This window comes from Bidens hawaiensis, unplaced genomic scaffold (genome assembly GCF_021521415.1).
Source record: "Bidens hawaiensis isolate Kalapana, Puna unplaced genomic scaffold, B.hawaiensis_p1.1 tig00025014_1, whole genome shotgun sequence".
In the NCBI taxonomy this organism is placed as follows: Eukaryota; Viridiplantae; Streptophyta; class Magnoliopsida; order Asterales; family Asteraceae; genus Bidens; species Bidens hawaiensis.
Genome location: NW_027493977.1, coordinates 222,025 through 279,050, shown reverse-complemented (window position 1 = coordinate 279,050; position 57,026 = coordinate 222,025). Strand labels below are relative to the sequence as shown.

The following is a 57,026-nucleotide window of genomic DNA, read 5'->3' as shown; positions in this document are numbered from 1 at the left end:
TTCTGTGACTTCCACAGGACAAGAGGCCACACCACCGAGGAATGCTTAGACTTGAAGGACATCGTCGAAGCATTTGTCAGAGATGGGACGCTCACGCACTTCGTGGCGTAATGAACGCTGAGCAGGCTAATGCGTGTTGAACCCCAGTTGGGAAAAACACGAATGGAACTGCAGCTTCAATGTTGGAGACTACATACTGCGTAAACAACGAGATTCCGAACCAAGTGCATATCGGCTCGAAAGGCTCGATGACACTCCCATCTCAAGAACATGGAAGGGAGCTCAATTACACAGTCTGCATGTAGATCAATTCCAAACTTGTAAAAGAAAAGGCCCAGAGCCACTTCTAATGGAAATGATTCTCCTTATCACATTGACGCTGATAATCTTACATTTATACTTATGAACTTTCCACACTGATATGTCGGTCTTCACCGCATACATAAGTGGGGAAGTAAGTCGTTGCGTGTGGAAGGTGGCAAAACCCGCATAAACACAAAAAACGGCCAACCTTCACGCAGGTCAGTTATAGGTAAAGTTGGGTCATCCCACTAAATGAAAGTGTCGGTCCTACCCGCACAAATCATGATAGAGGAAACCGAACTAACCTATTGACAACCGCGCGTCGAACGGTTAATTTATTCAAAACACTGATATGCCGGTCTTCACCGCATACATAAGTGGGGAAGTAAGTCGTTGCGTGTGGAAGGCGGCAAAACCCGCATAAACACAAAAAACGGCCAACCTTCACGCAGGTCAGTTATAGGTAAAGTTGGGTCATCCCACTAAATGAAAGTGCCGGTCCTACCCGCACAAATCATGATAGAGGAAACCGAACTAACCTATTGACAACCACGCGTCGAACGGTTAACTTATTCAAAACACTGATATGCCGGTATTCACCGCATAAATAAGTGTGAAAAGTCGTTGCGTGTGGACGGCGGCAAAACCCGCATAAACACAAAACGGCAAACCTTCACGTAGGTCAGTTATAGGTGAAGATCGGTCATCCCACTAAATGAAAGTGACGGTCCTACCCGCACAATCATGATAGAGGAAACTGAACGTTAACCTATTAACAACCGCGCGTCGAACGGTTAACCTATTCAAAACACTTGGAAAATTGCTAAGTATGCACGAGCGAATCATATATGGTTTATGCGACAAAACAAGTGCCAAATTAAGCTATAATATGCATGAGCAAGTCATATAACGTCTATAAAGCAAATCATCCAGTGAAAGTGGCGGTCCTACCCGCACAAAGATTTATACGTTCCATAAAAATTCAAGTATTACAAGAATGGCCGGGTATCTACCCGCCTACAAGAGTGTAAATCTATACAAAAACATAAACATATCCTAACAGTGGGAAGGGATCTAAAGGTTCAAGCTTCAGGACCACTCCCTCCAAACCCACTTGTACCCGCACCATCAGTTGGCTGTGGCGGTTCAAGGAAGGTCTTGAGAATGGTTAGCCCATCATCAGAAGCAGCAACTTCGTTCATCTTCTCCACCACCGGGTGCGGGAAGGCGGCATACTGGTTCACTGCTTGGTCATATACAGCTTCAGTATCCACATCATATAAAGGGAAGTTGGAAGGCGGGATGCCCTTCTCAACGAACTCTAGACCAAGCAGGAAGCCAACCTTTTCCCCATCCTCATGAGAAGCGTTGAGGGCTGCGCTCATGGCATCGTCATATGATGTGTCCGTGAAGACTCGATGCACAACCTACAACAAGAAAAAATACAAGTATCAAAACCTTTTCTAAGCACAAAGAAAAGCGTAAAGACGTTATGAAGCTAAGCTTACCTGCGACAACGCTTCTCGTAGAAGCCATTCCTTGGTAACCAGAGCCTCCTGGAGGGCAGCTTGAGCTTGGTTACGGGCGCGTTCGGCTTCACTTTTGTTAAGGTTGGCAAGCAACACTTCCTTAGCAGCAGCCTCTTCAACGCCCTTTAGCTTACGCTCAGTATGGTCAAGCATACCCCTCTGGTCCAAGATCTTTTGAAGTTTCTTGGCGTCTTCCATGGCCAAGGCGTCATGAGCCTGCTGGAGCCTCTCTAGTTTGGCTTTGAGCTCCTCATTCTCGGCGCGCAGAGGCTCCGCAACAGCTTCAGCCTTGGTGGCCCTCTCGGTTGCGTTCCGCGCAGTTTCCTTAGCCAACCGAAGCTGTTCGTTAACAGCTTGGGTAGCCTTGGAACGGGCCTCGAGACGGGCCTGAACTTCAACCTCAAGGGCCTTGAAGGCCTTCTCCTTCTCCGCAGCAACGGCGGAGAGTCTCCTGTTCTCCTCCCGGATAGCCCGCGCCTGAGCTACTTCTTGGATACGAGCCGCCTTTAACTTGTCGTTTTCACGACAAAGCAGCTCGACGCGCGGCTGCATCCGGGCAAGGAGAATTCGAAGCTCGTTTGTCAGCCTACCCTCCTGGTAGCCTGACATAGCTTCTCCCAGTGCACCACTTGGGGCGGCGTGGCGCGCCCACTCGACGCAGTCCACAGCCGTCCGAAGGGTTGTTCCTCTGCGGATGTTCCAACGTGGAACATACACTTCATTGGAATCCGACACTGTAAAAACAAAAAACAGTTAGGAAAAGATGATAAAAAAAAGAGAATAGGCCAAAATAACCCTACGCACCTGTAGGGTCGACAACAGGCCGGTAGCCGCCGAACCCATCACCCGAACCTAACGGATATCTATCCAAGAGGTCAGGCAGATGGGAAGGAGGCAGAGATTGGCTAGAAGTCCCAAACATACCTGCTGAACCGGCCGGGGGCGAGGTAGTCGCCGGCGCCGGAGGCACGGTCGAAGCCGCTGCGGTAGAGACCATCGGAGGTGAACTCACTGGAGGTGAACTCACAACCGTGGCCGCCGCTGCGGAAGAACCCGCAGAAAATATCACCGCCGGCTCAGTGAAGGATTCCGTGAAGATCGCACTGACAGCCGGCGGGGATGACGTTACCGTTGGAACAGTTGCCTCAACAGGATGAGCAACTGAACCAATACTGCAAACAGGCGCAGCCGCCTGGGTCGTCGCCTCGGGTAGGTTGACCAAACCTACCGTCATGGGTCCAGAACTGCTCCTCCCCGCATCACCTTGGAATGCAGTGACATCCACGCCTGCATGAAGACAAGATATTAAAAACAATGGCGGAAAGAATTGCGGGTAAGATAAATTATACTTACGAGTTTTCTTAATCTTGAAGGATCTGACGGGCGGGGACGAACCCGATGGAACTGGCCTCTTCACGCCAGTCACCGTCGTGGAACTTGGTCGCGCGGAAGTGGCAGCTGTCTCAACCTCCGAGACAGTTGTCTCACCACCACCAGGGTTCCCCACCGCTTCCTCGCTTTCGGTCTCTAAGTCAGACCGATTCACCGGATCGGCAATGGAGACAACCTTCGCCTTCCCCTTCCCGCCAGCAGCCTTCTTCCTCGCGAAGAAAGGACCATCTGCGGATTCCTCATCAGAAGATGACAAATTTTAGAGGAATTCCGTCAGAGGTTTGAGCATTGAGAGAGCGAGGGTTAAATAATCTTTTACCTGGCCGCGTGGCGCTCAGTATCTCGTGGCCTGGCGGGTAAACCTCCACAAACCGATCCGCCGTTTGCTCAAGGATGGGCAACTCGTTCTCATCAAGAGCACGAGTACCCAGCCGAGCGGGACCACTAGCCTCCCGCGGATGCAGGAGCGATTGTAAGTCATTCCCATCTGAAATAAAAAGAGAAACAGTTAGAAGAAAAACCCTAAATCAGCAAAGAAGACGGAGCATACCGTAAGGGACAGAGTTCAAACCGTATTCGAGGACGATGGGAATCTGTGGCGCCTCCGCCCCAGCATCCTTCCACACCCGGCTCATCCCGAGCATCACCATCCCGGACTCCGCAAAGCGGTAAACCGGAGACTGGACCTGGGAAATCTTGGAGAACCATTCCGCCTCCTGGTAGTTGGAGAGCTCTCCCGTTCTTGAACGTCATCGCTAAGGGGACGACGCGAGCGGAGATATAGAAGAACTCCCGCTTCCAAGACCGAAGACTGCGCTCGGTAGCGCAGATCTTCAAACCCTTGATCCGAGTGACCAAGGTATACCACCCCTGGATGCACCTCCAGGAATAGAAGGTCATCAGGCGGTCGACATGGGGCTCCACGCCCAGAATGAGGCACACCCATTCAAAATGGCGAATCTTGGCGATCGCCATTGGGTGTACCTCCGTAAGATGTACACCGTGTCTCTCCAAAACACGGTACACAAACTTCGTCAATGGGAACCTGAGATTCCCATAAACGAAGAATGCGGCATACACCCCTATCTTGCCCTTGGGGGCATCGTACACCGTCTGATAAGGCTTAGGAAACTCAGGCTCGAAAGGCTCGAGCATGAACTTCCTAACAATGTACTGGTACAGGTCGACGGTAAGAGCACACTGGCACTCACCAGCAGTACTCTTATCGTCCTTATCAGAAGTAGACGACGGATTCTCGGCGTACACGTCAGACTCCTCGGCGGTAGCCTCAAGATCATGAACAGAAGACATGTTTTGAATGTAAAGAACGATTTCAGGAGAATGCTCTACGGAAAAGTTAGAGTATTCGCCGGAAATCGTTTAGAAGAAGAAGAGAGAGGTGAAACTGTGAGTTGAGATGCATCCTCACCTCCCTTTATATACTCATCGCAATGAATGCGATGAATTTAATGCGGAAGAGAGAGGAAAGCGCAGGTGCAATGAAACTATGACACGTGGAATATGCAAGCTGGCAACAACTGTTGACAGGACGCGTGCCGTAAACTTCGCGGCCACGCGCCCGAAAACTCGCGCCCACGCGCCTGAAAAAGCGTCTGGAATGACCATATACAGTCACGTCGCCATAACTTCCTGTACATCCTGACACTGTCAGAAGAAACCGTCGGACGACGTTTCAACAGTTTGGACTGTTCTTATCCTTTCACCAACTCTTCGAATTTCAAAAAGATTCAAAAAGATTCAAAAGTAAGCGGGACTATACCCCTTACCTTGGCAACCAAGTAACTATAAGACAGGTGCGGGTATAGTGTCAAGGCAAAACCCTTCACATACTTAGCACCCGCAGGGAATTGAAGCCAGGAATACCTTGGAAGTAAAGTAACTATAAGACGAGTGCGGGTACAGTGTCAAGGCGAAACCCTTCACATACCTAGCACTCAGCAGGGAATTGAAACCAAGAAGGATCTTCTGGGCCATGCTTGCGGAAACGGGAATAACATCCCCGCATAGCGGGAACGTCGAGAACTAGATTGTTTGAAGCTCCAAGATGGAATTGGTTGTTTAACATAATTGATCACTATGTTCAAAACTACCAAAACCTCATGGAGAATCTACACAAGTGGAACTCATCGCTCCTGACTTGCGAGGAGGTTACAGACCTACCCGCATCATACCCAAAGATCAAGCAGAAAAGTCGGGAATTTCTGCACGTGACACTAGGACTTCCGCGGGAAGAATCCCCATGGAAAACCTTAAAACTAAACCCTTTTCAAAACCCTTTGCTTAAGTCCAAAAGTTCACCTCACTTATTAACAATTCATAAGAAGAACATTGGACTGGGGGGACTTGAAGAGGTAGGTCCCAGCAGAGCCCAGTTGGACCCGCAAGACTCACCTCAAAGAGGGACGTCTGCGCAGTTGAACCCGCAAGACTCACCTTCAACAGGGACGTCTGCGCAAATGCTAAACTCGCAAGACTCACTTTGAAGAGAGACGTCTGCGCAGAAACCAACTGGATCCGCAGGACCCACCATGCTCAGAGACGTGACGTCCTTACGCGCAGTACGCAAGCTGTTCCCGCAGGAAAAGCCTCCCAATGGTCGACGTACTCCGCCTGTTCCCGCAGCAACGGAAACTAGCTATCAGGGAAGGCTACCCGCGCAGCAAGGCTACACGCACAAGACACTTAACTCTTAAATAATTCAATAATGTCACCTGAAGAAGGAGTGAGCAAGCCGGGAATATTCCCGCCCAAAGCCGGGAAAACTCCCGCCCAAATGAGCCAGTCCTTACGCTACTGGAGGATCTTTTGTACTGTACCTGACGAGGTATGGACAAAAGATCTGACCAAAGCTGCGACAGCTCACTGACAACAGTACAACGAGCAGCATGCTCTATTACTTAATGTCACTATCAGCCGCTGCCTACTCACCAACCTGTCGTAGCACGTGCATAGCCTGCAGTTGGTGGAAAAGGAATAGTACACAGCCGGCCTGGTCACTATCAGCCGCTGCCTACCCACCAACCACCAGCATGGCATGTGCGTAGCCCACAGTTGGCAGAACAGGAATACTATTCAGCCGGGTGTACCTTCTTGGAAACCTACCTTCGGCTATAAATACTCCAACACCTTGGAATGGTAGGATCATCTTATCATCTCATTATCTTATCTTCTCTAGCAATCTCTTAATATACACTTATATTCAAGAGCAATCTAGTCTGATTCTCACGCCGCAGGGTGGTCACAAGGAGGTACCCCCCTTCTCAGTGACGAGCTCACGGTGTCTGTTTTGCAGGTCATCAGAAAAACCATCTTTGCCGGACCTAACCCCTCGTGGGAAACATCTACTTAACCCCCAGATTATCCGTAATCTGCCCGGGGTCACTTAGTGTTTCTTCACATGTGTATAAATAAACATCAAACCCCCAAATCAATTCAAAACACCAAAAAATTTACATTCAAATTCCTAAAAAACTTTATAATCATTTCATTGTGAGTGAAGATAAAAGATGATGAACGGCCCATTTTCAGAAACTACTCGAAGCAACAACCGTCACGATCCGTTCCGATTCAACAAACGCAACAAAAGCCGTCACCGAAAGTCATTTCCGTGCCGGTCCACTTCGTTTCATCCGATCAACCACCAACCACAATCTCGATGTTGAAGGATTCAGCGGCACTTAAGATCCAGAAACTGTTCAGAGGATTTGCGGTGAGGAAGAGCGTGAAGAGGATCGATTCAATCAGACACGAGGTTAATGAAATCGAACGACGGATTGAGGATACAGAAGTTGTTAATTTGATTCGTGGAGATGCCAAGGAACGGTTGAGAGTGAATGAAACCCTAATGACTTTGCTTTTTAAACTGGATTCGATTCGCGGTGTTGATTCCGGCGTTAGGGATTTGAGGAAAGCGGTAACGAGGAAGGCGATTGCGTTACAGGAGAAGGCGGACTTAATTGCTCAGTGTGATCATCAAACCCTAGATATTGACAATGTGTGTACACATACGTCAGCTTCTAATTCTGTTGATGAGATTGTTAATCATGAGGTGGATTTGGAAGCTGTTGATCGTGTTGAGGCTGCTGGTGAAGTGGAAGCAATGGAAACCGGTCCGACTGTGACTGCGAGTGAATTTGAGGGGAAAGATGATGATGTGCAGAAGCTGAATTATGGCAAGGAAAACAGAGAAATACTGGAGAATTTGATGGATGATAATGAGCAGATGATGAGACTGATGAAACAGATATCCGAGAGGAACGAGTTGCAGACGCGGATGATTAACGATTTACGCAGAAGAGTGGAGCAGTTGGAGAAGGCTGAGAAACCAAGGAAGAAGAGAGTGCATGTTCCTTCAAGGAGGAGGATGAGGGATAAAGATAGTTTTTGCATTTGAGTTTGAGAACAAGGTTGATGAATAATGTGATTGCTTTGTATCTGATCTTGTTATTTTAAGTTTAGATTCTTGTATTTTGGTTTCATTTTTCTTGGAAATGAAGGCATTCCTTTTTTATGTTACATGATACATGAATAATTTGTTGAGTTTTTGAAGTATGCTAACCACACTTAAGCAAGTAAGTAAATAATTGATTTAATACATCTTCACAAACTAAGCATGGGGATTCTGCTATAATTTGATTTGGATGGTGGAAAGAATGATAAAAATAGGGGGTGTCACTTCTTGCCATCTCGCTCACTTTAACCATCGGGTGCCTATATAAGCTTCGCCTATCAGAGAGGGGATAGGGCGTTATTTCCTACCACCTCATTCAAATGCATTGCCAAGTAATTAAGAATGCCTATATAAGCTTCGCTTATCAGAGGGGCTTATCAGAGGGGATAGGGCGTTATTTCCTACCACCTCATTCAAATGCATCGCCAAGTAATTAAGAATGAGTGTTGTTCTTTAATTCGGATAGAGAAGAGAGAAATATGGAGTAGATCGCCAAGTAATATTGACGTTAATTAAAAATGAGGATTGTGCTATAATTTGGACAGAGGAGAGAGAAATATGAAGTAATGAAGTAACAACTTTATTAAGTATAGCAACAATTTTGTTAAACGAAAATAATATTTAAAACAAGAGTATAAAATTAAATTGGAGGTCTAAAATTGAATCCAGGAGTGGGTTAAAACAAGAATTTTTTCTTACCCAATCTCGAGATACAGGTTCTATCAATAAAAGAGGCACAATGCTTTGAGGGTGGAAGGGGCATTCTACCCGTTAGCATGCGGGTAGGCGCGGGTAGGCGAGGGTTGAGGTCACAACCTTGTGGGTGGGTTTGTAACATGAGTTGGTTGGCGAGTTGCAAAGCCCTATAAAGAGAAAAAAACTTAGGAAAGGAAACGAGATGTGTTCAACTAGGGTCAAGCAAGAGCGACCCTTCCTATCTCTAGTAAATAGGAATGTGGTGTGAGTTCAAGTGGGTCACTATTGAAGTGTTCCAATATATAAGAAGGCATCTTGCCAAAATTAAGTATTTGTTTGCTTTTTTTCTTTTTAACTTTTATTTGCATTCGATAATTTGGGTTATAAAAGCATTTAAAAGGAAAAAATCAAAACAAACTGGAAGTAACTTCATTCGTGGACACGGCTTTTATAGAAAACAAAAAACATGAAATTCAATTATTCAACTGGTTAGTAACTTAATGTCACTATTCAAATGGTTAATATGACATGATATGCTAACACAAAACTGAGTGTTAAAGAACAAAATAGTCAATTAATGTTATTGTAAGTTTAATTGCTTTTGTAATGTTGTGGATATTTAGATTTAAGAGTTTAGTGATCGCTTAAATAAGGTTGACACAAAATTACATAAAATATGACGTCATTGAATCTCGGTGACTCTATTCTCTAACTTTGAAACATCAAAGCTACTCATGTCAAGTGAGTCGTATCCGTATGATTATAGGTTTGATTGCTCTGCTCTAACTTCAATGGTAGCGCTGGCATTGCTAGAAAAACGATGAAAACAAGGAAACATTTATTTTATCTTTTATTCCTTTGATTATTAAAGGTGGCATTGGTTTTACACATTGTATCCATAATTGTGGAAAGATGCTTCCCCAAGCTTGTAATGTGACATGCTTATGTAATTGAACCTGTGAGGATTTTTTGAACGACTATAATTTTTGTCATAGAAAAAGATGGACATGCCAGTGTTACTAATAAATATGATAATAATGGTAACTTTTTTTCCTTCAGATGTAAAAACATGTAAATGATAACTAAAGTAGGGGTGTAATTAAATGAGTTGAGCTGAGCTTGAGCTAAGACTAGGCTCAAATTTGGCTTGTTTTAACTTAGGAGAGCTCGATCTTGGCTTGATTCAGGCTCTTTTTCTAAATCCCGAGCTCCGCTCGTGATTTGTTTATTCAAACTCGGCCTTGGCTCGTTTATTATTTATTAATTAATTTATATACCTTTTTATTAAACTATTTTTATGTTCTTTTGAGTAAAACCTTAAGCAGGTGTTAGCTCAGCTTGTGTAATGCCTTAAACTAGCCAATACTCGGCTCGAGCTCAGCTGCTCAGTGTAAAATAAATACATAGAAGTCTGCTCGAGCTCGAAAAAAATCGACTCGTTTTGAGCTTTTTGTCAATCCGAAATGAAGAAACACTAATCTAAACTCGTTTTGAACTACTAACCGAATCAAAAGTCAAATGTAATCAGATCTTCAACTAATTCCTGCAAAACAGACCACCGTGAGTCTCGTTACGAGAAGGACAAGAGATGGGGGTTTTTCCGTAACCACCATTCGGCGTGAGAATAAGCACTGTTCTGTAAGGAGAGAAGGTACAGAGTAATTGATGCATTATGTGTAGAGTGAATGAATACCTCATGATGGTGATGAGGGTATTTATAGCCGGGGGATGGGGAAAGATGATTGGTGGAGTTGTCACTATCTAGAATATTTTTTTCTACCTGAATGGACACGTGTCGCGTCTTGATAGGATGTGACAGCCTGGTCATGTGCGTGGTTGTTACCATGTGTCTAGCTGTCCTTTTCTCATTGGTTGTCCTCCCTTGTATTCTTCATACGGGGAAACGTCCTTGTCATGAAATTTTAAGCAATCTTCTAGAATTATATTGTTACAACTGTTTTCCTCACCAAATGAGAACTCTGTATTGTTCCCTTCCTCATGCGGGGCTTTTTGTGTGATCCGCAGATCTCTCCCGCAGATATCTTTATCGGGCTTGCGAGTCGTTTTACTACCCTGTCTCTATAGAGAGCCTAAATAACTCGCATGCAGCTCGGCTCGTTTGCTAAACGTAAGACGTAAAAAGGTAAAATATCCTGAGATAGTTAATAAATTAAAGTATGACTGTTGTCTCATGTAATATATGACGTAGTGAGGCGTTCAAATAATTTAGTGAAGATTCTACTACATCCGTCCAGATGACTGGTCCGCGCCAAAATATCAAAAAGCATCTAGAATGTTGTAGAACATACTCTTTCCCTCCATCCTTGCATAACAAACTTCTCGTGTATATATAATAAACATCAAAACCCCAAATCTATTCAATTCATTCAAAACAAATACAATAAATATCGAATTCATTTCATAAAAACTTTAATCTGAGGGTAAACGATGATGAACGGCCCGTTTTTCAGGAACTATTCGACCCAACAACCATCACACTCTTTCCGATCCGTTCCGGTTCAACAAAAACCGTCACCAAAAGTCATTTCCGTGCCGGTCCACTTCGTTTGATCCGATCAACCACCAACCACAATCTCGATGTTGAAGGATTCAGCGGCACTTAAGATCCAGAAACTGTTCAGAGGATTTGCGGTGAGGAAGAGCGTGAAGAAGATCGATTCAATCAGAAATGAGGTTACCGAAATCGAACGACGGATTGAGGATACAGAAGTTGTTAATTTGATTCGTGGAGATGCCAAGGAAAGGTTGAGAGTGAATGAAACGTTAATGTCTAATTGGATTCGATTCGCGGTGTTGATTCCGGCGTTAGGGAGTTGAGGAAAGCGGTAACCAGGAAGGCGATTGCGTTACAGGAGAAGGTGGACTCAATTGGTCAGTGTGATCATCAAACCCTAGATATTGACAATGTGTGTACACATACGTCAGCTTCTAATTCTGTTGATGAGATTGTTAATCGTGAGGTGAATTGGAAGCCGTCGATCGAGTAGAGGCTGGCGGGTGTTACTGGTGAAGTGGAAGCCGTGGAAGCTGGTCCGGTTGTGAATTCGAGTGAAATTGAGGGGGAATATGATGATGTGCAGAAGCAGATTTATGGGAAGGAAAATCGAGAGATTCTGGACAATGTGGTGGATGATAATGAGATTGATGGCGGAGATATCTGAGAGGAACAAGATGCAGACGTGGATGATTAGCGCGTTAAGTAGGAGAGTGGAGCAGCTGGAGAAGGCTGAGAAGAAAAGAAAGAAGAAAGCTAATGTTCCTTTAAGGAGGAGAGATAAACATAGTTTATGCATTTGAGTTTAAGAAGGTTTATGAATAATAATAATAATAATAATAATATGACTATTTTGTTTCAGATTTGATGTTGTTGGTATCTGTATTTGGTTTCTTTGTATGGTTTGTTTTGAGATTGGATTATATAAAGACACGTTCTTTCTTTGATATTACATAAATATATTATATACTCAGTTTTGAACACTTTATATTTGAGCCATGAAAATGAGATCGGATGTAGTATAACTGAACCTGTATTGTCTTTGAATTTGAGACTGGAACTGTGTTTTTTCAAAAATAGATACCACACTAGAACTTGAATACAAAACTAATTTATCTGTCCCCTAAGGCCTAAATACATAGAATCAGTTTCACCATATTACACTAGAACTTGAATACATGAGTTTTATAACTTAATAATCTGATAGAAAACATTATATAACATCAAATGTAAATAATAACCAAAAAAAAGAAAAAAAAAACAGTCATCCCTCATAGATTATGCGCTTTGCCTCTCATAATCATAACTTCAACCAAAATCTACATTCTCCGAACTCAAGACCGGATGTAACTTAACATTACAACAAAATTACACATTTTTTTAAATATTTCAGAATTCCTTCAACAGTATATGCTAAAACTAAAGATCAATCATTCTCCTATAAGTTTTCATTTCAGGCAATGTCAGCACTGTGAGCGGTCCTATCTTGCTCATTCGTGTCCCAGAACCCTGCATGAGATGATCTTCTCCTGTTTTTCAAACCTTTACCTCTTTTCTTTTGACCTTTACGCCCTCTAAGTATCGCCATCATCACCAACCCAACACCCAAAACCGAAGACCCCCATAAAAATACCATCCAAAATCTAAAGTCAAGAAATGTTTGGTTCGATTCTGCAGTAAAATCCACAACAGATGAAGATGTGTTACTTGTCACATCATTAATTACATCAACTTGGTCAAACTTCCTGGACACGCTCTCTTCATCTTCATTGACCGTTTCCGGGTCTGGTGGGCCCAGGTAATTCGGGTCACCACATTTCCTCCTTTCATGATGCAACATAAGGGCTTCATTCAGGGTTTTTCCACATTCTATGCTTAGTAAGTCGCGTTGAAGAGTATCTACACTTGTTTGGTCAGCTTCCGACGGATCAGGCGGGTCGGGAAACTTGGCCCAGCAGTTGTTGACCACGTCAATGGTTCTCCAGTTTGCTTTGTCAAAGCTCCAGTTACCGACCTTGAACTCTAATCCGTAATGGAAAACCCGATAGTTAACACCAGGCTGAGGAGGATACCCGGGGTATATTAATATCTCGTGGCTTATAACATGGTGCAACTTCAGCTGCACAAAGAGTTCAGGAAAGTTAGAAACTCGAGCTGGAAATTTGGACCCGTTTATGTTAACGGATCAGTTTAAGGCTATAAATGCTGATATGTATAAGTGCATGAGAATTGGATTCACATGGAATCATTCATTAATCATCAACAAGATAAGAACAAGTAGATGAATTGTTGTTATAATTGATGATCAGTGAAGAAAATTACCTCTGCCGCACCAAAAGAATAACCATACATTTCACTAATCCAACCAGATTCATAGATATCTCCAGTTATATTTTTTCCATAATGAGCAATGTCAGCTCTCACTTCCTCTGTTTTATGCAGCCATAAGAGAGCAAACTTTCTAAGATCATCAATGTGCATTACTATCACACCACCAACTTTGTCGCATGCTTCAGGATGGCTTGTATGGAGTTTTGCCAGCTCATTATCACATCCAATAAGGTAGCTGACAGATATTTAAAAAAAAAATTAAAAATATCACAAATTTAATGGACAGGTCATCCAATATTTGTTCCATCTTGATCATCCTATCCTATTGTCAAATTTGAAGTATTGTGCACAAAGTAAAAGGTATGGGAGAATGCATATAATGAGATAAATATAAGACGTCTTACTCATAGGGGGTTGAAACCGGTCTGCCACGTGCTGCTTTGAACTCCCATGGTGTAATCGGTCCCCTCATTATCATATCAGCATCAAGAATTACAATATATTCTGCGTCAGTTTGGACGTGATTAAGCCAATGAAGCACTGCAGCAGGTTTATTTATAGCCGGATACCTAAAAATGCCATGCATACATAAACAACAGATTACAGTCTACTCAAAAAGAGGTGGCAAATTGTTGTGTTAGACGGGTGGGGTAACGGGTTAAACAAGTTATTTTTTTCAACATGTTGGGTATTATGCATAACAAATGTCGAAAAACTTCTATGGCTTTCGCTTAATTCACACATGATTAAAACTCAATTAAAAAGTCGACTTTAGTTTTAAAAGACAAGTCTTTTTTAGCATGAATGCAACTGAACTTGTAAATAATGGATCCTTTTTTGCCACACGTCCTAAACTAACAATGTGAACAGGTTTAAAGCACTAATATTTACCAATCGCCTGTTAATGGATGCCTGCTCATAGACGGAACATAATGCGTGGGAGCCAAGTCATGACCTTTATATCGTTTTAAATCTTCTTCCGTACAACTTAAAAGCCTAGTAATATTTCCCGGTTGTCCACTTAGCTTAAAACTGTGCATCAAACCAACTGTTTGCCAATCAAAATAGGGAGTACATTCTGTGGAGAAAAGCGTGTGGATCTTTGTATCTGGTTTTGCAGTTTCATCAACAACGGGTTCTTCATGCTGTGTTTCCATTATTTGCAGACTCTGAGGTGTCAAACCTTTCGGTCCAGTCATCTCATTAAAGTTTTTGCTTTTCAAGAAGCTCAAATATTTTGACCATTTTGGCTTGGGGCATCCAAAAGCTGCATGTTGTAACAAGAGACCTTGATTTAGAGTATTTATACACTCTAAATTTAACAAAAGTCCCTTCAGTTTGTATTGATCAGGTTCCATTGCTCTCAACTGCACAAATTATTAACGGTAAGTACATAGATTTGCATTAGAGGTTGCAAAACAGGCAAGTTAGCTAACGGGTCAAGTGGGAAATTTTTAAGCTATTTTGTTACTAATTAAGTTCACAATTTATTACCTCACGAGGAAAAGGCGGTTCAGGAAAAAGCCGCCCACAATCATAAACAATACCATCTTCATGGTGTTCTAATTTACTAAAAGACCAGTTTCCAACAGAAAATGGCAATCCATAATGCATAAGAATTGGTTCAACGCCCTCGCGTGAAATATATCCTGGGTAGATCATTAGGTTATCATTAATTTTGTGTCGAAGTCCAACCTGATAATAAACAATTTAACATAGCATTAGCTAAGAATTTATAAATAAATAGAGAAAATGCTGATATTTATAATGAGTTATATTAACTTGCCTCTGCTGCACCAAATGAGTACCCATACATCTCACTGATCCACCCCTTGCCATAAATATCACCGGTTATATTTGTGGCCCAATGGGCTGTGTCTTCTCTTACTTCCTCTGTTTTAGAAAGCCACATTGGTGCTAAGGCCCGAAGATCATCTATATGCATGGCTAAAAGCCCACCGACTTTATCACATAGTTCAGGTCTTTTAGTGTGCAATTTGGCAAGAATGTTATCGCATCCCACCAAGTACCTAATTGACAAAAAATTATTGTAAACATAAAAACTTCTGTTAAGAACAACTAAAAGATAAAAATCAAGATCATGAAAATGATTAATTTTAAACCCGTAATATGCAGCAACCGGTCTGCCTTTCTCTGCACCAATCTTCCATGGTAAAATTGGGCCTCTAATAATCATATCTGCATCTAGTATAACAACCCAATCAACATTTTGAGCATCTTTACTATGTTTGAGCCAGTGGACAACTCCTGCTGGTTTGTTGATTGCAGGGTACCTGCATTGAATAAACAGACATTTTATTTTAAAACTTTACTATAATACGCTCAATCCTATAACATTATTACCATTTTGTTCATTCATGCGCTTTTATATGATAAAAGCGCATGAATGAACAAAATGGTAATAATGTTAAATGCATGCAAAAACAATGCTAATAACTAGCACTTCAATAACTCTTTCATGCTTTTCTTAGAGGCAGTTTGCCATTGCGTATGGAAACTGATTTATCTGATTATTGTGTTTACAAGTTGCAAATATTCAGTTACTGATTATGATTATTCAATGGCATATAATCACTTTAAAAAAAACACCTAAACTGAAATAAACAATAAAATTAACAAAGCTATCTTCATCTAATTTTTCAACACTGATGATCACAATACCACATGCAACTATATTCATGATTGTAAAAATCGTGCCTAGGCGCCGATTAATCGCTACTTGGTACCCCTCCAAATCCAACGAACCGCCAATTAATTGCTATTTTGTCAGCATCGATCAAAATTGAAACTTTATGTATAAAATTGGTCAAATTGAAAATTTATGTGTACATTTCAAAAATTACATATAAAAATTCCAATCCGATTAATCCCTGTTAATCCTGACTAACCGCTAGTCGTTCGCCACCGGCCACTTAGTACCTAGCGAGCTCTACAACACTGAGTATATTTAAACAAAATTGCAAAATAAATAAATAAATAAATAAAAAATAAAAAAAAAGTACCAGTCACCAGTTCTAGGGTGTCTGCTCATAGAAGGCACTTCAAAAGTGGGAGCCAAATTCATTCCTCTATACTTCTTCTTCTCCTCATCAGTACAGCTCAGCAGCCGGGTAATCGGGCCAGGTTGACCCGCTTTCCGGAAGCTATGAACCAGCCCTACCGTCTGCCAGTCAAAGTAATTATTGCATTCAACTGAAAACAATGTGTGGATCCTGTACGGAGCTTCCCGACCCGACCCGACATTGATCAAACACAATACCACCACCACCAGTACGGCCAAAACCCCTGCCATCATTGATATTGAAATTGATCATACGGTGATTGGAGATCTGGATCGCATGACTTTTACAAGGTCAAAGGATGAGTTTGAATTGAAAATTGGCGTGTATGATTTGATTTGGGTTTCAACTGCTCTTGTATCATTGATGTGAGATAGATAACATGGAGTGATTATTATTGATTAATTATGAAGATTTGTGAGAAAGACGTGGAGAGTTGGCTCAATCAAAAGTCAAAGGGAAAGATGATGATTGATGGCATTGATTTGTAGATTGTAGAGGAAGAAATTAATGAAGCACATGATGTGTTACTGTTTACAATTGGGACGCTATTGATTAAAACCGGTTGTTAAAATTCGTGCGTTGCAGCAAGTATGTGAAGGTAACTAGGTCCGTATCATTTTGGTACTTTGGTTTGTTACGGTATCGGTTCGGTTCTTTTGTGTATGTAGAGTGAAAGAAAACCCAGATGTAACAGCGTGAGTGATGTAGATGTTAAAAAGTTATAGAGTTGTTTGTGTAACTTAGTAGAACTTGAAGGTTACCAACTTACCATACTAAAACGTGATGGTTAACATATATAAATAGGTGTGACACAAAACATGTCGGGTCGGATATTGGTCCAATAACCCACCTAGATTTTGTTTGAATAGAAGGCAAAGTTGCAAACCCAAGGATTCAAATCGAGAACCCCTAGGTTGTAAACATGGTGTCCAACCAGGAGACCAAAAGATCAAACCAGAGTCCTTTTGCTTGTTAATAGAGTGTCCAACCAAATGGTATAGGCGTCAAATTAGTTTTAAGACCATCACCAATACAATGCGTTTATCATGCATTTGGTGTGCATGAATGATGATTTGGAAGAGAGAGACAAGAGAGAGAAAGTGTTTAGCACTTGGCTAAGGATGAAGAGAGAAAGTGTTTGCGAGTGTAAAGATGTTAACGAAGAGAGGAAAGTTAAAATAGATGGTAAATATAGGGATGTGACAAAAATATTGTAAGAATTTTTAGCTAGCATTGAGTTTAGTCTAACAGAAAACGAATTTAATTTGTATTAAAATGAATTTGGAAAACTAAGATGGCATGGAATTCAAAACTTCGTCTTTAATATGCAATATATAATATAATATAATATACACCCATACATTATAATTACATATTATATTAGGAATAACCATTTCTACATGCTCATATGCCAACCAAATCAATACATGCATATAGGATATACATTTACTAGATTTTATCTTACGTATTACGGGGGTTGTTTTATATTTTTGTTTTTTAATATTTATTTTTTGGATTTTAATTTTCTTTATTATAAGAAAGTTAATAATATAATTAGGGTTTGATGATGAAAGGGTTTTACAAATAAATAATATGCTATAATGCGTTTAAAAGCTATCTGGGGTTGGTGACCCATGACTCGCGTATGTTTTACTATAAAATTGTTTCTTGATTGCAAATAATTTTTAAAAAAATCGGATATTAATTTTTAGTATATCCCTATTTTATAGGATTTTCATATCAAATATTTGGTACATTTATTTTTAATTCAATGAGATGTTATAACCTGTTTAAGAGCTATCTGGGTTTGACGAGACCCGTACCCGTAAATTCAGGTCAAATGCATGAGAAGACTCCATTTACAAATAAATCAATTTGATGGCTTTAGAGAATTTTGAAAGCAACTAGAGAGCTTTTAAAGTTTTGTAGCGATTTGTTTTATTTTTTTAATGTAGCTTTTATTTTAATTTAATACGTATATAGTAGTTTGTTACGTTAATTAAATTTATTTAACGTTAGATGTTATAATCCGTTTAAGAATTATTCGGGTTTGGTAAGACCCATATCAGCGAATTCGGGTCAAATGTATAAGAAGCCACCATTTAGGAATGAAACAATCTGGTGGTCTAAGAGGAGGTGGGGAGCAACCACATCACGACACATAGAATTTTTATGTTGACAATTATAGATAGATAGATTATTATAGATATGTAAAGTTTACTCCAAAGAAAGATGATATGATATATATGCTTAATACAATTTAAAAAACTAATTATATCCACTTAATTTCTTTCCAAGCAAAAAATTTATTGTAAGCTGATAGTTTTGCTTGCTTCTAATCTTATAATGAAGTATTTTTAAGTATCTTTCACATTAATACTATTTGAGTAATATAATAATTAATATCAAGTGGCTAAATCAATTAGAAGTCACCATTTAAAAATCAAGTAATCTGATGGCTTTTATAAAATGAGGGAGCGAGTACATCATGACACGTAGGATTTTAAAGTTTTCTTTTATATATATATTACTAGCTATAAAGTCCGTGTAACACACGAGATGATCTAAAATAATAAAGTTATAAATAAAGCAAATAAGTACACACTGTATATGAAAAATGATTACATCTATGCTTATATCTATACTATTTGTACACAAATTGATTTTATTTATATCAGAAAATGATTTTTCTTTTTTAAAAAATGAACTTTGTTAAAAATAATAGTAATAACGCAAGTTCAAAAACATGCCTGAGAACGGTCATCTATTGAAATTTTGATTCTCGGTATCACACACACACACACACACACACATATATATAATTAAAAGAATTTTGGTTATGAATCAATTTTCAAAAAGACTTTTCATACAATAATAGTTCTGAGCTACACCATGAAAATGATTTTTATAATTTTAAGGGGGCTTCTCGACTTTGTTATAATGACAACATACAAAAATAACACGTTAACATGGTCAATTTTGTGAATGTCTTGCTTCACTTGAGCATAAGTTTGTATGGCATGTTTCACACACTACATTTTAATCACCATTAAAAGAAAAGTCAATGCTGATACAAATGTTTCAAATTTGATAAAAGCTAGAATTATTGATAGGACTGGAGGTAGCCTGTCGAAAATGTTCGCCGTCTTTTCTTAAATTTTAATAGTCGTGAGAAAAATAGTCAATTAACCAAATCCCGAATCTTTTCATTATTTCCAAAAATGTTATTGAAAATAAATTCGAAACCTAAATCACGCTTAAAATTCGAACTTTCATTGGTTCGACATTTTCAAGTCAAAACTTTGAACCCATAACAAATTTGATAATAAATCTACTTGCATTCTCAAACTTTTAAAAATACTCATATTACCCCTTTTTGACCCGAAACAAATTTTGAGCCAAAATGTAGTTAACTTATACCACACAATCTATTTACCAACTTTGGACCTAACAATTAAATTTAAGTTTCACAAGAAACCTGAAACAGTTATTGATTTAAAAAACTGAGAAAGTGACTATGATAAACTTTATTACATATGAAAGTGAATGGCATATATTATTACATTTTAACATATATATAGTTTAGTAAATTAACTAAAAAAATAAATGGATAGATTTAAAGCATATATTTATAATTTATAAGAATATTTATTTTTATAAAAATGTATAGTATATATAATAAAATAGAGTTTAAAGGAAAATAAAGTAATCATGTTATAAATAGAGTGTAAAAGAAAAGTGAATAATTATTGATCTAACATAATTATTAGTTTGGGGAGAAAAAAATTATGAGATTTAACCACAAACTAACACATGTACACAATTATTTTACTTTATTAGAATAAAATAGATAGATGGATTATTAATATGTAAGAATGAAATAAAACTTGTAGTGTATTAGTAGATATTTTTTAATTTCCGATCCAAACAAGATATTATTGTCTATAAGAGTTTATATAAAAACAAAAAACGTAGCTCATGAAAACTGTTTTCACATATATGTTCAAGAACATGGAAATTTGAAAATTAAAAGCAAGAAATATTATGAGAAGGACAGAAACATGACAAAAGATGTAACGAATAGAGTTAAACATATATGTAAATGCATGCATGCTGAAGGGACTGGTTCTGAAAGAGGCTCTTAGACCACAAGAATGCCCCCGTAGCCCAGACCCACCATTGCAGGAACATTCGCGGTAGCCACTCGTAGAGATTACACCAAACACTTCTAGAAGCCTGCGGAAGTCATCCGCAAGCGGAAGAATACAAGTGGCACCGTTAGGCATATAGTTGATCATAACCAAAAGATTCCCTGATAGTGACGTTTACCTACATAGGTAGGAGCATGTGAAAGCTGGACCAATGAGAGGATGCCAACAAGGCACTCCCTAATGGTACTGCATATGGCCAACTTTTACACCTAATAAGAGATAACCACGGTCCACATGTTCCTTCAGGTGAATGGAATGTTCTTTTGATAGTGACAACCTAACCAATCATTCTCCTCACTCCCGGCTATTAATGCTCATACAATTAACAAAGAGGTGCACACATTCCATCAAATACACACTTATACTTCCTTGTACTTTCCTCGTCGGAAACGTACTGATTCTCACGTCGTAGGGTGTTTACGAGAAGAACCCCCCCCCCCATTTTGTCTTTCTCGTAACGAGCTCACGGTGATCTGTTTTGCAGGTGTCAATCTGAATTAAACTTGTGACAGCCAAAACAGTACCTTCGAAACCCTAACCTAGTCGAGACATAGGTTTGATCCCGATTGAGGGTCAAATCGGAGTTTCTTCACATGTAGTTCGAAATTATGTTCCATACAATAAAACGAATGGAAAAGTATAACTTTATTAGCAGGAACTTGATATGTAACATGTATTTCTATACTATCATTAAATATAACCTAAAATACACAAGTGTCAATACAATATATTGTTGTATAAGTGATGGACTATAAATGTGAACTTATTTTAAGACGACTGTAAGAGTTTTATATTGATGGTCATTCAGAAAAAGTCAACAACATTAAAATCGTAGTTTTGCAAATTCATTAGACGGCCCAGATTAAATGTTGATATTAAGAACAGTTAATAAAACAAAATATTAGCAACATTTAAAAAATTCTAAGAGAAACTGATTAACTAGAAGACCATTTTTCATTTATAAATAAGATTAAATGCTAGTAAAATCCAATTATACATCAACATCTCTTTCAGCCTCTTGATCATCTTCTTGGTTACTCGTTTTAGTTTTAAAAGATCTTTGGTTACTAAACAATCGACCGTACGTGTTCTCTGATCCTGATAACGACCGACGTCCATTGATCTCCCTGCGGTCCAGTTCTTCCAGTATCGCCTTTATGCTGTTCTCAAACCGCCTTCTGTATGTCGGGTACCTTGATATTGACTTAGTGATCCCTTGAAGTCTTTCACAAAAAAAAATAATAAAATAAAAGAAAAAAAAACATACAGTCATTAGCACAAAACTGACTTTAACGAAACATTAAACAAAGTAGTATTACCTTCGGGTTAATGCATCAAGCTCAGCCCGTCTAATCTCAGATTCTGGTGGCGGGCCAATATTCGAGTTTTTCAGCTTCTCAGCATCGCCACTCAACAGCACTAGTTTCCCCAAGTATTCTGCTTCTGACTCGGTCAGATTCAGAGCTTTAATCTGGTCTTTGATCACCAAAAGGGGATTCAAGAACCAGTCATAGAACCCGTCTTTTGGCCTGTTTGTGGTATTTATCTCCGTCACATTATCCTCTAGAGTATAATATCAAAACAAATGTTATAACAAAATATTTAATAATAAAAAAAATCGATAGTGTTTTTATTTACCTAGTAAAATGCCGGCGCTATTGGCATTTGCAGACCGTAAAAGTGTTTGGAAAAGACAATATGCGGGGAGACCGATACTAATCACTCTTCCACTAGCCTTCCCAGATTTTGCATCGTCAATCTCTTTAACGGTTATTAATCCTTCTAAAACCATAAATTCACCTTGACGACGACATTCTTGAAATAAACTATCAAGCAACTACACCGTTTATCGGATCAAGTTTAGCAAATTATATTCATATATCATATATATAAGAGGTGGAAAATAGGCGGGTTAGGTAACTCGTCAAAACAAGGTAATTTTTATAAATAAGTATTACTAAGAATATTTTATCCCCGGCCAATGCATTTGACTGGTTTCCATTTTTGTAAAGTTTAAACTTTTACCCGTTTGAATCGTAGAAGATAAAATACGACCTATAAAGCAAAGGGTTTGAGTGACTAACCACCAATGGTTTCAACTCGACCATGGGGGCAGTGAAAGAACTGGACCGAGATGGTGGGTTTTTGAAGGAAGCAGGTCTTGAGACCGAAGGTGTAGTTGAACCGGATTGCGCGCCCGCATTACTTCGGTACTTAGGTCTGTTCATGTGGAAAATATTAGCCATGAAGACAAAGGTTAATTGAAAAACTTTTAAGCTATAAACTTATAATATTAGAGAGCAGGGCTGCAGGGGTTTTTACCTTGGAAAGCAAGATCCTTCAGGCATGTCGAGAATATCATTGCTGTATTCATCATAGATCGACAATGCAGCTACAATATAGCAAATCCCGAAATAGAAAGACGACTCCTGTTACAGTTTGACTTTTAATGTCAAATCTATTACTTTTCATATTCAAAATTGATATCAGACTTGCTACATTTTCGACATTCACTTTCTAAATTTAAAGAATTTGAAGTTATCATGAAAACCGTAAGAGTTCTTGGATTTGAAGTTTAAAAGACAGTTTGTTTGACTTTGGAAGTCAACTGATAAAAGATGTATTTGACCTGATAGGCAACAACAGCTGCATAAAAACCAAGAATAATGCCAGCCAACATGGACCCTAACAAAGCTCCAGCAACAGCAAAAGGCCACAACAAGATTGCAAGACCTGCAAATGGCACACAAATAGTTTCCAAAAACGGGCCTTCTCGTCCTATACAATCATGAAACAAACGGTGCCACCCTTTTAGCAGCATAACCGGGCTTTTTAGGGCTGCAATAACTGTGATCACCGGAAAGTCAATCGCAAACCCTAGAAGCCCAACAATAATCGCTACAGGAACATAAACCACCCTGCAACACCAGCACAAAATAAGCTCTTTTTGTTTAACACTGAGTTGAGCTTAAACGACTCATTTTTCAAACTTTGAAAAGCAAAACATTTCAAACCTGATTTCAATTCTACCCCCGGGAGGGTCTTGTTTCCGGAGATCATCCGTCATTGAGAAGTATGAATATAAGCACACATCCATCAAGTCCCTAACAAATGTCATACTCCACTTGATTGTATCCCAAGTCCCGTCCTGACAACCGCATTACATAACATTCAGTAGAGACAATAATATAGTTAACTTTTAATAAGCTGAATAAACTAATAAGTTAATAAAGCATCCGGTTATCAGCTTACTGTGTTATGGTAACACAGTAAGCTGATAACCTCTCAAATAAGCAATCCTAACACAATCATGGCCAATTTTTCCTCACTTACTATAACACAATGGCGAAACTTATCAGTTTTTCCTTCACCGACAGCTTTAACAGTACCAAAAACCGGTCCAAGAAAGCCATAAGCTAAGCCACCAATAATGCTACCCACAACAACACAAACGGGCCATAAAACAAGTGGTAGCGCAACCAATACACACATCACCAGTTTCATCACCGGCCCAAATCGTTTCGCACTGCAGCATCATTCAAAACAATAACATAAAATCATCACATATTTACATATACATAGATAGCAAAATAAAAAATAAAATAATAATAATAAACAAGAGGAGTGGAGTAGTACCTTAATATGCAAAAATAAGTCCAGACAGCATGTGGTGGCCAGAGCCCTAAAACAATAGCAGAATTGCCAACTGTCATAATCACACAAACTATTGGGGCAACAATGGCACCTGAAATTAAACATATTAATTAGGTTAAATTATTATAAGTATTAAGCAGAAAATAGTAATAGTAATAATAAAAAGGTGACCTTTGAGAAGACCAAGGATAAGAAGACCAAGGAAGTAAGGTAAGAAGCATATGAAGTTCCATAGATGCAGCAGAAACCCTTGTGGAGGTTCCATGACAAACTACTTGTTTAAAAACTCGGGATCATCTCCCGAATGTTACTACAAATTATTATTATTAGCGTTTTGCTATGGATTCCAAGTGTAAAGTATTATTAATGGAATCATATAAATATAAATTGATTGAAAAAAGCGGAATTTCATGGAAACGGGGGAGCCCACCGCGTTATATCTTTTTTAAACTTTATTTTATGCGAACACTTTATTTTAATCGTGCGTTGCAAAAGGGTGATTGTCAACAAGAGGCATGGTGTTGGGTGGCACAAATTGGATGCTGTGTGTCATTAGTTTTGTTTTGAAACCTCATCCCATATAATCATGAATTGCAAATTAGTACACTTTGATTGGATTAGATGAAAGATATACTTAAATACCGAAACGATTATAAAACATGACAAGAAATGTCAAGCAATTCAAGCTATTTGAAATTCAACGAACAATGTTGTTTATTATAATCATCAATTTCGATGTCCAAATTATGATATCAAATCGACCTTATACTTTTGGATGAAGAATATTAGCAAAATGTCAAGTTTAGAATGAGAAAAAATGGTGTAAGCTTAATTTTGTAATTTATTTTTATAGATTGGTATCAAGTTTCGGGGTTAGAAGATTGCACTTTCTTTCCTTTCATTGTATGTTTGAGCTTCTTGCTATTTGTAATTTGTCCGTTTTCAATTTTTTAATAATATGGGCCTTCCAGAATTTTTTTTATTGTTTTTGCACTTTAAGATTATCAGTATCTGATAAAGAAAAATTTTAGATTTTTTAGATGAGTTAAATCGTATTTTTATAAAATTATAGAAGTTTAAAATAAATATTAAACTTAATTGATGGAAAATGGCCATTTAAAACAAAATTTTATGGTTTTGTTTTCTTTTTTTTCTACATTTAAAACAAACTTTGTTCTTTTTAACTTTACTTTATAGGTTGTTTGACAAATGGGTCATTCGTACAAGTGGTTTAGCAAGTCTTGTTGAGTCCTTTAGTGGCTACTCAACCTGACTACGAACTAGTGCGTAAATTGAAGCTCTTTAGTTAAATAATCCCTGCAGGCCAAGCTTCATATACCAAACTACATGGGCTTCATGACATTCCCGTAATGTCTCCGGTCCACATCAGCCCTCGTGGGATAGTATAGAAGATTGTCGGATGCCTTAATAGTGTAATGTACATTATGTACATCCTTAGGCAATTCCAACATAGACCATGAGTATGAGAGGTATTTGTTTTATAAGGAATAACACAACTCAAATACCATCAACGCGCTTTAGGCATAATGGTTGCGGATGAGAGGAGAACTTCATAATTAAGCATGTTTTTTTTGGGATTAGTATTGGATATATGAACTGTTGAAAAAGTTTCCATTTAGGCAACAATAAATAAATTTGTGAGTTCCTTACAAGCAAAGCTGGAAATATTTATAGTGCAAGAAGTTGAATGATAGATGTATTGTGTGATCGATGGTTTATATGATAAAGTAGGTTATCTAAGTATTCACAAATGATTTAGTAACCAAGTAAAGTCTAATAATTTGCTGGAATTTACTCTTATGGTATATTGTCGAGCCATTTACACTTTTGTAATTATCGGTTTGAGTTAAACAAATCCATCTCTGATTAAGGTCTAAGTTCCTATAGAAGATCAATATCCTATTCAAGATTATAAGCTTGCTAAAATTAGATACAAGATGATAAGCTTGTACGTATTCTATAAAGTATTGACTCGTTTATCTTAAATATGATTGAAAAAGCAGAAGATCTTAAGATCAAGATATTAGCAACAATATTGTCACTTGTCACAAATACTATACAACTATCCATGGATCAGGTAAACTATAATATGATATCAAAAATTTTTGTCCTGGGCCTAAATATATTGTGACAAATGCATTAGAAAATCATAATTTATAATTAGAAGACATGTTTTTGTTATTATTGAACTACATTATGTGATCATCATATGGTATGGCTACAAAAATCACATGACAGAATCATAGTGTATATTTAGTTGTTTTGTTAATGATATTCCATTTGTATGGAATTATTTAATGAATGTGCTAAATTGACTGTTCACATATAATCGATCATATGTGATAACTATATAAATATAATATTGTTACTAAGGTGTACAATGTATAAAAATCAACTAATTAGTTTCAGATTTAAAAAATAAGCTAAGTTGTTTACCAGATATTATTAGAAAAAAGCAAGTATATCTTAAAAAAGATTATAAAAAGGGGAAATGTTTGTGTTTAAATATGCCTGCCAACCTTTTATGATTCCGGTGTTAAATCTAGCTCGGATTTACTTTCTATGACTTTTTTTTCTATAGTTTATCTCAAATTAATTTGAATCTAAAATCAGTGATGTCCCACCACTTGTGGTATGGTGGTAAAAACGTTGGTGCTATCTAGCAAAGATTAGGATTTAAGCCTCACAAGAGGCAAAAAAAATGAAAAATAAAAATTAGTTGTTAAAAAAATGGAATCAATGACCAGCAATCTAGCACTTCCTAAAATGTTATTTTATAAATTAGTAATATAAAAGTTAGTTTTGATAAATAGTTTAGTATAGTTAATTAAAAGAGTCAAGCCGAGCCAAACTTGAACTCGTTTCTTTTAGTTAACAAGAGCTCGAACTCAACTCGTTTATTATTTGATGACCATGTACCCTCTTATTTTGCCCTTTTACAAGGCCCAACACCAAACCATATAAGTTAGATCTGTTAATGAGCATTTTAGTCATTTACCCCATGTGTTTGCCACTATGCCCTTCTTTTACAAGGGCCCAACACCAACCCCAGTCTTTTTGGGTGCTATATAAGCACCTCCAACCATATTACCACTTGTCTCCCTATTGGAAAGAAAACCAGTTAAAGATGATAAAGTTGAAGTCAAAGAGATTCCAAAGGAGCCTTTCCAAGTTTCGCATTGGCGGTGGCGGTAGCAATGGAGACAAGGAGTGTGGCAACACCATCACCGGAGAAATCAAATGGGAATTAAGACCCGGTGGGATGCTTGTTCAAAAGAGAGACATTGATGGCCAAAAAGAAGGATTTATCATGGTTAGAGTTGCAAATGGTTCCCAATGGCATGACATATCCATCCAAGCAACTTCAACATTTGGTACGCCCACTCGATAAACGACATCATGGTCTTACCTTATACCATTATTTATGTCAAAAAATTTGACAACTCAATGTTTTTGTGAATATCATTCATGTTGATTTTTGCTATGCTTGAGTTTTTTCTAAGAACATTTGGTTTGAAACAGGAGAATTGAAGATGTTGTTATCAATAGTGACTGGCATGGAGCCAAAGGAGCAAAGGGTATTGTTTAAGGGAAAAGAGAGGGAGGATGTGGAGCATCTACACATGGTTGGAGTTGGAGACAAAGACAAGGTTGTAGTGTTGGAAGATCCAGCCATCAAAGAGAAGAAACTACATGGGTTATTAGCTACCACAAATGACATTGGAGCTTCTAATCATGCAATTAGTGTATGATAACACTAATTGATCAAGAAACAAAAAAAATCCTAATTTATTTATGGATTTACTTTGTTTGAGTAATCCTAAAAATGGTGGATCTTGATACTATGTTGATCAATGTTGTTTTTGGTATTCGTTTGGTCGACCTAAATCTAGATTAGTTGTAACGTTTTCGCGTTATTATGGCTTTCCCGTGTAAGAGTTTAGTATTAATATTAACATCATTTGAGTATTTTATAAGGTTGTCAAAAAAATCCATTATTGAATACAAATCAACTAAACTTATAAAATAATATTGTAAGATATAAATCTTTAGATTTTAAACAATTCCTTAAAGTTATATATATATATATATACATGCAGATTAGTTTGTAACAATCATGACCAAAAGCAAGTGAAGATGTTCCTTTGCAATTCACTCCTATATGCATTTGTTTCTATATATGATTTAACAAATAATAAAATAGTTATATGAAATGACATAAACTAGCATATAAAATGAGAAATTAAGGGGAAATGTGCACTCATTCATAGGGCAAGAAATATTGGAAATGAAATGAGGAGTCTTAAAAATGAATCTACTTTTGAGTAGTCCCAAGTTGTACAAACTATTAATTACATAAAGCTCCGTTACGCATGCTTCCTCTAAAGCTCCAACAAAGGCACATAATTCTAAGTATACATTATTATTATATGATATTACTTTAAAAAAATAAATAAACATATTAGATAACAAAGCTTTCTTTGAGTGGTTTCTAGATCGAAGAATACGAGAGTAAATTGAGATAATTTATGTAAATTTGAAGTTTTTAATCGTGTAAGTTAACTTTATTGTTTGTTCGGTTCTAGCCTTTTCCTAGTCAGCTGACGTTTATATAATGCTACCTTTCATTCAAAAAAGTATATCTATAAATCATAATAATAATATTGTAATTAACAAAATATATTAACTATTTTCTGTTATATGTGGAACGACATGACATAACTGTTTAATTTAATAATATATATACAGGGAGATGCTCATTTATACCAAGAAATAAGGCTTTCTTTTCAAGCAAAATTCTTGTAAAGAATGATGATGTCTTTTTGTACAACCTCAAATAAGAAGCAAAAAACCAAATGTTGATGTTTCCCACTTTTGAGAGTGGGGCTATGACTACATTCCTCGTTTAAAAATGGTAGGTACAAACGTGCAATTCCCTCATTCCTTGTGTAGATTTGTTTTTAAGGTTTTTATCTTTTATGGTGTTTTACAAAATAGGTCATGGGGTTTTAAGTTTAACCTTTTTAAATAAATAGTTGATTATATCAATGATGCAAGTGTAGTAAGCCTAGATGGTCATACAACCATCCAAAAACCAAACTCAATAGCACAAACAAGTTAGAAACAAGGTTTGGGAGCTAGAGATGAGACGGAGAACATTGTTTAATAATATAGACGTGTATTATATAGCTCAAATGTTTAATATAATATATGTTATTGCAATTAAAAATTTTATTTTCTTAAAGTTTCGAACGCCTCTGACAAAGCCGCCCATCAACCGTGGTTCCATCCGTAGCGTTGGAGATCTTGAGCACCTACGAACAATCTTTTGACTTTCTTTTTTATTGCAAAACAAATAAACTGTATGCTGATATGTATATTGTAGCATTGAAAGTGAGGAGCTCTACTTAGCTTGCTGGCTGCATTGGAATTGATTGATGAAGAGTGAGGTTACCGTAGAGCTGGTGGCTCTAATATAAAACCAAAGCCCAACAACGCTTAGATAGAGTTTATCATAGAGCAGGTAAAGCCAACGCCATATGAGTGGCTTGAAAATCTAAACCGTGACCTAGAATTAAATTTCAGTGCCAAACTTATATTATATACTAAAGCATTTTATTCTTGATTCTTTAACATCTATAAATATAAAACACACCCACGAAAGCTGACTTGTTGTAGCATTTGCTTTTTAGGATAAGCGTAATAAGTGTCGTAAAAGGCATCATGTGGCTATCTGACACAAACAGCATTTGGTACAAGAAACTCTAATAGACATAACCTAATTCAAGTTTACTGTACATTTGCTACAAAAGGCTTAAGACTTTCGTTGTGATGGTCAATAAAGAGGCTCTGTTTTTTTGTTTTTTGTTTTTATTTATATCCATTATCCAATTGTTGGTCGCACCATAGTTCAAGGGTATCACAAAGTGTACACAAGGAAAAAAGTGGGTGAGTAGACGAAAATGGTAGTTTACTAGTTAGTCTATTTACAAGTCTATTTGCCATCACCATATAAATGCAACCTATAAGATTTGTGGGTCCGTAGGCTGTAGAGTATCACTTACATTGGGAATCAAAGTGATTACCGATTACATCTTTGGTTTATTTTACCACTTACAAAAAAAATCTCTATGATCATACTGAAATCCTTTTCAAAATTCCCCAAAATCGTTTGAGAAATTTAAATGTGAAATTCTGGTCTTGGTGTTTTTCACCAACACACACCATAAGCCAGTCGCCAATGGCTTGCGATGAAACGGAGCGCCCCACACACATAACACATGGACTTAGTGAAAGGTGTAGTTATTGAAATTGGATTTGTTCATTATAATTGAGGCTTTCAGTAAATGGTTGATCACTACGGGCTTTATTTTAGTTTGAGGGAATTGCGGTTTTCGTCCCTATGGTTTGTTCAAATATGCAGTTTTAGTCCAATAGTTTTAAATTTATGATTTTCGTTCCTGTGGTTTCATTTCACTTGCAGTTAAACCCAAATTCACTAATTTGTTAAGTCTAGTTGTTAAACCCATTAGCGTGCCCTTCATGTGAAGGGTAGTTTTGTCCTCTCCCCTCTAAATACACCCTAGCCCCTCATGTGAAGGGCTTACGAGTTAGGACCGGGGTTTATTTGGGGAGAAAAAAAAACAAAATTGCCCCTCACATGAGAGACACGCTAATGGGTTTAACGACTAGACTTAACAGAGTTAATGAATTCGAGTTTAATTGCAAGTGAAATGAAGCCACAAGGACGAAAATCGCAAATTTGAAACTATTCGACTAAAATCGTAGATTTGGACAAACCACAGGGACGAAAACCGTGGTCTACTCTTTTAGTTACAATCAGATGTGGGTATTTCTCACTTACTAGTGGCGAAATAAGACGTGTAAGTTGTTTTTTGAAGAATGTAGGCAGATATGTCATGTAATTATTATTTCGTCACTAGGAGTGGCGAATTAACTATTATTTACTAGAAGTTGTAAATTAACCCAACACCCTAGTGTCAATCAACATCTATTCCCACTTACAAGGTTAGGGTGTTGGATTAATTCACACTTCATTATAAAGAATTAGTTAATTCGCCACTTCTAATGACGAAATAACATATTCTACCGCATTTTCTTGCATTCTCTTACAAGCAACTTCACATTTTATTTCTCACTAGTACGTGATAAAGGCTCTCTAGTAAAACCCACAGTGACCAACCCTTTGAAAAAACCCTGATCATCAAAAAAGATATTCCTGGAAGTGTGAAATTATCTCCTCAATAGATGGTTGTTTATACTTTAAATCCGTTACTTTGTCCGCCTATTTTGGAAAAAAAGTTGACTTTTGTTTCCATCTCATCCGAGTCAGAAATCCAATTGCCACCGATATGACGTTGATTCTTCCTTTGGATACGTCATTATTAAAAGAATTATTCGTCTCACTTTATTTTTTTCTTTAATACAGTATTATATAAAACAAAAACAGTCTTAACAAGAACATTATAAATAGTTAAATACAATAGAGTTATAGAATGTTCTTGACTCGATCCTAAAACATTACCTTTTCGATTCCTACTCCTACACCACAAGAACGAGAATCCTTGTCTTATGTTTTAAATCCAAATTTGGCGTGTTATCTAATTCCATCAACGTTTTCTTCAGCTCCAATCGATTTTCTTTCACCACACCATACCATGATCTTCCCTCTCTAGTCTCTACTATAACGATCTAAATATTTATTTTATATGTCACAAAGTTTTTCTAGCTTTCTTAAAAAATAAAACATATTTAACTAATTTATTAAAGCAAAACCATTTTGTCCACATGGCATCATTCTGGGTGTCCACCTAGATGTCTCTTCGATATATTAGCCGTACACAACATTTCGGTAAAATTTTTATTCTACAGTAATGGTCAATTCTCATATATTATTTGTTACTTGCATTGTTATTTAATTTTCTTTTCACTTTATTGTTTGTATTATTTTTTATTTTAATCTGATTTTCCTATAAACTATATAGATTCTATATCAAACTTCAAGATTCAATGGACATGTTGAAGTGTTTGAGATATACTCTTCTTCCCTCAAAGTTATCGAGTAAGACATCGATTTATCAATAAGATCAATTTTTTTGATTGCATGATGCACTCCCCTGAAAAACATCGGCGCGCGTGTAAACGAGGTGCTCTACCAACTGAGCTACAGCCCTTAGTGCTTGTAATACATATTTTATTATGTAGATAATTTCTTGTCAAGATGACTATTCCATGATCCAAGATCATATTGATCGGTATTGCTTCTAAGTAATATGATATTTATAATCCATCGACGGGAGGAGTCCCTTTTGGTTTTCTTTGTGAAGATAAATGACCTACTTAACTCAGCGGTTAGAGTATTGCTTTCATACGGCGGGAGTCATTGGTTCAAATCCAATAGTAGGTAGAACTTATTAGATACCGCGGTCAATGGTATCTAATAAGTTTTTATACCCATTTGATTTTAGTAATATTTTTTTTTATCTTTTCTATTCTATTTCTTTTTCGTTACATAAAAATATGATTTTGCTTGATTGTATTTAATCGACAGAATCAAGTCAAACAAAATAACCAAATATAGGGTGTATAAATTGATGATTATTCGGACACACCGACTGGTTATGAAATGGCGTTGATAGCCTATACTCGTGTCCTAGCCCGTCGTAGAGCTAGATTTGCCTCAATTGTTTGTCTCTTTCCTTCAGCTTTTCTCAAAGCATCTTCCGCTATTTCAAGAGTTTGCTGAGCTTCTTGTGGATCGATGTCACTACTTTTCTCTGCATCATTTACTAAAACAGTGATTTCATTATTACCTATTCTAGCAAAACCGCCCATCAGAGCCATCGTTAGCCATTGGTCGTTAAGGCGTATTCTCAAAATACCTATATCTACTGCTGTGGCAATAGGAGCGTGATTTGGTAATACGCCAATTTGTCCACTATTAGTAGATAAAATGATTTCTTTCACTTCTGAATCCCAAACAATTCGATTAGGGGTCAGTACACAAAGATTTAAGGTCATTTCTTCAAATTGCTCTCCGTTTCTAAGTTGATAGCCTTCGCCGTAGCTTCATCAATGTTACCTACCAAATAAAAGGCCTGTTCGGGAAGACCATCTAATTCTCCGGAAAGGATTAATTGAAAGCCTTTAATTGTTTCTGCTAAACCAACATATTTTCCCGGAGAACCCGTAAAGACTTCTGCTACGAAAAACGGTTGTGATAAGAAACGCTCAATTTTTCGCGCTCTTGCTACGGTTAAACGATCTTCTTCGGATAATATGATTGATTTATTTCGTTATTGGAATTATCCTGGTAATTATTCCGGTTACATCCATTAATAATTTTTACTAAATTGCTTTTTAATAATTCTGTATATTTAACATTATTGATCTTTAATAATTTCAATTACCGGCGACTCAACTTGCTAGATTGGCTAATAGCATGGATGGAGTATTTGATTAAAAATAGGTTGATTGTGTTTGTTTTGGTCATTACGAATGCATTTTAGTTATTAATTTACGATTATTTATCATTTTATCGAGGTTACACTATTCATGTAAATTAATTCATTTTTATATGAATAATCTATATTTTTTTTTGTGTTAGCATATGTGAATCTTATATTAAAAGTCTTGGAAATAATTTCGTTAAAGAAAAAAAAAAACTAATAGTAAATTATTTACTTAGTGAATTTTCAAAAAAATGGAAAGTTTTTTTTTTTTTGAATTTTGAATTCTAAAAGAAGATATAATACATTTGTCTATGGAAAGATTTGACCATGTTTAATGGCTAAGTATTAAAATAAACTGTTTTACGTTTATTTGAACAATGTCAACAAACTTTACATATTTTATATTTGGCCAATTTTTAATTAGGCATAAATGTCAAAATTAATGTCAGTAACAAATTAACCATTTGATTTTAATTTGACCAATTAAATGTTTTAATACTCTCCATAAAACTCTCCATAATTTTATATTTGACCAATTAAATGTTTTAATGCTCTCCATAATTTTAAACCATTTCAAAAGCTTTCCATAATATTTTGAAGTTTTCAAATTAACCGATCTGATTTTAATTTTTGTAATTATTTCTAAATTAATTAGTCAAATTATTAGAATTAATTAGTAAAATTAGAACCGATTTGATTTTAATATTTGTGATTTGGCATTAACTTTTACAATTATCTCTATATTATTTAGTAAAAATATTAGAACACAAGTTTATTATTTTGATATTTTTTTATTATTCATAAAATTAAACCATAACCTTTGATTTAATATATCTGTATCTAACTAAAAAGTTTAATTAAATTTTTATAATAAGAAAATGTAAATTTATAAATTTCGTTTTTTTATAATACCCTTAATTTATGCTCAATATTTATAGCATATTTAAAATCATTTCAAATTAGAAAGTTGACCAATCTTTCAACAAACTTTTAAAGGTTTAAATACTTTCCATAATTTTAAACTCATTTCAAATCTTTTTATAATTTTTTGAAGTTTTTTTCAAATTAACCGATTTGATTTTAGTTTTTATAATTATTTCTAAATTAATTAGTCCAATTATACCATAAAACTATTGAAAAAGTTTAAACACTAACCGAATAAACGACCCACAGTGAGAACTCCAAGAAAAATTAAGGTTTTAATTTTAACCCCAATTTACACGTGGTTCTGCAATACCAGACTAATTACGTCATTTATCACGGCACCGTTATTACTATTTAAACACTCCCATACACCCATTAATCTCACCCCTTCACAATCTTTTCCTAACAGCATTTTTGACGCTTCAGGCCTGACTTAAAGATCCCCAACGGGCTAAAACGTTTCCGAAAATGGCCAACACATTTCTTCCATTAATCCTCTTGCTTTCTTCACTAGCCATTGCCATTTGCCACTTCATCACCACCAAATCAAACCCCCCACTTCGTCGTAAACGAAGTTCACCGGAGCATCAACGCCTCACGGAGAAACTTGGGTTACCTCTCCTGCGCCACTGGCAACCCCATTGACGACTGCTGGCGGTGTGATCCCAATTGGGAAACTAACCGCCAACGGTTAGCTGACTGCGCTATCGGGTTTGGAAAGAATGCGATCGGCGGGAGAAATGGGCGAATATACGTCGTTACCGATCCCGGGAATGATAATCCGGTTAACCCGGTACCCGGGACACTTAGATATGCGGTTATTCAAGATGAACCGTTATGGATCATATTTAAACGTGACATGGTTATACAATTACGTCAAGAACTTGTTATGAACTCGTTTAAAACCATAGATGGAAGAGGTGTTAATGTTCATATTGCTAATGGTCCATGCATCACAATTCATGATGCTACTAATATTATCATACATGGCATTCACATACATGATTGTCAGCAGGCTGGAAATGGTATTATTAGGAACTCACCACATCATGCAGGGCACTGGGATCAATCCAACGGTGACGGGATCTCCATTCTCGTGAGCAAACACGTGTGGATCGATCATTGCTCGTTGTCGAATTGTCATGACGGGCTCATTGATGTCATACATGGGTCCACTGCGATCACGATATCTAACAATTACATGACTCATCATGATAAAGTCATGTTGTTGGGACATAGTGATAGTTATACACAAGATAAAGATATGCAAGTCACCATTGCTTTTAACCATTTTGGTGAAGGTCTTGTTCAAAGAATGCCAAGGTAATAGTCTACAATTAAGTTACTTAATTAATTAACCACTTGGTAGTTAAGTTTTTGACTTTTGAATGTGAAATTATCTTGCAGATGTAGACATGGGTATTTCCATGTGGTTAATAATGATTATACTCATTGGGAGATGTATGCAATTGGAGGTAGTGCATCTCCTACCATCTATAGCCAAGGCAATAGATTTTTGGCACCTAATACAAGATTTGACAAGGAGGTATGCAAGCATGCATGCATATAAGTGAGTTTTGTTTACAAGTGTTGTAGAATTTTGACGCGGATGAATGTATATGTATAGGTAACAAAGCATGAAAACGCACCCGAAAGTGAATGGAAGAACTGGAATTGGAGATTGGAAGGGGACTTGATGTTAAATGGTGCGTATTTCAGGGAATCTGGTAGAGGTGCTGCTTCATCGTTTGCAAGAGCTTCAAGTTTAAGTGGCAGGCCATCGACGCTAGTTGGGGCCATGACGCAGAGCGCCGGTGCACTCGTTTGCAGAAAAGGGTCTCATTGTTGATCATGGATTATGGCTTAAAACATATATCAGACAGTATTACATTTTGAGTTTCTTGGATGTCCTATCTTGCATGTTGTTCTTGCTTTCACTAAGAAGTCAACCTTTGTGCTTGGTTGCATATGAATTAGGATGAGTTAATTCATATGGATTGAGAAATTAAGTGCATAAGAGTTGACCATTTGAATATCTGTCGTTTAGGAAAAATATAAGATCAATCCAAAAATATAAGTAGCATAGATGTGTTAAACGGATCATGTTTGAGAGTTGACGTAAACATGAAAAATCATGCCAGTCAATAAACTTATACACAACGCAAGCTTTCTCAAGTTGACATGAACACGACCTTTTAAACCTGAAAAATTGTTTTAATTTATTTTTCTCGCACCTTAGAGATAAAAGAAACTTTCACAAAAATACTAATATGTGTATAAAACATTTATGCTTAGAGTGGCTCGCCTTGTTAAAGTTACGAAGGAAAGCAATTTTTTAGAATTAAAAAATAATAATAAACAGGTCTAGTCACAAATAAAAAATTTGACAAGTTAGCTTGAACACAACTCATTTAGCTAAATGGACTCGCATATTCAAACAAAAACCGACCCATTTAAGGCCTCATGTTATAACACAAGAGTGTCCAATTTTGGACCAAGTAGGAAGAGGCCTAATGTTTGAAACAACCTATTTATGCATAAATACCCGATCCAAATGCCTACAATTTATATAAGAAAACTCAGTTATAATACTTTTAGTCTAGTTAGAGATATTTTCTTTAAAAATATGTGTTTTAGTATCTGATTTTAGAATCCAAGTCTTGTGTTTTTCTTCCTCTAATAGAAAATGGTGGTGAAGTGTGGAGCTATTGGGCCGTCAATCATGTGTGGATACAAGAAACGATCGCTTTCAGCAATTCAGCCCGTCATATACTACCCCCGACCTGAGAAAACGAAACAAAAATAAATAAATAAATAAATAATTTCAATACTTACTTATTATTTAATATCCAATGTTTATTAAAATTAGAACCTAAAACTTATTTAAAAGTTAAAAATAACTTGTATCAAATCTTGTAAATTGTAATACAAAATGTGGAATATTTACCAAAATTGGGTTCCTATGTACCAATATTGCATCCTAATATGAAAAATTATAAATCGTTCTACGACAATCGAATTTTGAAGAGAAATAGACCTGCAATCGCTTCAACGCCAGCGGCGATAGCAGCCTTCAAGAGATCAGCAGCGTCATGCCCTCGAATTTCATCATCAGTATCTTCTTCATACACTGGTGCATTGGCCTCGGAAGCCGGCGCATAAGCCTCGGAACCTGGTGCATTATTTTCAGAAAACGGTGCGTCAGCCTCTGAACCTGGAGCATTAGCCTCAGAACTTGGTGCATTAGCCTCTGAACCTGGTGCATCGGCTAATTCCGGTGCTTCAGCAATTCCCGGTGAGTCAGAGGATTCCGGTGCCTCAGAAGAATCCGGGGCATCAGAAGAGTTCGGTGCAATAGAAGATTCCGGTGCGAGTGGGCTAGCACTTGACTCATCAGCGAATGGGCTAGGGGATGAACCATCGTCGCTTGAGGATGATGGAGACGGTGAAGAAGCAGGTGAGGAATCATCGGATGAAGACAGGGCATTAGATGGAGATGGTGCTGAGCTTTTGCCAGAACCTTTTGGCGGTGATGCTTTGTGGGAGTGTGTTGGCGTATGGGAAGCCATGATAAGGCCTGTAACGGCGATGAGAACTAGAGCGGTAACATGCAAACCGCGCGCCATAATGCACAGAAGCGAGATTATTTACAAGTAAGTTTTTATTTAAATTGTGGAAAACTGCATTACATTCTCTGAACTTATTTTAGGGCGAGAATGCTTATTAAAAATTTGAAATAATGTAATGTAATGTAACGTGAACGTGAACGAAAATGATTGAAAGTTCTTTTCGTATAGTGTAATGTATGTGGATGAAGGGATGTAATTGTTTGGTGTAGATATAATTTGGGAGAGAATTATGGTTCCTGTAAGGCTTTCAGTTTACCGATTCAAACCACTCTCAAAATAGAAAAACATGCCACAAGTTCTCAATTTGGTTCAACTGGAGAATAGTAAATGACCTTTGGTTTAAAATGGATTGCATAGTCATAAATTAAAAAATATTCATATAAATGAAATAATTGTGTATTTCATAAAATGAAAAATAAATAGGATTTACACAGGTCAGTTCAGGTTCCAATCTGTCAAGCGGACCATTACACCACCAAAACCGAACCACATAAATTTCAAACCGGCCTACTTGCTTTGGTTTCAACTGTTTTGTCAAGACTCCTAGTATTTAGTGATAGAAATGGTTCAAATCTATAGGTAATTATGTTCTGATAAAAAAACACATCCAAACAGAACATATCCAAACCGTGTGCCATCCAACCGAACCCGCCCACCCAGGTGCAACTCTACCCGTACTAAAAAAACGGCCTGACCAGCCCATTTTGACACCTCTAGAGTGCCCCTTTGTGGCCTAACAGTTGCATTTATAAGAATCCTCACCTATTCTACACTATTGCCATGTCACTTATTCAGACCATTCAATGGCAACCCGTAACCCATTACCTAAAAGCTCAAATCTATCATCTATCCTCTCTAGTCAGAAAGAAAATACAGAGCATATACCTCTATAACCATGCCAAGCAACCAGATCTAGCAACTATACATTTTGTATTAGGCTTGGGTTATACACACACCAGTAAGGTTATTCAAACACCATGAGAGTCTATACGACTCGTATAGGTCTATACGAGTCGTATAGGTGCATAGTCAAGTCATTTTTGGCCAGGAGTGTTTGTTTTATTCCCTTGTACTGTATAGCCCCTATACGAGCCGTATAAGGCTATACGACTCGTATAGTTTTTTTTTTGGGATACTTTAAGATTATTTTAAAATTACAAAAAACAAAACAAATAACAACCGAGTTGGTTATAAATATAAACACGCAATTTAAAAGTACATATTTTGCTCCATACTAATCAAACAACCTACAAACAACATGACCGTTTCGGGGTAACGACTTTTTAGATGTGGCCATGCGATCCATTTTGGTTGACACATATATGAATTATCTAAGCTTTTAAAATATAATTGCTATAAAAATAATTTTGTTTGTTGATGTAGATGTTTTGACTCGTGTTAACTCAGCTTTTGAAATATAGCCTTTATAAAGTTATAGTCGTTCAATGCCTTATAAATACATGACGAATGAAATAAGAGTTGTTGAGTGACGAATTATTTAAGTATTACATGGTTGGAGCAAGAAAAGTTGATATCTAGTTTGTACGGGTCTTATACCATCTATACGGCTCGTATAGACCAAAAAATAATTATAAATCTCAGGTCAAAGTACAGATTGACATGCTGTCTATACGAGCCAGAAAACCTATACGGCTCGTGTAGGGTCTATACGACTCGTATAGACTGCAAAAAGCTGGCACACTGTCACCTCCGTACGCATGCCAATAACTTAGGGCTATACGACTCGTATAGGCCTTAAACGAGTCGTGTAGACTTATTTACACACCAAAGTGCCAGTGTTTGAATATAACCACCCTTTGTATTATAATCTACATACATAACTAGGAACTCACATTCAAACTTATTTTGTAGTGTACAACTTGGTTTAAAAAGGCACGAGGTGTGTCTATGTACATGGTACAACCACATAAGTTCTTTCACAACCAGAAGCTGCGTCTCCATCATCTGTGCTACATATCAACCTACTTATCAAGTAAACCTTTCATAATTTCTTTACCCCTTTGTTTTCTGTAACACCTCGCATCTAAGAAAAAACGAGTTTCATTTCTATGTCAAACACTCAAATCATATCCAAACACTCATGAAAACTCCATAATATAAAAACACCAACTTTAGCAATTCCAATTCAAGCAATGAACACTATAATTTGATCCTAAAAATTGACCCTTACGGAAACTAAAATCAAACAACAATTTTACATATGCTAATCACATAAAAGAAAACTCTTTCATTATTCCCAAAAGATCCAATGAGATCAATAGGCAATTGTTTGACTATAGAATTAAAATATTGATAAGGGTTCTAGGCATATCATAGGATCAAAGGCCACTTGATTAATAACTTGAAATCAAACAAACTATCAAACACATTCAATTCAAGCAATGAACACAAAATTTAAGTCTCAAAGTTGCCTTACCGAAACCTAAAACCCGAAAAAACTAAGTCTTCCTGCGCAGCCGCTTACGCAGCTTCTTCAACTTGTGCTTGTTCATCTTCTTCTTCCTCTTCTTCTTCACACTATCAGCCCAAATCCCAACATCTTCTTCAGACTGAACATACCCAGTTTCAGAAATTGGATTCAGAAATGAGTCAAATGAGAAACTAGGGTACACAGGGTTTGATTCGGGTTGGGTTTTGAAGACGGGGGTTGACGGGTGGGTCGGGTTTTGGGTCGAGTAAACGGGTCGGTGAGGAGAGGATTCGGGTGTGGAGATTTGTGATTAGGGTTGTGGTTAGTGGTTGTTTTCTAATGAGTCTGTGGAGAAAGGAAGCCATTGATGAGAGGTGGAATAGAAGGTGAAAGCAAGAGAATGGATCTGTGATTTATTTGCTGGTTATGGTTAGGGTTTTAGTGAGCTTTAAATTTAATAAATTAAAACCCAACAAGGAAACTAAAAAATAAAAAAAATGTTATGATTTTACAAGAATTAACACAAGATTAGTGCTAAAACTTGAGAACATTAGAAAATTTAGCAAAGAGAGAAATTATTGAAATTAATTACTTATGAATGTGTATGTATGAGGTGCATTTTCTCCTTTACATTGAGCTAGTATTTATACTACAAAAGATTAACTTTCTCTCTAGACAAGATTAACAATTTGATGGTCATGTAGTATGGCACATTATCAATAAGTTTGACAAAGTGCTCATCCACTTGCTTGGAAGATCTAGATGGGTAAATCTTGATTGTGAAATAGATATTCATAACACTCCCCCTTGAATGACACTTTACAAACTTTGGGGTCTTGAAGTACTGCCTCGTTAAAAACCTTGCTAAAGAAAACCCAATGGGAAAAAACCTTAGCTAAGGGAAAAAGAGTGCAGTTTGTAGCTCCCCATCAAGTTGCAATATATAAGGTGTTACATCCTCTGCACATGGCGCATGCCAATGTCATGAACGTGTTTCCGGAATGTTGCTGTGGGAAGTGCTTTTGTGAAGAGATTAGCTGAGTTGTTGCTGGATTGGACATATCTCATCTCAACTTGATTGTCTTTAATAAGGTCCCGAGTATACTCAAAGTATCTTGGTGGTATATGCTTTGTTCTGTCACTTTTGATATACCCTTCCTTCATCTGCGAGACACAAGCTGCATTATCTTCATAGATAGGAGTTGGACTTCGATCTTTCTCTAGTCCACTAGAGGTCAATATGTGTCGTGACATAGATCTTAACCATACGCATTCTCTTAAAGCTTCATGCAGTGCAATGACTTCGGCATGATTTGAAGATGTTGCAAAAAGTGTTTACTTCTGTGAACACCATGAAATCGTAGTTCCTCCATTCTTAAATACGTATCTAGTTTGAGATTTTGCTTTATGGGGATCAGACAAATAACCTGCATCTGCATAACCAACTAACCCTTCTTTTGAATCGTTAGGATAAAACAAGCCTAAATCATCAGTACCTCGAAGGTATCGAAAAATGTGTTTAATCCCGTTCCAGTGCCTTTTAGTAGGGGCTGAACTAAATCTTGCTAACGAATTAACTGCAAAAAAAATGTCAGGTCTTATATAGTTAGTAAGATACATAAGGGCTCCAATTGCACTGAGATACGGTATCTCTGGACCAAGAATCTCTTCATTATTCTCGCAAGGACGAAATGGATCATTGTCAACATTGAGTGATCTAACAACCATCGGGGTGCTTATTTGCTTTGTCCATATTGAAACGCTTTAAGAGTTTCTCAGTATAAGTTGACTGATGGACAAGTATGTCATTATGCATATGCTCAATTTGTAAACCAAGACAATATTTTGTTTTTCCAAGGTCTTTCATTTCAAATTCTTTCTTTAAAAGAGTAACTGTTTCATTGATTTCTTTTTGCATCCCAATTATATTTAGATCATCAACATACACAGCTATGATCACATATCTTGATGTTGTCTTCTTAATAAAGACGCATGGACAAATAAGATTATTTGTGTATCATTTACTTATCAAATAATCACTCAAACGATTATACCACATCCTTCCAGATTGTTTTAGTCCATATAAGGATCTTTGTAACTTGATGGAATACATTTCCTTAGGCTTTGAGCTTAATGCTTCGGGGAGTTTAAATCCATCAGGAATTTTCATATATATGTCACTATCTAGTGATCCATACAAGTAAGCTGTGACAACGTCCATAAGGCGCATCTCTAAATTTTTAGAGACTGCTAAGGTGATTAAATATCTAAAGGTTATTCCATCCATAACAGGGGAATATGTTTCTTCATAATCAATCGGCCTTTGTGAAAAACCTTGAGCTACAAGTCTAGCTTTGTATCTTGTAACTTCATTTTTCTCATTTCGTTTTCGTACAAAAACCCATTTGTACCCTACTGGCCTTACAACCTTCGGTGTAATAACAATAGGTCCAAAAACCTTTCGTTTATTAAGTGAATCTAATTCAGCTTGCATAGCGCCTTTCCATTTATCCCAATCATGTCTATTTTGACAATCATTAACAGATTTTGGCTCAGGATCATCATCTCCACTCATGATGTCACTTGCTACAGAATAAGAAAATATTTCATCAATATTTTCCATTTCACCTTGATTCTACAAGATGTGTGTCTGACCATAGTTTATTGACATTTCTTTATTATTATCAACATCCTCCTCATGGGAGGTTTTAGTATTCAATGTTTCATCAAGATCATTCACTTTGTGATTAACTTCCTTTTCAAGAGATTTTCTTTTTCGAGGATTTTTATCCTTTGAACCGACTGGTCTTCCACGTTTCAAAGGTTTCTGAGATTCATGAGCCATTTTGTTATCTACTTGATTATTTGGAATCTCAATTCGAGCTGGGGCATTAGCAGCTGGTATGTGAGATTTAGTAACTCTGTTTGTATCAGTTAATGCATCAGGCAATTGATTTGCAATTACTTGTGGATGCATTATTTTCTGAACCTCTGTCTCACATTGTTTAGTCCTTGGATCAAGATGTAACAATGTAGGTACATACCATGAGACATCATTTTCTTGTTTTTTCTTTTCTCCCCCTAATGCAGGGAAAATGCCTTATTAAAACGACAATCAGCAAAATGTGCTGTAAATACATCACATGTTAAGGGTTCAATATATCTTATGATGGAAGCCGATTCGTACCCAACATATATTCCCAACGTTCTTTGAGGACCCATTTTTGTGCGTTGTGGTGGCGCAATAGGAACATACACTGCACATCCAAAAATTTTAATATGGGATATGTCAAGTTGTTGGCCAGAGGCAAGTTGTATGGGAGAGTATTTATGATTTTCACTTGGTCTCACACGAATTAATGAGCCAGCATGTAAAATTGCATGACCCTAAACAGACACAGGAAGTTTTGTTCTCATTATTGATGGTCTAGCTATTAACTGTAGACGTTTAATTAATGATTCAGCTAAGCCATTTTGTGTGTGTACATGAGCAATGGGATGGTCGACTATAATTCCCACAAACATGCAATAATCGTTAAAAGAATGTGATGTAAATTCACCAGCATTATCAAGTCTCACCCTTTTAATAGTGTAATCAGGGAAATGTGCTCGTAATTTAATAATTTGTGCAAGAAATTTAGCAAAAGCTATATTACGAGTTGATAACAAAGAGACATGAGACCATCTACTTGATGCGTCTATTAAAACCATGAAGTATCTAAATGGTTCACATGCTGGATGAATTGGTCAACTTATATCTCCTTGAATTCTTTCAAGAAATACAGGTGATTCCTTTTCAACTTTTACAGGTGAAGGCCTTGTAATTAATTTTCCAAGAGAACAAGATGTACACATAGGAATTTTATCTGATTGTGGAATCTTGATATTTCAATGGATGCCCATGAGTATTTTTAATTATTCTTTTCATCATTATAGATTCTGGATGGCCTAATCTGTCATGCCATAAATTAAATGTCTCAGGATCACAAAAATTTTCTTTGACTGCCATATGTGCTTGCGGCACATTAATATGTGAATTGTGTAAGCCAGAATGGAGCATTGGCAGTTTTTCCAATATTTGATCTTTGCTTATGATACGCAAATATTTTTCATTATAACAATCCTTGACTGAGTATCATATCTATTATGATATATGTTTTTGAAACTCAACAAATTTCTTGTTGATTTTGGGGGAAATAAAGTATTTTCTATTATGAGCTTTGTACCATTTGGTAATGCTAAATTAGCTTTTCCCACTCCTTCTATCAAGTTTGTAGGACCTGATATTGTATTCACGACCCCTTTTGTTGGTTTCATTTTATAAAAATATTTTTTAGATCTAAGTATAGTATGCGTGGCTCCACTATCCGCTATACATCTTCTTCATTTCTTTGATCTTGTGCTCCACTGATGTTCATTTTAATCTTGAAAGTATTAAGAAAAATAATAAGTGTATAATGAAGACATTAAGATATTTTAATTAGAACTTTATTTCATCGAAAGACAAACAGTACATGAAGGAAAACACATAATTAAAGATAAAACACACAATTAAAGATAGTAGGAAACACACTTAGTTGTTGCATATAATTATTGTGGTCAAGCAACATTTGTTTCAAAGTTCCACATCAAAGTCTGCAGTGTTCAGCTCAACATTGAGATCATCAAAGTTATCCACATGGTTCACTTCCTTCTCTTTTCTTTTGAGAGAGGCTTGGTATATATAATTCACATAGATGTGGAGCTGTGCGACAAGCCTTTGACCAGTGGTTTGTACTTCAACATCTAAAACAGGAAGTGCCATTGTTTTCAGACCTACCAGCTTCATTCCATTTATTGTGTTGGTTGGAATTGTTAATTTGTGGAGCGTGGTAATTGGTAGTTCTTTGATTTCGACCACGGCCACGACCACGTCCACGGCCATGAAAATTGCCTCGGTAATTATTATTACCTTTGAAAAGACGGTTTCGACCATTAAAATGGTTTTTATCAAAATGGCCACGACCACGGCCTCGTAGCCACTTTTTCCTAGAGTCTTTAGTATTATTATTAGTAGCAGCATTTGCTTCTGGAATTGCTAGTGATCCGGTGAGACAAGATTGATGATTTTTCATTCAAAGCTCGTTATTCTTTTCTGCTACGAGGAGAAATGAATTTAGATCAGAATATCTTTTAAAATTTTGCAACCTATATTGTTGTTGCAAATTTATATTTGATGCATGAAATGTGGAGAAAGTTTTCTCCAACATATCCTCCTCAGTAGCAGTTTGCCCACAAAATCGGAGCGTTGAGCATATTCTGAACAAAGCAGAGGTATACTCATTTACTTTTTTGAAATCTTGGAACCTGAGATTGTTCCATTCATCTCTAGCAGTGGGAAGTAGGAAGTAGAACATCCATTTGATGTTCAAATCTGCTTTTTAAATCTTTCCACAAAACGTATAGATCCTCACAATTTGAATACTCAAATTGTAACATCTCATCAATGTGTTTATGGAGGAAGACATCATCTTTTGCCTTGTCTTGTTCTTCGCAATTATTTCCCTCCATTATCGTTTTCAAAACACCCATTGATTTGAGATGTCCTTTAACATGTGCCGTCCACGGCATATAATTATCTCCGGTGATGTTAAAAGCTGGAAATTCAAGTTTTGCGATGTTTGCCATTTTATTACTAAACACAAATAAGATAAACATTAGGATTACATACTTATTAAAATTGAAAGAAAATACAAAGGTAGAGCTAGAAATAGATAAAAAAAATGAAAAAATCAAACTCCTTAGGTGGGAGATTACAAATTAAGAACAATAAGATTATGGTGGTTAATACCAAACCCGGATGTATCATTTCTTGAAAATTATCTTGAGTTGAAGAGTGTTTATGGTGAAAGAAATGAGATTGAAAATTGAAAATTTATAGGGTAATTTTATACCCGTTTAATAATGGTTATATTACCGTTATAGCCGTTACATAACGGTTATACACACACACACACACACACACTAGATTTTATCCCCCGTATTATGGGGGTTGTTTTACATTATTTTTTTTAATATTTATATATGTATATTTGGATCTTAATTTTATTTATTGTAAGTAAGTTAATAATTAATATACTTGAGGTTTGATGATGAAATGGTTTCACAAATAAATGATATGTTATAATCCGGTTTAAAAGCTATCTAGGTTTGGTGATACCCATTACCCGTTTATTTTCTTTATTATAAAATTGTTTCTTAATTATAAATAATATATTTTTTTAAAATAAAATAGGATATTAATTTTTAGTATATTCCTATTTTATAGGATTTTCATATCAAATATTTGATGAGATTATTTTTTAATATGAAATGGTTTCACAAATAAATGATATGTTATAATTCGGTTTAAAAGCTATCTGGGTTTGGTGATACCCATTACCCGTTTATTTTCTTTGTTATAAAATTGTTTCTTAATTATAAATAATATCTTTTTTTAAAATAAAATAGGATATCAATTTTTAATATATTCCTATTTTACAGGATTTTCATATCAAATATTTGATGAGATTATTTTTTTAATATAATGAGAAGTTATAACCCGTTTAAGAGCTATCTGTGTTTGGTGAGACCTTTACCCGTGAATTCAGGTCAAATGCATGAGAAGCCTTCATTTATAAATAAAGAAATCTGATGGCTTGAGAGAATGGTTGTTTTAAATTTTTCGTTTTTTAATATTTATTTTTTGGATTTTAATTCTTTTTATTGTAAGAAAGTTAATAATATACTTACACTGCATTCTTGAGTTTTTTATTTAAGGGTTTGGAAAAAAAAGGATAAGAAAATTTTCCTTTTTTCATTCTTGAGTTTTTTCATTAAAAGAAAAGAAAAAGAATGGAAAGAAAAGTTATGGTTTTTTCCTTCAAAACTTTCCAGCCAAATATGGCCTGATTCGGAAGGAAAGTTTATAATCATGTATAATATTACTAATTTACCCTATTTTTTCCTTTCTATTTAACTCAATAATAAGGACATGATTGTAAAGTTACAATCTTTTTCCTATCTTTTCCTTCTTATCTAACTTAAGAATGTAATTAACACTTTCTTTTCTATTCTTTTATTTTAACTCGAGAATGTCTTTTAAATATATAATTTCTTTTCCTTTCTTTCCCTATCCAATCTTATCATTTCTTTTCTTTGCATTATAAACCTGAGAATGCAGTGTTAGGGTTTGATGATGAAAGGGTTTCATAAATAAATGATATGTTATCACCCGTTTAAAATCTATCTGGATTTAGTGACCCATGACCCGCTTATGTTTTTTACTATAAATTGTTTATTAATTATAAATAATATCTTTTCTTTTTAAATTGGATATTAAATTTTAGTATATTTCTATTTTGTAGGATTTTCATATCAAATAATTGGTAAGATTAATTTTTAATTTAATGAGATGTTATAACCCGTTTAAGAGCTATCTGGTTTTGGTAAGACCCATACCCATGAATTTGGGTTAAATCAATGAGAGGTCTCCATTTAAAAATCAAGAAATCTGGTGGCTTTCATAAAAGTTGGGAGCGACCACATCGTGACACATAGGATTTTTGGGTTTTCTTATATATATATATATATAATATTAATTATTTTAAAGTAAGATAATAAATAAGATATTAAATGAAGTTTATTTTATAAAGTATATAATTGGTATGCACAATAATAAGAATAAAAATGTTAGTAAATATAAATAAATGTAAGCTCTAACTGAAATATTAGCGTGCATATATAAATAAAAGTTAGTTGCGATGAAAGTAAAAGTTAGATGCATAGTGAAAAGTTAGAAGTGTAAATAAAAGTTAGTAAAAGTTAGATGCTTAATTAAATGTTAGATTGTTGGTAGTCTCATTGTTGTTAAATTTTGATAACATTCTTTATACTTACTTATTATTGTTTTACTTTATATATGTATGTGTGTATAAAAATTAAAGAAGTGTTTATGATATGTTTATGTGGATACCTTTGTGCCTAACACCTTTCTTGATTAGGATATAAGCGGCTCGTGCTGATAACGTGTTATGATTTTACAAGAATTAACAAAAGATTAGTGCTAAAACTTGAGAACTTTAGAAAATTTAGCAAAGAGAGAAAGTATTGAAATGTATCACTTATGAATGTGTATGTATGAGGTGCATTTTCTCCTTTACATTGATCTAGTATTTATACTACAAAAGATTAACTTTTTCTCTAGACAAAATTAACTATTTGATGGTTATGTAGTATGCCACATTATCAATAAGTTTGACAAAGTGCTCATCCACTTACTTGAAAGATCTAGATGGGTAAATCTTAATTGTGAAATAGATATTCATAACAAGAAATAAAAAGTTTGTGTTTGTAATCGAAAGTGAAACACACTTGTGGAGAAAATTTTTCCATCTCTCTTAAAATACCTATAAATCATGTCGGGTTTGCGAGTTTTTCGGTGGAATCACCGGTCTTGAACATGACCGTATACCTGTTTGTGTTAGGGGTGTTCGAATTTTGATTCGAATTCGAAACATTCGAAATTCTATTCATTCATATTCGATTATTAAGATTCGAATTCGGTTTTAAAAAATTTAAATTTGATTCGTATCCGAGTATAGAAATCGTATACAAATCGAATACGAATTATGACTTTTTATTCTATTCAAAATTCGAATTCAAATGATATTATATATATATATATATATATGATTATTTTTTTAATTTGGGTCAAATCCATAAATAATAAATGTCAATTACAAAATAATTAAACCCAATAGGTCATACTATTATTTCTTAGCCCACACTATTATATTGGGGTTATTGACTTCTCATTTTGAAAATTTTGAATTTACTATTTGTATTTTAATTTTGAACTTATTTCATGTGGTATTGTAGTTACTTTAAATTTATATGTGTATTTGCAATTATAATTATGGTTTTCGAAGTTTTTGATATATGTGAACTTGAATTAGATCGGATTCATTAGAACTCAAATCAAATCTATTCAAATTCAAGTTTCAAATATGAATTCGAATCAAATGTTGAATTGGGCATATAATACGAATCGAATAGTTCTACTTTTAATCGAATACAGATACTAACAAAAAATAATAATTATTCGTATTATTCTATTCGATTAACTTGAAAATTCGTTATTAAATTCGATGAACACCCCTGTTTGTGTCAAAAGTATTAACATCTATTCTAAGTTCTAAAGCACGTACCTTGAAAACAACACATGTATCTATGTGAGTTAAACGAACTAATGGCTTGCAAATGGGTTGTAAAGAGGTTGGTAGATTGTAACAAATGGGTTATAAACAGGTTGACGAGTCAATCCAAACATGCTTGTTTAAAAATGGGTTAGCATATGACAACCCAAAGCATGATTATCGTAATGTCATAGTTTAGGTTGTGTGAGAAATTGCCACTTGCTATTTGCAACAAGCCAACAAATATACAAGTAGGAGTGTAAATAAGTCGATCCACATGTGAGCTTTTCGAAATTGGCTAGCCAAGTAAGCTTGAATTGATCCAAACTTTAATAGTCTGAACTTGAGCTAAAAAAATAAGTTTGTTTAATAAACGAGTTTATTGCTAACACATTTTTATTTGATATATTTGATATATATATATATATATGTATGTATGTATGTATATATAGATATATATATTTAAAAATATCTAAATATTATGTTTGTACTTGTTAGTAGCTTCTTGCTAGTGTTATGTGAATATGAATGAATTGTTTTGGTTGGTCATTTAAAAAAATATTTTTTTTTAAAGATAACCTTCAATTAAAAAAAAAACACCACTAGCGAGTCCTCAAAAAAAGGACCTCTATACAATCCAAAGTTACATCAAATCCAATAGATATTTACACCACGCACTCCAATCGACAGATTTCCATCTAGACCTATGCCGAAACCAAAGAAACGAACATGACTTAACCGTTTCCACCACTTCGATTGCTCTCCGTGCTTTACTATTAAAAATTCTAGCATTTATTTCATTCCAAATGCCCCACAACATAGAAACTGCAATGCCATTAATCAACTGAATATCCTTCTTGGTGTTCGTATAGTTGTCAGCCAACATCAATAAGTCTCTAACCCCAAAGGCAAAAATAGGGGCAATCTACACCAACTCCCTATCCTTGACCACACTTCCATAGTGAACATACATCCTGTGAACAAGTGAATCGCCGTTTTTGGATCAGCTGCACAAAGAGGGCACAACTCGTCATCTATGTGAATCCCACGCCTAACCAGCTCCACTCGAGTAGGAAGTTTATTAAGCTCGGCTCGCCATACCATTATGTTACATTGCCCAACCCTGCCATTTCATTTTAAAAATAGGAACCGAAACCTGTCTGTTGGAAAGCAATTTCTTAGCCAACTTGACTGTGAACAATCCATTAGTATCTCCCCTCCATAACCAACAATCGTGGTCATGAATAGCCGAAAGAAGTTCAAATAATTCAACAACTTCATCATGAGTAGTAAGATTTCTGCGCCACTCCCATTCCAAACGCTTTTAACCATTACATAGCACAACCCGATTTGCAATTGTAGCCCATTTATTTTTTTCTAGCATGAATAAGTTAGGAAATAAGAATCTAAGCGGCTCATTCCCAAGCCAGGAGTCGCCCCAAAAGTTAACTGAATTCCCATCACCTACAATACCAACAAGATAACTATTAAGATCTCTGCCATTCAAGAGCTTTTTTTCACCAAGTTTCACTATCTGTTTCCAACACCCGCTAGAAGAAAGCCTACACGGTAACATTGTCCAGGTTCGGCTAGATCCATGACATCCTACCATTACCTTTTTCCACAAACAATTGCCATCCTTCTTAAAGATCCAAGCCCATTTAAGAAGTAGAGCTTCCTTAGTGACTCTAAGATTGGTGATACCCAAACCACCCTCATTCTCTGGTCTTGTAACCGAGTCCTAAGCCACCCAACAATTTTTTTTCTCTTCAATAGACCCGGCCCATAAAAGCGCCTCATCATACTTTCAAGTTTCTCAATCACCGCCAAAGGAGCTTTGTTGTAACATTTCGGGTTTTACCGTTGTCGTATCGGTTTCATTTTATCAAGTTACGAATTTTATTCGGATCCTAAACCATAATGATGCTTTGTATTTATGAATGAGCAAGTTTTCATATGTTCAATTTAAGTCCCTCATGTTTTATATAGTGTTTATTCTCAATTATCTCAACAAAAGTTCATTAAATGATCAAGATACAAACTATAAGGACCAAAACTGCCATTTTGTGAAACCTACCCCCACCACCCACCGGAGCGCCGCGCAACGGCTAGCCTACCTGCTGGCCGCGCAGCGCGGTGGCCCCACTGCACAAGATTTGGCTCGTTTTTCGTTTTATAACTTGTTTCTGGTATAAAATCATGTATATTAGGCATGTTTGAGTGAATTAAGGTCCAAGAAATCATAGTATAACTAAATTACATGTCCCTAATCGTTTCTTACAGCTTAAGATCAAATCTTACAGATTATTTCATTGATTCTCTCATTAAAAACATATTTACTTGCTTAAACGAGTAAAAAGCCATATTTAGTTCGTTTTTGCTATTTCTATATAAACAAGTCCCATTCATCTGCCACGAAACGTTACATAAACCCTAAAGAACATACTTCAGCCGTCCTACCTCCTGCCCATCTCGTATTCTCTCGGTTTTTGCTCATTTAGTTGAAGACACAAGCCTTGACGTTTGACTTTGCAAGTCTAAGGACCTTTGACTCGATATATCTCCTTGTTCGTTCACTTTCCGGGTAAGTTGTAAACCGATTTTTCGTTCATAAACATTCCCTAGTCGATAACCTTCAATAAATTTATGAGATTGAAGGGTATTGACTGGTCAATTGCTTTAAAACCCGATAAAGGATAAAACAGTCAACAACTTTGACTTATCGTTTTCTCATACTTCTGATCGGATTCAATGTTCCGTCCAGAAGACTTTTCTTCTCATAATAAAGTTTTAAGGGTTCTGACCAAAACCCGACTTCCGACACGAAGTTCGGATTCTGGTTAGATTCGACTCGTTTAACTATTAAAATTAACATAACTCAAGTTCTACTCGTCCGTTTGGATTGATTCCAGCGGGCCACGAGTTCATTTTTAATTGTATTATCATATCTCACAGATTCTATTCTGATCATTTATAACTTTTGACCTGTAGTCAATGTTGTAAAAGTAGGTTTACAAGGCCGAGTACTCTCCGAGTACTCGCTACAAGGTACGTCGCAGAGGGGAGTCTCTTTAACTCCGCCTAGTTACAAAGAATCGATCAAAGATGGTAAAACTCAGCCATAATCACATTTATTCGGTGGACTTGAGCCAATTTTGACTTAAAAAATAAAACATAATTCTTATTTCTATAATGTTAAAGAGCAAATATCATTTTTTAATTAATGATTAGTAATTCTTAGAATAATTTTTTGTGTATTTCTTTTATTTATATTGATATTTACATATTTTGTTATATATATTAGTAAAATAATGATATTTGACATATATATAATATCAAAAAATTAATTTTCTTCATATTTACCATGTTCGAGTACTCCCCGTGTACTCCGAGTACACCCAACTCCCCAGTCGACCGCCTAGGATCCGTCTAGTGACTTTTGCAACCTTGCCTGTAGTGGATGACTCGTTTATTCGTTAGCTCGTTTAATCGCATTTAGCGATCGCTTAGGTGAGTTTGATCATTCCCCTTTTCATATATAGTTTTCAGACGTTTTGGAGACATATACGTACTTATTCATATTTTCTATCATATATATATCTCAAACAATCACAAACATGATCATTGTGTGTTGTATCAATTAAATGCTATTTGCTAATTGCTATTTGTTTAAGTGTGTTTGTATTCTATCAAGTCTTGGATTCTCATTAGTATGATCATACAAACGTCTTGGTAACCGGTGCCCGATTCGCTTAGTGAAGGTAAATCGACAATTTTATTCATTGTAATCAATGCCTGATTCGCTTGGCAACGATTCATTGGCACACTAGCATGATTTGGTTATATACATGTTTTGTTATGATTTGATTGATTACTATCACATGGTTGGTTTGCGCATTTATCACTTATCATTTATCAATTATCTATCATATACATATATATTATTATTTGTTGTGTCAAAATTGGTGATCATCTCACTCAACATATGTTGTTGACAAACTCCATTTTCTACGCATATGCAGGTTGCTTGAAGTTGAAGTATGGACACTTAGAAAGACCTTAGGGTTATAATGAAGACAAACATGGATTTAAACTTGTTATATTTATTTACTTGATTAGTTTTGTTGTATTTGGATATTGTGTGTATTCTTGAATAAAATAATTAATTAGATATTGTCACCTTTCATGTATAATAGTATCTTCGAGCTGTGAGCAATCGGATCACGCCCCGGCATTTCTGCCTTAGGTTGGGGTATGACATTTGTATAAAGAGAAATAGTAGATAGGTAGCTTTCAAGCACCGATTAGATAAGTGTCACTCTTCCCCCAACAGATATCGTCTCCGATTTCCAAGAGGCAAGTCTATGTTTCACCACTTCGACCACCGGATCCCAATTTCTAATTCGGTTCATATTAGCTCCCACTTTAATTCCTAAATATTCAAACGGAATTATACCTTTTTTACAACCCAATACCTCCATCATATTATCCACTTCTAAGTCTTCCGTCCCAATCCCAAACAAATTAGACTTGCGGAGGTTAATGCGAAGACCCAAACATAAATAAAGAACTCAAAGAATTCGAGCCGTATTCTCCAAATTCTCACATGACCATTCTCCCAAGATAAGAGTATCATCCACGTAGAAAAGATTAGTCTGTTTCCTAATCCGTGAAATTAATACCCGTAAACTCATTGATCTCTTTAGCTTTAGTCAACATCCACTAAAGTGCCTCCATAACAATCAAGAATAAAAAATGGAGAAAGTGGGTCACCTTAACGAAGACCTTTCTCACATTTAAATTCAAAAGTCGACGACCCATTAACTAACACTGCCGATCGCGCCGACACGAGAATTCCTCTAATCCAAGTACACCATCTAGGAGGAAAACCCATTTGAGACATAATAGAAATCAAGAAATTCCAATTGACGTTGTTATACGCCTTCTCGAAATCTATCTTTAGGAGAAACGCCTTTATATTTCTTTTTTTCAACCACTCCATAATTTCATTCACAACAAGAGGACCATCAAGGATGAACCGGTCTTTTAAAAAAGCCGATTGCGACTCCGAAATCACTATACCCACAGCTTTCTTGAGACGATTAGTAAGGATTTTAGAAATAATCTTGCTAATAATCCCAACAAGCGTGATAGGTCTATAATCTTTAAGCCTCAACGGAGCTTTCACCTTAGGAATCAAGGTAATAAAAGACGATCTGCAACATGGAGTGATAATAACTGTCTCATGGAAAGCCGTCAAAATATGAAAAAAAATCTTCCTCCAAAAGATGCTAGAAACGCTTTACAAATTTGATATTAAAACCATGGGACCTGACGCCTTGTTCAACCGCACTCAAAAACCGCTTCTTTGATTTCCTCTTTAGAAAACATGGTAACCAGCATGTCTCGATTTGTCTTCATAGTATTTTTTATACTAATACATTCCAAAACTGGTCTCTGAGTAAATTTTTCTCTGAAATGCTCTCGAAAAAATCTCATGACTTCTTTCTTTACAAGACTCGGTTTAGACACCCATTCCCAATTCACCTCAAGACCCGGACTAGTATTCCTAGCTTTTCTCCCATTTACCATACTATGAAAAAAGGCCGCGTTTTCATCCCCTATGAGACGCCTACTTCACCCTCGACTTTTGTGTAAGGTCTCGGGATCTATGACGCTCAATCTCTTTAATTCTTTTCCTACATTCAGACCAGATCCATACTTCTTCCTCTCTAAATCCCTATCTTCCGTAACGATCTCATAATCTTCTTTTTCAATTTTAAGCCAGGCTAAATCTTCATCCTCTTTAATTCTACATTTTTTAATCCATCCTCTTAGCCTATTTCTGAGCTCTTGAAGCTTCCTAACCAGAACCACATAAGAAGGATCCAAAAAATCCCATCCTTTCATCACATTTATAACCAACTCCTCACATCGTGTCCTATCCAACCACGAATCACACCATCGAAATGGCTTAGCACCATAATTCGTATCAACCAACGAAAGAACCAAAGGCATATTAGATACTATATTATGTTATATATAAAAAAAATGTAATTAAAAGATAGGTACAAATGTAGTTACAAATATATAAATATTAATTTAATTAATATATAGTAAATGAGCCAAGCTCTTGAACTCTTTGTAAGGTCCTGTTTGTTTCAAGGATTTGGAAGAAATTATAAGGAATAGGATTTTAAATTCATGAAATCCCATGAATTGATATGTTCGTTTCATTAAATGAAAAAATGGGAATGAAAACTAAATCCCATCAAATCCCACCTGTTTAAAAGGATTGTTATGAAAAATGAAGGATTTTCTTATTAACAATAAAAACCCTTTCAAAAAAAATTTAAAAAAATAATAAAAAAATTATAACTCAAAATATAAATAAAAAATGAAAAATGTAAAAAAAAAAAACTAAAACGCTTCCGCCTTTGCCCTCGTTCTAAAAAAAAACCCCGAAAAATGAGCCAAAACCGAAAGTCGACGAAAACGAAACACAAACCAAAACTGAACCGAATTGATGGAAACCGAAAAAATCGATCAAAATGAAACAAAAAAATTGAAACCGAACATAAATGAAACTGAAAAAACGACCACAACGAAACAAATGGCCGAGAACGAATCCGTAACCGACCAAAAACAAACAAAAGAAACCAAAACCCAACCCGTCTAGTGCGAAAACTCGTGTCAGCTCGAAACCAATTCAAATTCCAATACATATTAACCAACTAAACACATTATAGGGATTCTCAAAAATTCCAATTCCTTTAAAAAAAGTCCGTGAAACGAATGCGCCTAAACTAAGTGAAGCGAAGCTCGAGATCGGCTCGGTTCGTTTGCAGGATACGGTTTGGAGACAGATGAAAGTTTGGAGCTGCTTGTGAAATTTTGAAAGTTGAAATTTCTTTTGTTCGTTTCAATTACGCTTTGTACACGTGGACCATCGCCGGATCCGGCGAACGTTACCTTCGTCTGGAGGCAAGAATATTCTTTTTCTTTTTTATTTCTGATTTCTAAAACTACTGTTCGATTATCATTGTTGCAATTGGCAGGTATTAACTTCACTACTTACTGCTTTTTTTCGTTTCTGGAGTATCATGATTTAACCTACATTGCTCTTGAGCTTAATCGGATTCATACTG

At 36.2% G+C, this 57,026-nt stretch overlaps 3 protein-coding genes and 1 pseudogene across 4 annotated transcripts; 2 read left to right on the top strand and 2 right to left on the bottom strand.

Moving 5' to 3' along the window:
* Positions 1-12,321: 12,321 nt before the first annotated feature.
* On the bottom strand, positions 12,322-16,553 carry LOC143570648 (peptidyl serine alpha-galactosyltransferase-like). Its single transcript, XM_077056249.1, has 8 exons — positions 16,261-16,553; positions 15,361-15,531; positions 15,024-15,267; positions 14,732-14,932; positions 14,129-14,604; positions 13,642-13,806; positions 13,229-13,472; positions 12,322-13,025 (listed from the first exon to the last, which is right to left on the bottom strand). Exons 1-8 carry the CDS (start codon positions 16,551-16,553, stop codon positions 12,360-12,362), a joined length of 2,460 nt encoding a protein of 819 aa, XP_076912364.1. The 3' UTR covers positions 12,322-12,359.
* Positions 16,554-21,438: 4,885 nt separating this feature from the next.
* On the bottom strand, positions 21,439-24,450 carry LOC143570640 (putative membrane protein At3g27390). 2 transcript variants are annotated; one of them, XM_077056240.1, is made up of 10 exons: positions 24,357-24,450; positions 24,168-24,276; positions 23,865-24,057; positions 23,546-23,679; positions 23,161-23,449; positions 22,854-22,960; positions 22,616-22,751; positions 22,170-22,368; positions 21,851-22,094; positions 21,439-21,754 (listed from the first exon to the last, which is right to left on the bottom strand). In XM_077056240.1, exons 1-10 carry the CDS (start codon positions 24,448-24,450, stop codon positions 21,523-21,525), a joined length of 1,737 nt encoding a protein of 578 aa, XP_076912355.1. In that variant the 3' UTR covers positions 21,439-21,522. The 2 variants fall into 2 exon arrangements, with proteins under 2 accessions (XP_076912355.1, XP_076912356.1); XM_077056241.1 differs by having other exon boundaries at positions 21,683-21,746.
* A 2,883-nt stretch (positions 24,451-27,333) lies between these two features.
* LOC143570638 (BAG family molecular chaperone regulator 2-like) lies at positions 27,334-28,098 on the top strand. Its single transcript, XM_077056239.1, has 2 exons — positions 27,334-27,580; positions 27,729-28,098. The coding sequence occupies exons 1-2, from the start codon at positions 27,334-27,336 to the stop codon at positions 27,956-27,958; spliced, it is 477 nt and encodes a 158-aa protein (XP_076912354.1). The 3' UTR covers positions 27,959-28,098.
* Positions 28,099-35,071: 6,973 nt separating this feature from the next.
* Positions 35,072-36,669, top strand: LOC143570637 (pectate lyase-like; annotated as a pseudogene).
* The last annotated feature ends 20,357 nt before the right edge of the window (positions 36,670-57,026 follow it).

Coding starts and splice junctions, on each gene's coding strand:
- LOC143570648 (XM_077056249.1), bottom strand. CDS start 16,553: ATGATGGCAGGGGTTTTGGCCGTACTGGTGGTGGTGGTATTGTGTTTG. Junction 14,605..14,731: donor AACCGCCTTTTCCTCGTGAG/GTAATAAATTGT, acceptor TAATTTGTGCAG/TTGAGAGCAATGGAACCTGA. Junction 13,807..14,128: donor CATCCATTAACAGGCGATTG/GTAAATATTAGT, acceptor TGGCATTTTTAG/GTATCCGGCTATAAATAAAC.
- LOC143570640 (XM_077056240.1), bottom strand. CDS start 24,450: ATGGAACCTCCACAAGGGTTTCTGCTGCATCTATGGAACTTCATATGC. Junction 23,680..23,864: donor AGTTTCGCCATTGTGTTATA/GTAAGTGAGGAA, acceptor TGCGGTTGTCAG/GACGGGACTTGGGATACAAT. Junction 22,369..22,615: donor TCGAGTTGAAACCATTGGTG/GTTAGTCACTCA, acceptor TAAACGGTGTAG/TTGCTTGATAGTTTATTTCA.
- LOC143570638 (XM_077056239.1), top strand. CDS start 27,334: ATGATAAAGTTGAAGTCAAAGAGATTCCAAAGGAGCCTTTCCAAGTTT. Junction 27,581..27,728: donor CCAAGCAACTTCAACATTTG/GTACGCCCACTC, acceptor GGTTTGAAACAG/GAGAATTGAAGATGTTGTTA.